The sequence below is a fragment of the Nannospalax galili genome, unplaced genomic scaffold (assembly GCF_000622305.1).
Source record: "Nannospalax galili isolate Female #2095 unplaced genomic scaffold, S.galili_v1.0 scaffold1490, whole genome shotgun sequence".
NCBI lineage: Eukaryota > Metazoa > Chordata > Mammalia > Rodentia > Spalacidae > Nannospalax > Nannospalax galili.
Window position 1 is genome coordinate 95,528 of NW_008327613.1, and position 71,230 is coordinate 166,757.

Sequence of the window (71,230 nt, forward strand, 5' to 3'; positions counted from 1 at the left end):
CAAAATACCCAGAAGAGCAACTTAACAAAGGAAAGAATTAGCTCACAGTTTTAGAGAACTCAGTCCATGGTCGCTTGACCCCTTGTGCCTAGGGAGAATGTCATGGCTTTAGAAGTGTATGGTAGGAGAGATTCTTCTCTACCCTATTGTGGACAGGAAGCAAGAGAAAGAAGTGGACCCTGACAGCCTCCAAGCCCTCAGTGATCTTTCTCCAGCTAGGTCCACCTCCTAAAGTTTCTAGAACTTCTAAAATAGCTCCACCAGCTGGGGATCAAGTATTTCAAACATTGACCTGTGCTCTCTAGCTGGGTGTGGTAGTACATGCCTGTAATCCCAATACTTGGGAGGCTGAGGCAAAGGAGGACCTTGAGTTTGAGACCAGCCTGAGCTACAGGACAAGACCCTGTCTCAGTGACTCCTAATCTCCCCAAATGATTTTAAACATAAAGCTTTTGTGACATTTTCGGTAGAATTTTTCCTAGTTGAACAAATGCAACAGTGGCACCTGAGTGTTGTGGACACAAGATTAAGAAATGAGTAGACGAACATCCTTAGCTTTGGTACTTTGCCTTTCCTTATCTGTTTATGGCTGGACGTCCCTTGTCGAGCTAATCTTACAGTGTGGGACCAAACTGAAGAGCCCACGTCTTGACTGTCAGTTATCACGGAGTGCTGGGCTAGAGGAAGAAGGCTTGGTGTCCAAGGTGCTAGGCAAGTACGCTGGAGCTGACAGGGAGAGGTGAGAGACACCCAGATGTGCTTGACCTATGTGAGCCTCCGCCTGCAAAGCAGCCTTTCAGGGACCTGAACCTTTTCCATGTGGGGTCTAGTCTGTTCTTTGGAAGACTTATTCCTCACTCTTCAACTGTGGCATCTTCTCCAGCTGCAGGAAATGCATTTTGTCAAGCCGCCAAGCTCCACATGCAGCTTCAGAGCAAGCACGACTCTGCTACCAGCTTCGTGGATGCTGGAAACGCTTACAAGAAGGCAGATCCTCAAGGTAAGGCAACTGGCAGCCCTGGGCACTGACTAGTGGTGCTTCCTGTGGTGTCCAGGTTGGTGTGCTGTCTGTCTGAGTCTGGGAAATAAAGAATTCTTGTATTATGGGGTAATAAAGAAATTTTAGTAACTTCAGGAATGTCTATTCTTTAATCACTTACAGGGCTTTTATGAAGTAAAAAATACTTGAAATTTACCCTGTTTAGTGGTCACTAGCATTTTTGTTGTTGTTGTTTGTTTGTTTATTGTTTTGAGACAGGATCTCCCTGTAACCTTGACTAGCCTGGAACTCACTATGTAGACCAGGCTTGCCTCAGTCTCAGAGATCCATCTGCCTTAGCCTCCTGCGTGCTGAGATTAAAGGTGTGCACCTCCCACACCTGCCTAATATCTTTTCTCAAATTACATTTATAAAACATTTCAGTGACTGTTCTGGAAATTGCCTTTAATTTTAATGAAGAACTTCGATTTGGAGGAGTTGAGGGGAGTTTGAGGCCATTTCTCATGCTATAGCTCAGGCTGGCGTCATACTCACAGTTCTCTTGTCTCTACTTCCTAAGTGCAGGATTACAGGTATGCACCACCATGCCAGGTGCCTGCATCTCAACCTTACGAAATATGTTCTTGAACTAATAAGGAAATTCTACTGTTCTTTTCTTACTAAGTATGCCTTACTTAGTGAGAGATTGTGGTTTCTAGTGGTTAAAAGCCTGTCATAGTCACATACCACTCTTGTTTTTGTTTTTGATGTTCATTTTTAAATTCTTTTTAAAGCATTTGTTTTGAAGAAGGAATGAAATTGGACATTAAAGTAGCAAAATTTGTGCAGATGTTAAATCCTTTTAGAGAGGAATGTGCTTAACAACTGACTAAAAGTGTTAACACCCTTCCTCCCATACATGTATGTGGATATCTTCGAGTCTTCCTCTTTTCTGTTAGCAGGCTATTTTGTTTAACATACACAAACTCAAACTTTTATGAATATATCATAAAGAGAAATACAGAGATTAATCATAGTTCCAAAAGCGAGAAATTGGGTATTGCTGATATGAACAGGAGAGGTAGGTAGTGGGGTAGACAGATAATGCCTCAGTATTTAAATGCCTGAGCCAGATTCATAGTGACACATACCTTCAATCTGGGAGGCAGAAGCAGGCAGAGCTCTGTGAGTTTGAGGCCAGCCTGGTCCAAATAGTGAGTTCCAAGCCAGTCAGGGTTACATAGTGAGACCCTGTCTCCAAAATAAAATTAATAAAATCCCTGGTTTTGAGCTGGGTATGGTGGTATACACCTGAGATCCCAGATCCAGCTCTTGGGAGACTGATGCAGGAGGATCGGGAATTCTGGTCCATCGTGGGATACATAGTGAGACCCTGTAAAGTCCCTGGTTTCAAAGACTCTTGAGTGACCTGGTAAATACTCACATGGTAACTAAGGAACCACATGAGCCTGAATGTCGTAAGATCTCAATTTCAGAAAAAGGCTTGTGCTTGCAGACATGCATCCAGACACTGGAAGGAAAAGCTCCGAAATACAAGCAGGATTATGGATAAGCGGTTTCCCTTTGTTTCTATAATTCTAAAGTGTAACAGTGAGCCTGCACTTTTATATCGTTAGGGAGAAAGCACTTTTAATTTCTGTCATTCTCTTCACCTTCTACTCCCTCAGTGCCTTTCCACCGCTGCCTCCTTCCAACCCGAAGCAGACTTGGTGCTGGCAAACACAGCAGCTGTATGAATATCACCATTTGTGATAGAGAAAACTTTTTTGGCTCACTGTTTTAGGAAACTTTTCTCTTCCTTTTATGAATATGTTAGTATACAAAATTAGCATATCTGCACACTGTTCACAGCTGCCTTAAGAGCTACCTGAACAGGCATTTCACAGTGCTTTTGATGTTGGCTGCATGAAGAATGGAGACTATTGAAATGGTCTTTCTTGTAAATGTGATATCCTTGTCTAAAGTTAATACAGGTGCGCATGATACTAATGAAGATTGCCTTTGTAGCAGCAGATGTAATGTATCAGTGTTGGGGACAATCCCCATGGTCTTGTTTTCTTTTTAAGACAGTCTTCTGCCTGAATGGAGCCCTTACTTTAAGGTTAAGAGTCACTGAGCCAGTATTACTGCAGCCACACTGCCTTAAACTACAGTGCAGCTGTCGGGAACAAAGCCACATTAATGAATCCGGAGTGTGTGTGATTGTGTCTGTTTCCCACTAACCAGTTTGCCAACCCTCCACCCCAAACTGTGCCTCGTTACCATCAGTAGCAACCAGGAAACAGGCTCTCCTGAACCCTCTTTCACTGAATGGATTTTTTCATTGTTTTTCTTAAATGCCTACGCTTCAGAGGCTATCAACTGCTTAAATGCAGCCATCGACATTTACACAGACATGGTAAGACATTGCATTGCTTGACTGGCTGTGGGGTGGAGTCCTTGAGATACCCTAGAGCTGTATTTTTTTTTTCCCTGTTCCCACACTGATTGGCATGCACATAGGTAAAGCAGGTATATGAGTCTGTTCTCTCCCCTAGGGAAGGTTTACAATTGCAGCCAAGCACCACATCACTATTGCTGAGATCTATGAGACGGAGCTTGTGGACATTGAGAAGGTGAGCACTGGCATGCCCCAGGAATTTGCTGCAGCAGGTGGACTCCTGGCCTCTGCATCCTCTCCTCCCTTTTGCTAGCTGACTTGAGTGCTGCAGAATCATCACATTTGGCCTCCAGGGGACTTCCTAGGCATGGTTGAGTAAAATTCTTGTGAAATGTCTAAGACATGACAGCAGATTCATATTTACCCAACCCACCTGTTGTGTGGGGCCTGGTTCATGCCAGAATGTTAGTATGGTCAGAAGACCCTCCAGATGTCTAGAGCATCTCTCTGAGGCTCTGGAGAGGAAACTGAAAGAAGTCTACACCACCACTCTGCTTTCAGTATCAGTGTCCTGCCTGCCAGCTTTTCCACTTGGATCCCACGTCTTTAGCTAGCTAGGTTCTCTCTAGTTCCCATCAGCCTCTGAACAGTTTCTGCCAGTACTTTGCTCACTACTCCCGAGCCTCAGCTCTTCTCATGGCCTTGCCCTCAGTTTCGCTTGATCATTGCCAGAGCCCCCTAGCTGGTCTCCCACTTGTGCTCTCTGGTCCCTCCTCCCAGACCTTCTTGTAGCAAAGTAGCTACAGTGAGCCTTGTCAGACTCTGTATATCCACGGTGAGTGAGCATTGTCAGACTGTACATCCACGGTGAGCCTTGTCAGACTGTATATCCACGATGAGCCTTGTCAGACTCTCTATATCCACGGTGAGCCTTGTCAGACTGTATATGCATGGTGAGCCTTGTCAGACTGTATATGCACGGTGAGCCTTGTCAGACTGTACATCCACGGTGAGCCTTGTCAGACTGTCTATCCACGGTGAGCCTTGTCAGACTGTATATCCACGGTGAGCCTTGTCAGACTCTGTATATCCACGGTGAGCCTTGTCAGACTCTCTATATCCACAGTGAGCCTTGTCAGACTGTATATCCACGGTGAGCCTTGTCATACTGTATATCCACAGTGAGCCTTGTCAGACTGTACATCCACGGTGAGCCTTGTCAGACTGTCTATATCCACGGTGAGCCTTGTCAGACTGTCTATCCACGGTGAGCCTTGTCAGACTCTGTATACCCACTGCTTAGAGCCTTTTGTTGACACACCCTTCACTCAGAGGAACAGCTGGAGCCTTTTCTGTCTTCATGACCACCCTAGTTAAGATTCTAACCTCAGCCCCTCAAGACACCCAAATGACCCCCTTCCCACCCACTCCTCACTCAGTTTTTATCCCCGTTTTACAGCCACATGTTGGAGTTTATTCTGTGGCATGTGCTTGCTGGTCATTCTGCTGTTTGTGTCTCCTTCCTTTTTCTGGACTCAGTGCCATGTCAGCACCGTATTAGCCTGCCTCTACCTTTCTGATGGACTCCAAGGCCCAGAACGTAGTAGGTCCTAAACAAATAATTGTAGAATATGCATACCATGTCACCTCTCTTGATGTAGACAAGAGTCAGGGTAGTGTCTGAGACTGTTGTTGGGGACTGGTGGGACTGATAGCTAACCTGTTGTTGGTTATTGAACACACACAGCCTGCATTTGCTGCATGCTGTTCTCTCTCTCCCTCCCCCACCTTCCTCCCTCCTTCCTTCTCCCCCCCTTCATCCTCTCCCCCACAACCCCTGCCCTCATTCTCAGGAGGCTCTGGTCTTGATCAAGTCATGGCCACTGCATTGGCAGTGCATGCGTGTGTGGGCAGGCAGAGTCTACAGTTGATCTCTGGTGTGGGGGTTAATGAAGGGACAGGAGGGGATTTGGTCAGTGTATGGTATGGCACTGCCTTGGCAGTGATGGGTACCCTAAGGTGAAGGGTTGGTTAGGAAACAGGTAGCCAGACTTCTGCCATCCTCACTCTAGACCTGATCTCTGCCGCTCTAGCTTGTGGAAGTGGCAGAGCTCTAGAGAAGTGTGCAGAGTAAGATGTCTGTTTACATTCTATCAGAGAGCTAAGCAATGGCCACCCTGACTGCCGTGGAAGCTGGGAATTGGTGTAACAGACTGTGTGCTGGATAGGGAGGGAGGGGCAGTTCTGATAGCAAGCATTCTGCCCCAAGGAGGCCTCAGGGGCACTTGCTTTCCTGAATTCACTGAGGAGGCCCATCTGAAGTAGTATCACTGGAATAAGCTGACTTACAGAGAAAATGCCTGTGCACATGCAGTTTAAAATTTTTTATTGCATTTATTTATTTTGTGTGCCATGACACAAATGCAAGGTCAAAGGACAATTGACAGGAAGTGATTCTCTCCTTTCACCTTGTAGGTTCCAGGGATTGAACTCAGGTTGTCAGAATTGGCAACAAGCACATTTAACCACTGAGCTATCTCACCAGCCCCCATGTGTAGTTTTTAAATGCAATCCTTTGAATAAATTGTTGCTAAAGAAAATGTATGTTATTTGTATTTTCAGGCTATTGCACATTATGAACAATCTGCTGATTATTACAAAGGTGAAGAATCCAACAGGCAAGTCCTTTTCCTAAATACTGATAAGTGGGGTTTTCCTATGTGATGAAGGACATTTCATCTTCATACTCTGAGCATCTTTGTGCCAGATGTTAGTGTCCTGGGGCCACAAACAGTCTTTAGTTTCCTTGGGATTGTCACTTACTGCATACTGCTCCTGCTTTCAGCTCAGCCAACAAGTGTCTGCTGAAGGTAGCAGCGTACGCTGCGCAGCTGGAACAGTACCAGAAAGCCATCGAGATCTATGAGCAGGTGAGGACACTGCTGCCCCAATAGGAGCTTTGCTATGTTCACGAAGTGTGTAACCATCACTGCTACCTAGTACTAGAATATTCCCAGCACCCCTCAGAGAAGCCCAGAACTTAAGTCCTCTTTTGGAAAACACAACCTGCTTTCTGTCTCTGATTTTCCCATTCCTATATGTGGAATAGTGTATTCTTGTTGATTAACTTCTTCATTTGAATATTGTTTTCAAGGTTCATCATGTTGTAACATGTCAATATTTCATTGCTTCTCATGGCTGTCATTCATGTTGATGGACATTGGGGTGCTTCCACTTGGCTATTGAGAATAATGCTACTGTGAGCATTTGCATTTAACTTCTGTGGGAGTATGCCCTCAGCTCTTCTGGCTGCCTGCTTAGGGAGGGAATTGCAGTTTCTGGAACACATGGTACATCCATGTTTAACTTGCTGAGGACTCCCAACCCCTACAGTGCTGCCTCGTTTTACTTTCCTGGCAGCGGTGTAGAAGGGCTTAGCATTCCCTAGCCCTCACCAACACTTGTTTTCTGTTTTGTAGATAGATTCCCTAATGAGTGTGAAGTATTATCTCTTTCTTTGTTTGGCATTTCTCTAATGATTAGTGGAATTGAGCATTTCGTCGTAAGCTTACTGGCCATTTTTCATCTTTGGTAAAATGTCTATTAAAGTCCTTTGCCCATTTTTAGAGTGGGTTCTCTTTTTTGTTGTGGAATTATAGGAGTTCTTTTTATCAGATATATTATTCACTGGTGTTTTCTCTCATGGCATAGATTATCTTTTCTCTTGATAATGAATCCTTTAAAAAAAAATTCCTATTTCTAATTATGTATACGTATGTGTCAGGGTCAAGAGTAACGTGCACATGAATACAAGCACCTGCAGAGGCCAGCAGGGTCAGACCCCCTGGAGCTGCAGCTACAGGTGGTTGTGAGCCACCTGATATGGGTTCTGGGACTGAACTCGGATCTTTTTCAAGAAAAGCAAACTCTCGGGGCTGGAGAGATGGCTAATCGGTTAAGAACACTGGCTGTTCTTGTAGAAGACCCAGGTTTGAATCCCAGCACCCACATGGTCGCTAACAACTGTCCGTAACTCCAGTTCCAGGGGATCCAATAGCCCCTTCTGTTCTCTGCAGGCATTGCACGACACAGGTGCACTTACCCACATGCAGGCAATACATGCATATACATAAAAATAAATAAAATAAAAAAAGAAAAGCAAATTCTCTTAACCATCACACCAGCCTGAGTCCTTATTTCTATTTGGGATGTTTATAGGTGTTAAGATCTAGTTCTTTAATTCTCGATGTTAATAACTTATCAAATAACTGATATGCAAGTATTCTGTCTCCTTCTGTGGATTTCCTTTTCACTCTGCCATCAGTGTCCCTAATACACAGTTTGCTCTTTGTGAGGTCCGCTTTGTCCTTCCTTTTGCTGTCTGTGTTTTTGGTGTCATAGCCAAATATTGTTGCCAAATCCCGTGTCATGAAACTTTTTTGTCCCTGTGATTAGTTCTAAGAGTCTTAAAATTTCAGCCCTTCAGTTTAGGTATTTGATCTATTTTGAGTCAATTTATTTGTATACATGTTAGGATGCACCTTCATTCTCTGACATATGGCAGTCAGTTTACTCAGCATTATTTGAGTAGATTTTTGGCTATTGACTTGTCTAGGACCCTTTACAGAAGTCACCTCACCAGTACAGGAGGCTTGATTCTGGGTTCTATACTCCATCTGATTATCACCCTGCTCGGATGTCTATATCTTTACAGGAACTATCAGTTTTGCAATTGTTTTCCCCTTCTTTCTCAAAATTGTCTTTATTTTGGATCCCTTGAATTAACTTGAATTTCAGCATCTGTGCGTTATTTTTCAAAGATGCCAGCTTTGATTTTAATAGGACTCATTTAAAGAGTGTATTAGTCAAGGTCCTGCAGAGGAATAAAACAGTAGATTGGGGAGAATAGTAAGGGGAGAAGATAGGTGACTTTAAAGAGTTGACTCTCTTGATAGTAGAGGCTAAGAAGTCCCCAGATCTACCGTGGCAAGCTAAAGACCTAGCAGATGGCGTGAGCTCTATCCAAGTCTTGAGTCCAAAAGCAGCAGAGCAGAGCCTGGGCACTAGGGCTGCTGAGCACAGAGAACCCTCTGTCCTTTGCTTAGATGGTTTTTTTTTTTTACATTTGTTTATTTTGTGTGATAGGGTTGGAGAGGCACAAGCCAGGAGTCACTTCTCTCCACATGTGAATCCAGGGAATTGAACAGATTATTAGGCTTGGTGGTAAATGCCTTTACCTACTGAGCCATCTCATCATCTCATTAGCTCCTTTGCTTAGACTTTTGATGGGTCAGGCATCAGTAGACTGGCTAAGGCCCATCTCCATTGGAGAGCACAATCTGCTTTTCTTATTCTTCAGATTCAAATGTTAATCTTACCCAGAAACAACTTCAGGATAATGTTTAGCCAGTATCTGCGCACCCCTGGCCTATTCCAGTTAATACATAGAATTAGCCCTCAGAGAATATTGCCATTTTAAGAATATTAAATCTTTTTTTTTAAGAATATTAAATCTTATTTTATATAAACAAAGACACACATTACTTACTTTTTCTATTGCTGTGATTAAGTGCCTGACAAAAGTAACTTAAAGAAGTTGGGTTTATTTCAGCTTACAGTCAGCAGATACAGACCACCACTGTGAGGAAGTTAGTTACAGTCAAAGGGTACAGACCACTGCGGTGAGAAAGTTAGTTATAGTCAGAGGGTACAGACCACTGCGGTGAGAAAGTTAGTTACAGTCAGAGGGTACAGACCACCGCGGTAAGAAAGTTAGTTACAGTCAGAGGGTACAGACCACCGCGGTGAGAAAGTTAGTTATAGTCAGAGGGTACAGACCACTGCGGTGAGAAAGTTAGTTACAGTCAGAGGGTACAGACCACCGCGGTTAGAAAGTTAGTTACAGTCAGAGGGTACAGACCACCTCGGTGAGAAAGTTAGTTACAGTCAGAGGGTACAGACCACCTCTGTGAGAAAGTTACAGTCAGAGGGTACAGACCACCGCGGTGAGGAAGTTAGTTACAGTCAGAGGGTACAGACCACCTCGGTGAGAAAGTTAGTTACAGTCAGAGGGTACAGACCACCTCTGTGAGAAAGTTAGGGCAGCAAGAGCATGAGGCAGGTGGTCACTTTGCATCCACATTCAGGAAACAGAGAGAGATAAGTGCTGATAGCTCACTTCCTCCTTTTTATTTGTGGGACAATTAGGGTGGGTCTTCCCACCTCAGTTAACCTAAGCTAGAAAATCCCTCACTGATGTGCTCAGAGGGTAATCTAGTGTAGACAATCCCTCACAGGCAAGCCCAGGGGCCTGTCTCCTGGATGATTCTAGATCCTGTCAGGTTGACAGCCATATTCACCATTAGCCATATGGGGGATGTTTTCCAAACACTTGCATCTTCTTTAACTTTGTTCAGTTATGTTTTGCAGTTTTCAGTGTCATGTTTTGCTCTTCTTTACTTGAACACATTCCTAAGTATTTTTGTTGTGTTGTTTTTTTGAGACAGAGTCTTCCTGTAGCCGTAGCTGACCTGGTTCTCGCTATTTAGACCAGGCTGGCCTCCATCTCACAGAGATCCGCCTTCCGAGTGCTGGGATTAAAGGCATGTACCACCACTCCTGGCTTACTTTGTTCTTTTCGATGCTTCTGCAGATGCACTTGTTTCCTTAGCTTCCTCTTCACGTTGTGTAGATACAGTGGATGTTGCTTACTAATTGTGTAAGCTACCACCTTCCTGAGCCCATATACTTAGTAGCTCTTACGTTTTTGTAGATTTCATGGCATTTTCTATGTGCAAGAGTTTGTTTTTGTTTTTACTTCTCTAACTTGGAATTCTTTAACATCTTTTTCTTATCAGTTGTCCTAACTGGAACCTCCATTACAGTATTTAATATAGAAATGGTAAGAGCAGTCTCTCTTGTTCCTGACTGTAAAGGAAAAGCTTTCAGTCTCTCACCATTGAAGTGGGATGCTAGCTGTGTGTGTTGTAAATGCCTTTTATCAATTTGAGAGAGCTCTGCTTTTTCTATCAGAGGATGTTGGATTTTGTCAGGTACTTCTGTGCATTCATTGAGAAGAGCATACAGCTTCTGTCCTTTGTTCCTGGCATTAAATTAATCATACTTTCCTGGGATAAATTCCACTTGATCATTGCAAAGTTTCAGAACCTCCAAGAATACCCTTTGTTATTTTACTGAAGGGACGTAGTAACAGCTATTATCAGATCAGAAGGCACAGGTAGAATAAAGGAAGGAGACACTCAGACAGGGTGGCCTGGGAGCATGCCAGGCCAATGCTTCCTGTTATTGGGTCTGCTACTTTTTAGAACATGTTTTTAATCAATTTTTACTTACTTGGAGGAGGGGAACACATGTGCCACAGCACATGTGTGGAGGTCAGAGGACAACTTGCAGGAGTTGGTTCTCACCTACTGTGTAGGTCCTTGGTATTGAGCTCCATTAGTCAGGCTTGTCAGCAACCACCTTTGTCCACTGAGCCATCTTGCTAGTCCCTCACTTACATCTCTCAACAGAGATGGGTGGAAGTTTATGTAGTAGCTTTTCGCCAGCCAGGGACACTACTTGAAAACAGGGTCCTGAGGTATTGTTAGGACTCAGTCATATAGATCTGGTTGCCTACCCTGAAGTGGACCATATATATTCTCCATCACTCCATAGGTTGAGCTGAACCACATTTTCCAGGGCTCTTAGATGAATACTGACATGCTAGGCAAGTGCTATGTGGTTTTGCAGGTACTTCCCAGGAGTCTGTTTGGATTATTTATCCTTCCCTGCCCAGGCATAATCAGGATGGACAGTCCTCTCCGTGAACTACCAGAATTGGTGCTGCTATTTTGTTGACAATTTTCTGAGAAAATCCATAATGTTATGTTTTAGAGTCAAGGTAATTCTGACCTCAGAATGAGTTCGGAAGGTTTTCTTTTTGAAATAATTTATGATAATTGTGTTAATATCTGTGACTGATTTCCCCTGATTTCTTTGGACTTACTTCTCTCTGTCTCTGTCACTCTCTCCTGGGCATTTGAGGTAGAAGCTTGTATAGCTTGCTGATTTTCCTGTGTGTTGTCTGTTTCTAGTGATTCTTGTCATTGATGACTTCAGCGTGTCCATGATTGCTTTATTGTATTTTTATTTTAGTTCAGCTCATTGTGTCTGATGCTTTCCCTTGAGACTTCGTTGACTCATGGACCCTTTAGAAGTAGTTAATGTCTAAATGTCTACAGGTTTTCCTGTAATCTTTCTCTTTGATTCCGTTGTGGTTGCAGAACACGTGATGTGCGATTTCCCTTAGAAAACTGTTGAGGTGCAGATTACAGTCTGTCCTGGCATGTGTTTTGTGGTTCTTTCTGCATGGCCCGCCCCCTGTTGATAAAATGGTGTTGCCTGATGATGCAGTGGGTTCCATGACTTGCTGGTTTTCTGTCTAGTTCTACACACTGTATGAGCCACGCAGTGAGCACTTTCCACTGTGTCACCCTTGGCTTCGCACCTGCTGCAGTTCGCTGCAGATTGACTCTTATTGTCGTGTACTGTCCTTTGTCTTTGGTAGTTGTACCTAAGCTAAAGCTGATTTTATCTGTTTTATAGTCCCTTGTTTTTTCTTGTGGTTAATGTTCATACATCCTCCTCCCATCCGTTCAACCTGCCTCTACCATTATAATTGAGGTAAACTTCTTGAGTTTCTTTAGAGCTGTCATTTTTTTTAAGATTTTAAAATTTTTATGTGTATGTATGCATACCTGAATGCATGTACGTGTGCATGCAAGTGCCCTCACAGGCCAGAAGAGGGTGTCACATCCCCTGAAACTAGAGTTACAGGCAGTTGTGAGCCACCTGATGGGGATGCCAAGCCCCAAACTTGGGTCTTCTGCAAGAGCAGCAAGTAACTGCAGAGCCAGCTCTCCAGCCTGAGAAGCATTGTTTTTAATCCACTCTGCACTATCTTTTTAAAAAAACTTATTCTCTGAAAATTTCCTGATCATATCCACCCTTCACTCTACCCCAGCTACCCCCAAGACCCCCATCTCATTTCCCTCCCAATGTCAAGTCCTCCTTGTTTGTTTATTTGTTTAAACTCATGGAATTCAGTAGTGCTGCCCATATGCGCATGGGTTGGGGTCACCCCAGGGGGTAGGAGCAACTTTCTAACAGCCACATTCCTAAAAAAAAGCACCTCTCCCTCCCCCAGCAGCCTGGTAGGGAACACCCCCTCCTCCATGCTGGAATTTTAAACTGACTTGATCTTGCGTAGGTCTTGTGTAGGTAACCACAGCTGCTGTGAGTTCATGAGTGCAACGTCCATGTCATGTCCAGCAGACAGCATTTCACAGCCTCTTCTCCATCCTCTGGCACTTACATTCTTTCTGCCTCCTCTTCTGGAGTATTCCCTGAGCCTTGGATGGAGGTTGATAGAGATGTCCCACTTTTTCTCAGCACTTTGAGCAGTAATATATCTTTGCATTAATGACTGCAATAAGAAGCTTCAATGATGGAGATTCAGTTCAGGGCCTCTTGCTCACAATGCAAGCACTTGCCCAACTGAGCTATATACAGACCCAGCCTCAATCTGTCTTCTAATTGATGTGTTTACATGTTACGCATTTAATGTAACTATTTACACTCTAGAGCTTAATTCTGCAATTTTACATTTTACTTTCTAATTGTGCTCTGACTTTTGTTTGTTTTTTACTTCCCTGCCCTCTTATGAGTTTCTGTAGTGGTGTGTCTTTGTTTGTTTGTTTGTTTGTTTGTTTGTTTGTTTGTTTTTGGTTTTTTTGTTTTGTTTTGGTTTGGTTTGGTTTTTTTGAGACAGGCTTTTCCTGTAGCTCCAGCTGGCCTGGAACCTGATATGCAGATGTGGCCTGAATTCTCTCTGGGTCTCCTGCGCAATCAGACAAACCATATAATATATTTTATGTGAGTTTATTAACTTACAAAAGAATGAGTACCCAGTGCCTAGCCCTGACTCAGAGCCCGCCTTATCAGACCGTGCCACACCCATAGCCCAGCTCACGCCTCTGGGGCCAGCAATCTCGACCCAGGTCCACAGGGAGTCAGTCCATTCTGTCTTTGAGTTGCTGCGCTGGCTGCTAGTTTCCTACACCATCACGCTCTACCAGCAGCTCCTGGCTTCCATCCCAAGATAGCTCCCAACTTCCCCTCCTACTTCCCCATCCGTGTCAGGCCCCGCCCATTAGAGGAACCAGCCAGTCGGGAAACAGAAGACCAGAGTGGCCTTGATCTCACAGAGATCTCTGTGCCTCTACTTCCTGCATGCTGATATTAAAAGCATGTACCACCATTCCGGCTTGTTTAATGTTTTTTAAGGTATTCTAGTAGATTTTTTAGTAGTTCCTCTCCAGGTGCCACATCCTCTTTATGTAGCTCATCACAGACTAGTGATGTCATCATTTTATCAGTTCCAGAAAAATAGAGAAATCTTCCTTATTGTGTGTTCCCTGACTGCCCCTTCAGCATACAGTTGTCTTGGATGTTTCTTGTGTCTATATTAGAACATCATCCAGCAGTATAGAAACTTCTGCCTCAGCCACTAAGCGTAGTTTAGAGAACGTAAGAGGAGAGCCTGTAGTCTCACGTTTTTGCTTTCTGAGTTCTTCTTCCTGTTCTTCCAAGGTCTTGTCTTTTCATTGTTTCCTTTCTGTTACAGAACACGCTCTGCTGCTCTTTTAAGGCAGAGCTGTTGACAACAGATATCTTAATTTCGCTCTATCTGGGAATGCCTTGGCATTTTCCCTGAGTAGACCTCTGGGTTGGTGTGTCTTTTCTCTTCGGTTGAAGCTGTGACAGCAGCTGCATTGCCCTCCCTATGTGCATAGAGGTATTGTTCTCTTTGTCTTTGTGCTTCTGAAGTTTAGCTCTTTTCCCTTTGTTCCTGAAACATTTTCCCTGAGTAGACCTCTGGGTTGGTGTGTCTTTTCTCTTAGGTTGAAGCTGTGACAGCAGCTGCATTGCCCTCCCTGTGTGCATAGAGGTATTGTTCTCTTTGTCTTTGTGCTTCTGAAGTTTAGCTCTAACGTGGCTTAGGTACAAAATCTTCAGGTCTATACATTTGGTTTTCACTGCCCTGAAATCTGTAGGTTTGTTTCTGAGCAAATTTGACCCGTGTTCAGTGATCACTTCTTCAAGTACTTTCCAGGGCTTTTTTGTTCTCCTGCACTTCCGGCGCACACGTAGCGTGAGACAGGCCTGTCTTAGGTCCCAAAGGTCCTCAGTACTGTGCCCCATTTTTTTCAGTCTTTGCCCCTCTGTTGCTTGGTCTGAGAAACGGCTGTTCTGCCGTGCAGTTCACTGATTCCTTCTGTTCACCTGTCCTGCTGTTGAGCCCACCCAGTGTATACATGATAGTGTCTATGTTTTTTGGTTCTGTTAATCTCCATTTGTTTTTTTTCTTTCTCTCTCTTTGTGTGGTGTTTCGCCCACACCAGAGGTCAATGTCAGGTATCTTCAGTTCCTGTCCACCTTATTTTTGACATAGAATCTCTCACTGAACCTGAACCTCACCGGTTGGCTAGACTGACTGGCCAGCAAGCCTGGGGCTCCTCCTGTCTCTGCCGTGACAGTGCTGGGATTACAGGCTCATGCTACTGTGCTTGTCTTCTTTAATGTGGGAGCTGCAGATCAAACTCAGGTCCTACTGCTTGCTCAGCGGGCGTTTCCCTGACTGGGCCATCTCCCCAGCCCCTCCATGGCCCAGCCCCTCCATTTGTTTGTTTTCCCTCCCTCCCTCCCTCCCTCCCTTCTCTCCCCCCTTCTCCTCTGTCTGTCTGTCTGTCTTTTCAAGACAGGGTCTCCCTGTATCCCCAGCTGACTTGAAATCTTTTTCTTTTTTTTAAAAAAAAAATTATGTGTATTAAGTTTATTGCCTGCATTTGTATAAGTGCACCTGTGTTGCACAGTGCCCACGGAAGTCAGAAGAGGGCACTGGATCTCCTATAGCTAGTCTCCCCCCTTCTCCTCTGTCTGTCTGTCTGTCTTTTCAAGACAGGGTCTCCCTGTATCCCCAGCTGACTTGAAATCTTTTTCTTTTTTTTAAAAAAAAAATTATGTGTATTAAGTTTATTGCCTGCATTTGTATAAGTGCACCTGTGTTGCACAGTGCCCACGGAAGTCAGAAGAGGGCACTGGATCTCCTATAGCTAGAATTACAGGCTCTTGTGAGCCACCCATGGGTGCTGGGATCTGAACTAGGGTCCTCCGGAAGAGCAGCAGCAAGTATTCTTAACCACAGAGCCATCTCTCTAGTCCCAAGTTTATTTTTTCTTTGGTACTTTTGCTTTCATGATTCTGGGGATTAAACCAGAGCCTCACGTATGCTGCTCAGGCACTCTGCTGCTGAGCACAATAATTAGCCCTGATGTTTTTGTTTTTTTTTTTTTTTTCATTAGTTTCAAGCGTTTTTGTAAGTTTTTTGAAGCATTTTTTGAGAGTTCTTTTAATGGTTGTAGGTAGGTCTAACATTTCTGTCATCTCTGTATTAAGCTTCAGATCGTCCAGTGATCTGGTATTAAAAGTGATTTTTCACATTGTATCCAATAACTGCACCTGATTCACACCTCCCCCTTCAGCTTGCCTTCTTTGACGCTCCTCTGACTGGGTAGGTGGGTATTAGTGGAGATGGAAGCTCACGTTCCCCTTTGGCCTTTGTTAATGCCACTGATGGAGATGTTCATTCTTCCTGGACAGAGGTGGGCAGCATTACTGTTAGGTGATATGGAAGTCCCCACCCCTGCTGAATTTCATTTTGATCCATGCTGCTTGGGAGACAGGTTTTTAACTGGTGCTTCTAAGGTGCTGGGTTGGAGGAGAGCAGTTACTGTCTAAATATCATCACTCCTGCTATGCTGCTCTTTCCCAGTCCTGACTGGACAGAGCAGGCTCCCTTTGCCCGCTCTCTTTTGATTGACCCTTCTTGGATTTCCTGGGTTCCTGGTTCTTCAGTTCCAGGTCAGTGATTTGAAGAGAAAAAGGACACCCAGTAGACCTACAGAGTGATTTTCCTTGGTCTCCAGTCCCTAGTTAGTGTCTACTATCTCTCAGCTCTCCTCTGTTGTCCACAGACGTTTGTTTTACATAAAATGGCCTGAGCTTTTATTTGTACTTAATCGGAAGAATAGGGGAAAGCATACATCTTTTCCATCTTCCTCAGAGCAGAAGTCTACTGAGTCATTTCAACATCTTGTCACCTCATGTGCTTTATTTCTTATCTAGTAAAATTTTCTGTCTCATATTAAAAAGATACAGTCTATAGCTACCCTGATGCAAGATACTGATAAGTGTTTTTAAATTAGGACAACAGATGAATGAACAGTGAATTAGTTTGCCTACCACATGTGAATTGCTCTCTGCCTTCTGTGCCTAGGTTGGGGCAAACACTATGGATAATCCCTTGTTGAAGTACAGTGCAAAGGATTACTTCTTCAAAGCAGCACTCTGTCACTTCATAGTGGACGAGCTGAATGCCAAGGTGAGGACATGCTCCTTTTCTGATGAGTTTGCCTTTTAGAACAGGCCTCAACAAATAGGTGTTGTCATTCTTGATGTCATTTCATATAGGTATCGATAGCAAGACACTAAAAATAGTACTTCAGGGCTAGAGAGATGGCTCAGCACTTAAGAGCACTGGCTGTTCTTTCAGAGGACCTGGATTCAGTCCCCAGCACCCACGTGCCAGCTAACAGCTGTCCTGGGGGATGCAACACCGTCTTCTGGCCTCTGTGGTCAGGCAGGCAAAACACTCATACATAGAAATAATTTTTTATTATTTGTTATTTTTATTTTATATGTATGAATGTTTTGTCTGCATGTGTGTTGTGCAATGCCCGCAGAGGTCAGAAAACGGCATTGGATTGATTCCCCTGGAACTGGAGTTACAGACAGTTGTTAGCTGCTATGTGTATGGTGGGATCTGAACCTGGGTCCTCTGAAAGAGCAGCCAGTGTTCTTACCTGCTAGCCAGTCTAGCCTGGTAAGCTCCAGATTCAGTGAGAGACCCTATCTCGAAACATAATGCAGAGTGTGATAGAAGAAGGTGCTCGATGTTGACCTCTGGCCTCCACATGCAATCTCACATACTTACACACACACCCACATGAATACAGACATACTGCCCCTTGCTACAAATCAAATAGTAATAATTCTGTACTGAACATGACCCATGTGGTCCCAACCCTCTAGAACCAGGGGAGATCTATGATTGTATACCCCCCCCCCCAGTGCCACTGCCTCCAAGTTCCAGCACTCACCTGGCAGAGCAGTCGTCGGGATCAAGAGATCTGACAGAAAGCCACCTACTGATGCCACCCAGATCCTGTCACTCCCCCCAAAAAGTCCTGACAGGGACTTGTCAGAAGCCACTGCTACCTGAGAGATGTCCAGAGAGAACTGACTCTAGTTCCTACATTTTAGATAGGGTCAGAGACCAAATCCCAGCCTTGCTATCTAGCCAGAGGCCACTAGACAGGCCACCTGCTATGGAATGACCAACATCTCTGCTATATGACAAAGCCCCTCTGGTGACCAACCCAAGCGCCTCACCATCAGCCGGGTCCCTGCCACTAGAAAGACCTTTGGGAGTGATGGACCCAGGGCCACCAGCCCCCACTGACCTGAGACTTTCACCCCTAAACAGGCTGCTGGTATCAGCAGTCCCAAACCCAGGCATTTAACAGGCCTCACCCAGCCCCTTGTCAAATCCCATGCCTCTTCCCAGGGACTTCCGACTCCTGAGAAAGTACTATCAGCTGTGGTCCAGTCCCTGCTACTAAAGAAAAAGCACTGAGGACTGTAGAGCAGATCACTCGGTCAAAACACAAAGCTGCTGCGGTGATGGGTCTCATAGACTCAATTTCTTCCTGGAAGGAGCAGACTGCTTCTCCTCATGAGACTGATGCAAGTGCTGGAGTCAAGCTCATAGGCTTCCAGCAAAGGTCGGGATCATACGACACAAGCTGTGGAGAACTGCAGCATCACTTCTAGCCACCTGGAAAAGCAATGGCCCCTTCAGAATACCCTTGGCAAACTGTTAAATCACTCACCCACCAGCCATCTTTCTCCACCTCCCGCCAAAGCTTTATATATATGAATCAGCAGGTCAAGCCTCAGGAAGAGATCTTGTAGGAACTGAGCAGATCCCAGGGCCTCCCAGCACAGCCCCAGGCCTGGTGAAATAGATGTCTAGAGGCCAGCAACTACCTGGACTTGCTAAGAGTGGGAAGTTCTTCAGGTCTCTTGGGAAGGTCCAAGCTCTTCCCTTACCCACTGAAGAGAAGAAGTTGGCAGCCACAGAACAGAGTCCCTGGAGCCTGGGGAGAGCCTCACCAGGGCCAGGGCTGTGGCCCAGAGTGGCTGGACAAACACTAGCCCAGTCTTACAGGTCTGCTGGGGGCACACAGACGTTGGCACAAATGCTGATCACTTGACAGAGGCGAGCCACCAAACCAGAGCAAAACACATTTCAAATTCTTTTTTTTTTTTAATATTTTATTTTTTTATGTGTGTGTTATGCCTGCATGTAGATAAGTGCACCCATGTCGTGCAGTGCCCACGGAGGACAGAAGAGGTGGTCAGAGCCCCTGGAACTGGAGTTATGAACAGTTGTTAGCTGCCATGTGGGTGTGGGATTCGAACCCAGGTCTTCTGCAAGAACAACCAGTGTTCTTAACTGCTGAGCCATCTCTCCAGCCCCATTTCAAACTCTTAACCAGTCTCCTTCTGTTTGCAGATGTGCAGAGTCAGAACAGAAATAATAGCGGTAAACATCACATAGCGAGACAAGCTGCCTCCAGGGTACCATTCAGCGGGAGGGGAATCTTCGTTACTTTCTCCTTGAAAAACAGGCATACCCCAACTCTTTCACTGTTCTTTCCTTATATCCCAACACTCAGAACTCTTCTCACATTAGCCCATGGAGACTTTGTGGTTGTGTGAACCATGTATGGAAATCTTTCAGCCCTGGTTAAGGAGACAGCAGACTCGAGTTTCTTTACCCTAACTTTTCCATATGCTCAACTTAAAATAAGGCCACTCTGGAAAAGAAAATAATAATTCTGTGACATGTATCACAGTGTGACTGTTTGAACAGCTGCAAAGCTCTGCTCTTTAAAGTTGCTGAGCCATCTCTCCAGCCCCATTTCAAACTCTTAACCAGGCTCCTTCTGTTTGCAGATGTGCAGAGTCAGAACAGAAATAATAGCGGTAAACATCACATAGCGAGACAAGCTGCCTCCAGGGTACCATTCAGCGGGAGGGGAATCTTCGTTACTTTCTCCTTGAAAAACAGGCATACCCCAACTCTTTCACTGTTCTTTCCTTATATCCCAACACTCAGAACTCTTCTCACATTAGCCCATGGAGACTTTGTGGTTGTGTGAACCATGTATGGAAATCTTTCAGCCCTGGTTAAGGAGACAGCAGACTCGAGTTTCTTTACCCTAACTTTTCCATATGCTCAACTTAAAATAAGGCCACTCTGGAAAAGAAAATAATAATTCTGTGACATGTATCACAGTGTGACTGTTTGAACAGCTGCAAAGCTCTGCTCTTTAAAGTTTTCCTTCAATGGCTTTAAAGAAATTAGGGAACTAAGAGGGGACAGTAAAACCAGAATAATGTCCTGTTTTAACATTTGTGGGGGAGGAGGGCATGCACATATGTCACAGCATGAGTGTAGAAGAAAGGACAACTTGGCAGGAGTTGGGTCTCTCTTTCCAACATGTGGGATCCAGGAACTGAATTCAGGTTCAGACTTGGCAACAAAGGGCTTTTCCCACTGTGCCACCTCACAAGCCCTGTTGTCTTCTGTACAAACAACCTCAGAGGTAGAGTTAGAATGAAGATGGGTGAAGCTACAAAGCAAAGTGACAGGAAGCAAGACAGGACCTGGGCAGCCTCAGTGTGACTGTCTGGAGTCGCAAGAGCCACAAAGAGAAAACTGTTCCAGAGTTCTTTTCCACCCAAGGTTGATCTGAATGGATCTGTTTGGCATTTGGATAGTGTTAAGGAAGAGCCTCTCTGTTTAACAGACACAGATCCCTGACAGGGATTAGACTTTACTTAGAGTTTCTTCTTTCCAGCAGCCTAACTTCAAAAAAAATCAGTATAGAAATTTATTCACAATTAAAACTGAGTATGTAAAATGAATAGGTTTCCTGTGTTGATCATGATGTTGAGTTTAACACCATACTTCTTAAACACTTAAATGGGATGGAAATTAATAGAGAATTGAATCCTTTCTTAGTTCAGTAAGTTTCACATTGACTAGTTGTTTTCCTTCCTTAGCTTGCTCTTGAGAAATATGAGGAAATGTTTCCGGCATTTACTGATTCCAGAGAATGTAAATTATTGAAAGTAAGTACTGATGCAACTAAAGAGAACAGCCTCGGTCAGGTATGATGGCACATGCCTTTAATCCCAGTCCTCGGGAGGCAGAGGCAGGCAGATCTCTGTGAGCTCAAGGCCAGCCTGGTCTACATAATAAGACCCTGTCTCCAAATTTTTTTAAAAAGGGGGTGGGGGTAGGGGAAGTGCCTAAGTGGGACTGGTGATAAGTATAACTGTAATCAGTAATCTTCTGAGCATGTATTAGTTACTGTACTTGTTGTTATGACAAGATACCTGTGAAGAAGTAACTTAACAGAGGAAAGGTTTGTTTCGGCACTCGGTTTGAGGGGACAGTCTGTCATGGTGGGGACTGCATGGCACTGGGAACGGAAGGCAGCCAACCACGTTGTGCCTACTGTTAGGAAGCAGAGACAAAGGAATGCTGCTGGTCCCCTCACTTTCTCCTTTATTCAGTCAGGACCTCTCAGACCCATCTCTTCTTCAGTCAAACCTTTCTGAAAACACCCTTACCCTGGAAGTGTGTTTCCATAGTGATTCTAAGTCAAGTTGACAGTGTGGCTTGACTGTCACAGAGGATGTCCTGTATTTTGCTGTTTTGGGTTGTAGATGTTCAGATGCCAAGAGGTTTGGGATTATTAACCCCGTGTTCTGAAATAGGCAGCTTCAGAATGCCAGTACCAAAGCTCAAGCCTCAACTAAGGTAATTCTTAATATAGCCCCAATTTTTTGCAATGTTTGGCAACATCAGTCAATGAGATACTAATGCAATATTGTGTTTGAAATATTCAGAAATGGAACTTTTTGGTGTTAAAGTAATTTCTTTATTTTTTAATGCTGTCAGAAACTTTTAGAAGCTCATGAAGAACAGAACAGTGATGCTTACACAGAAGCAGTAAGTTAAGCTTTTGTATGTGTTACATTTTTAAAGGTTTACATTCTAGAATGTATAAATTCATTGTATAAATTTTGAACATTTATTTGCATGTGGTTCTCTCTGCTTGTATTTTCCAAAAGTCATGTCTTACCTGTCCCATGAATTAATTCCATTAACCAATAGCCATGTTGGTTGGAAACATAGAAATTCTAATTGTATTCAGTCCTGTTTCTTTTTTCTTTTCTTTTTGAGACAGGGGTAGCCCAAGCTGGCCTGGAACTCATGTAGACCAGGCTGGTCTTGATCACATAGAGATCCACTTGCCTCTGCCTCCCCAGTGCTGGGACTAAAAGTGTGAACTACCACACCTGGCTCGGTACAGTAGTTTCTTGATTTACACTCAGAGCTAATTTAGCTATAAGGCTTCTTTAAAAGCATATAACACTGGGGCTGGAGAAATGGCTCAGCAGTTAAGAGCACTGACTGCTCTTGTAGAGGACCCGGGTTTGATTCCCAGCACCCACATGGCGGCTACAAACCGTCCTTGACTCCAGTTCCAGGGGAATCCGAAGCCCTCTTCTGACCTCCATGGCGTTGCACAAGACAGGTGCACTCACATACATTCAGGCAATATACTCCTGCACATAAAATAATAAATTTTTTTTTTAAAAAGCATATGGTCGGGCGTGGTGGCGCAAGCCTTTAATCCCAGCACTCAGGAAGCAGGGGCAGGTGGATCTCTGTGAATTCAAGGCCAGCCTGGTCTCCGTAGTGAGTTCCAGGACAGCTGGGGCTACAGGGAGACCCTGTCTCAAAAAAGACTAATTAATTAATTAATTAAATAACACAACAACAACAAAAAACCCCAGCAGAGTGTGGTGGCACAGGCCTTTAATCCTAGCACTCAGCAGGCAGGGGCAGGCGGATCTCTGTGAGTTCAAGGCCAGTCTGGTCTACATAGTGAGTTCCAGGACAGCTGGGGCTACAGGAAGAACCTGTCTCAAAAAGACCAAAAAAAAAAAAGCATATGACACTTAGGGTCTGCAGGAATGACTCAGTGGTTGAGAATGTGTACTCTCCTTGCAAAGGACCTCAGTTCCATTGCTAACACCTGTATCAGGTGGCTCACAACCATTTGTTAAATACGGCTCCAAGGGATTTGACACCCTCTGACCTCCTCAGGCCCCCTTCACTTACGTGCATATTCCGCCCCCATTTAAAAATACATGTCTTTTTAAAAATATTTTATTACTTTTATTTTATGTGTATGAGTGTATATTGCCTGCATGTATGTAAGTGTGCCTGTGTCATGCAGTCAGTACCCATGGAGATTAGAAAACAGCGTCGGATTCCCCTGGAACTGGAGTTACAGGTGGTTGGTTGTCAGTCACCATGTGGGAGCTGGGAATCGAATCCAGGTCCTCTGCAAGAATAGCCAGTGCTCTTAACTGCTGAGCCAACTCTCTAGCCCCTATAAATCTTTTTTTTTTTTTTTTAAGCAAGTAACATATAGAGTTTTAACTTGCAATTTTAATTACTTCTTTTGAAAACAGTCGGGCTGGGCATGGTGACGCATGCTTTTAATCCCAGCACTTAAGAGGAAGAAATCTCTGTAAGTTCGAGGCCAGCCTCAGTCTACATAGCAAGTTCCAGGCCTGTTAGGGCTACATAGTGAGACCCCGCCTCAAAAAAAAACAGGAAAGAAAGATGTGATTCATGAATAAGTGTACGGTAGTATTAATTACTTAAAATATTATTTAAAATATAAAAACTGAGACTGGCATATTTGTGACGTAGATTTTTCTTTTTATTCATGCTTGTTTTTTTTCTGTTTTCCTATCTTTTGCAATCTTATGTTCAGAATCATGCAGATTTCTCAGTAGCCAGGACTCTATATTCTGGCTATAGTCTTAAAAGTGATAGTGAAAAGAAATGTCTTGGAGGCTGGAGTGATGGCTCAGTGGTTGAGAGCATTGGCTACTCTTGAAGAGGACCTGAGTTTGGTTCCCAGCACCCATGTGCTAGTTAACAACTTCCATAACTCAGATTCCAGGGGATCCGGTGCCATCTGCTTCTTCAGGCATTTCACGCATGGGTTCATACATGCAGGCAAAAAACCTCATACATATTAAATAAATAATAAATATATCATTTTTAAGAAGGAATGTCTTCTTTAATTTTTACACATTGTCACGTGTGGTGACACGTCTTTAATCCCAGCACTTTAATCCCAGGTAAGGAGCAGGTGGACTTCTGTGAGATTGAGGTCAGCTTGGTTTACATAGTGAGTTCCAGGCCAGTTGGGGCTAGTGGGCGATCCTGCCTTAAAAAAACAAAACAATAAATAGAAAACGCACTTCACCCTGTTGTAATTTTCTTCTTTCACAGTGTGCTGAAATGCATTGTGGGAATTCTGCTATCTCCGCCCCTGCCCCCACCTGTTAGGTTGTGTTGCTTCATAGTCAGTAAATACTAGTTTGCCTTATTCCTTCCTAATTCTGTGTCCACTGCCCTCTGTCCCATTGAATTTACTTTCCCAGTCATATCAACTGTTCCTAAATGTTGCCATGTACAAGTTCACTACAGAGAAGAATTCAGTGCAGGGGCTCATGGCACTATTGGTGTAGTCAGAGGATAAAGGAAGAGGAAACTCTTTTGGATGAAGAAAGCTACAGATTAGAATGACTAAATTCTAATCAAAGCTGGTAGGTTATTGCAGCAACATCTTGAGATAGCCTGGATCATTATTTGTGTTTTCGGTGTATTTCCGTGGCATAATTCCTGTTCCCCTTTCCTTAAATAGGTGAAGGAGTTTGACTCAATATCACGCTTGGATCAGTGGCTGACCACCATGTTGCTTCGTATCAAGAAGTCCATCCAAGGGGACGGAGAAGGAGACGGAGACCTCAAGTGAAATGTTGACCTTTGTGGCACGCAGCTCGTTCCTCTTTAGTTTTGTCTGTGGGCAAAGTAATCTTTCTAGAAGGGATGCTCATCTAATGACTTAATTTTCTTATAAATAAGCCACATGGTTTATATATTGTTTCAGCTTGCCATGTCTGTGTTACTGTTAGAATGGGAGGCTTTTGTTCAGGTTGTGGTTATGACAACCAAAGTATATGCCATGCTTACCAGAGTCCTCATAACTTTCTGAGTACTGCTGAATCATTCCTGTTCTTTTGATATTTACAGAGCCCATGTTTAATATTGCCACATGTTTTATTTTCCTTAAACTCTGGAACTCAGCCCAGTTATTTCATAGATGCTTTGCAAAGACCCCATGCACTGATATCTGGATGTACCCTCCATGTGTATGGTTTAGTTTAGGGTAGTTATTAGGAATGACTTGTTAACTTCATTAGAAACTGGTTTTGTTTTGTGACTATTTTGATGGTGCTAGTGATGAGTTTATTTGCTTTTTGTTAGTGTGCTCACGTGTGCATGGCAAACACAGAGCAACTGAGAACTGTCATCACTTTCTTCATAGGAAGGAGCTTGCTGCCAGTTTCTGTTTCTCTGGGGATGAATGTCAAGGAGGAATTTTACTGTTTTTTGGGTTGGTTTTTTTTTTAACTTACACACAAAAGATGAGGAATGAAATTTTTCCCTTCCCAGAAAAAAAATTCATTTTTATTTGGAATGGGAATCCCTCTCTTCTTATTTGCATAAAGATGTCTTAATTGACATCTCCTTTATTTTTATATTTATACATGCCCCTCATAGTCTTCTGGACCATGGTCATGCCAGTCTTGATCAGAGCTGGACAGAGGATGCCAGCCAAAGCTTGAGGCTGTGTGTGGTGGTTAAGTGGTATCAGTATGGCACAGGAAGAGTATGTTATGCCTGATTGGGCAAGAACCTCACTTGTGTCTCAGGAGCCCTGTTTTTTCCTCTAAGCTAGAGTGATTTTTCTCTAAGCTGGAGTGATTTCAGCTGTGTGAACTCTGTCCTGTTAAAGTGTGTGCTGTCTTGATTTAAGAGTTCAAGCCTCCCTGGTACTTATATGCTGATACTGTACTGTAGACATGGTCTTGCTTCTTGAGTCTCCTGTGCATATTTTTAATGCTGTGATAATTTGTGTTTGAAGTACATATGTTATGAGAAATAACTCACAGTCCCAATGTTCTGCTGTCGTTAGTGACAGATAATGAAACTCCTGTTTCATCAGGTAGGAAGCTTTGGAAGACCCTTTGGAAGATGGGAGTTGGAAGCTATTATTGTGTAGAAGTAAAGTGCCTGGCGAGGCCTGAGACCAAGCAAGAAGAGCTTGAAGACTGGTGAGAAAGGTCTGTCAGGAGTGAAAGTAGCCGGAGGTGAGGTTGAAACGAGCCTGATGAGGGCAGGTGATGGAGATGTGTGCCAGACTCTGTGAGGGCAGGTGATGGAGGTCTGTGTCAGGCTCTGTGAGGGCAGGTGATGGAGGTCTGTGTCAGGCTCTGGAGGGCAGGTGATGGAGGTCTGCATCAGGCTCTGTGAGGACAGGTGATGGAGGTCTGTGTCAGGCTGTGAGAGCAGGTGATGGAGGTCTGTGTCAGGCTCTGTGAGGGCAGGTGATGGAGGTCTGTGTCAGGCTCTGGAGGGCAGGTGATGGAGGTCTGCATCAGGCTCTGTGAGGACAGGTGATGGAGGTCTGTGTCAGGCTGTGAGAGCAGGTGATGGAGGTCTGTGTCAGGCTCTGTGAGGGCAGGTGATGGAGGTCTGTGTCAGGCTCTGTGAGGGCAGGTGATGGAGGTCTGTGTCAGGCTCTGTGAGGGCAGGTGATGGAGGTCTGTGTCAGGCTCTGTGAGGACAGGTGATGGAGGTCTGTGTAAGACTCTGTGAGGACAGGTGGTGGAGGTCTGTGTTAGACTCTGTGAGGGTAGGTGATGGAGGTCTGTGTCAGGCTCTTTGAGGACTCAGTGGCCCCAGTCATGGTGGTGACACAGTAGGAAGCCCAGCAGTCTCTGCATGTCTGGGGGTAGAGGGAATGTGCCCTGGAATCTAATGAGGATTCCTTTTTTCTTCATTTTTTTTCTAAGTTCCTGAATGAAAGCTGGCTGCACCAAAGGTAAAGTTTGCAGTGCAGTCAGTTTGTCCTTCTTGACTCCACTAGACTCTCTTATGAAAACAATGAATAGAGAAAAGTAAGTTTGCTGTACTCACTTTATTCTGCAGCAAGCCACAGGCACACTGAAATGAGGTGTGGGAAGTGGTTCTTAGCTCGAGGCCTCTGGCTCTAAGTCGGCTCATGTGGGAGAGCTTTTGAATACCAGCCAGCCTGTGTGCAGTGTGACCAGCAGTTGTCTTCTGGTCTGACCCTTTAAAGTAAAAACCATATAGTATCTTTCAGGGCAATTATGTTCACCTTACATCATGATACCTTAACAGACATTGTCTGAAATGTGAACTTGTATTGCTTTGCTGTTTTAATCAGTTATCTGCTTATACTGAATAAGTAGTAATGGGCCAGGCGTAGTGACTCATGCCTATAATCCCAGTGCTCAGGAAGGTAAGGTCAAAAGATTTCTCTGAGTTTGAGGCTATCCTGGGCTATATAGTGAGTTCCAGCGTCCCCCCCCCAAAATAAATAAATAAAAAGAAAAGAAACACTGAGGTCAGTGGTTGGTTAATTTTGTCTTAGTACTTGGGAAACTGAGACACCAAGCCCATGATCTTAAGGGTAGCCTGGGCTACATAGTAGCAAGACCTGTCTTTAAAAAAAGTCAAGACCAGACCTGATAGAAAAGAATGAGGAAAATGCCCAGACAGTAGTGTGGAAGCTTACTTCCTCAAATATCCCATATGTCTCAAGATACCTAGGATTTAGGCTTTCAAGATTTCTAAAATATGTGGCTGCAGAAGTGGCTCAGTAATTAATAGGGGTCCTGAGTTCAGTTCCCAACACTCACAACCACATGTAACTCCAGCTCCAGGGTATCTGAGACCCTATTCTGACCTCCTTGGGCACTGATGCTAGCGTGCACGTGCGCGCGCACACACACACAGAGACACACTCTAAAATAAATCTTTAAACAAGATTTCTAGAATTTTAGGAACAAAGTTCAGCAATCGCTTCTGTTGTGGTTCTTGTGCTTAGGCACGTGTGGGGTAGTTCATAGTTAAGTCGGTAAAATTCCTTACAGAAAAGCTTTGCTTTTGTGGCAACATTTTTATAGCTTGTGTGAATTCTTTTTTTATTTAATGATCTCAACCAGTATTTTTGCACAGTTGTGACCATGTGTGGTGATGTCACCATAACCAAAGTATATGCAGCAGCCCTTGTGCATTACTGTTCCCCTGGTACTGTGCACTTGCAATGTCCAAATACAAACCCTTGTGAATCTGGAGGGTCTGGCAGCACAGCATGCCCCGTGACCTGCCTGCTGTGGCGTGAGCTGTGACCAGCAGCAGGCTTCCTGCCCTGTGAAGTCCAGAATTGCTCTCAGGCAGGGGAGTAATTATAAAAACTAACCCTGTAACAATAAATCTACCTTAGCAGAAATGTTTGTTTTATGTGAACTTGTACAGTAAATAAAGTGGAAATTATGAGTAATGATTTGACTAGATTCCCTGACTAAATTGACACGTCAGAGTGGCTTCCTTTCCTTGAGGTTGTTCCCATGAAGCTTACAGCACTGGCATTGCTATTGCTGGGTTCCTTGTACCACAGTTACTTGATTCTGCAGGTTGAAGTCTAGAAGGAAACCCTGTTAGAAGGTGCTCTTTCTTGCTACAGGCCAAGTGCCCTGACTGCTGATCGCGAGTTCTCATTTCTCGAGTCCTTTGACTTCCATGGTCACTTACTGGTTCTGGCAAAGAACCCCAAAGCCCAATGCTCTCTTCCCCTGAAAAGGCAGTGTGGGCTTTAAATCTTGCAGGTATCTGCATAGGAGCAGTAGTTACCCTTGGAGGACACAGGCCCTTGACCACTTAGTCTGAAGTTCTGGGGAGGAGGCGGGGTGGAGTTGTAGGCCCAGTCATCCTGTCACAAAGCTTTGATTGCAGGTATTAAAGCAGATCCACCACACTTTTAAATGAACAGTATAGCAGGCCTTCCCAGTCTAGCAGTTCTGAGAAACTCTTGGCCACTGCAGGGCAAGTCACTCAAGTGTCTCTCAGTTTCCTTACAAAAGGAAGTCAGCCTGGCTCTGTCCCATGTAGACTGCTAGATCAGATAGTCCTGAGGGTGGCCCTCAGGCCTCTGTGACCTTAGTCTTATCTACCTGAGTCCTCCTCCTTCTGAAATGTTACTAAGAATAAGGATACCATTTTATTTTTCTATTGCTGTGACCAAGTTGCCATGACCAAGGGAACTTATTGAGGAGTCTATTTTGGCTTATGGTTCCAGAGGGAGAGTTCACAATGGTAGGGAGACCTGGCTGGAGGTAGCCAGAACAGAAAGCTGAGAGCTCATGTCTTCAAGCACATGCAGGAAGCAGAGAATAAGCTGCAAGTGGGACAAGGCTGTGAACTCCCAAGGCTACCTCCACTAACTTGCTTCCTCCAGCAAGGCCCCGCATTCTAACAACTCCATGACCTCCCCAGACAGCACCATCAACTAGCGACCATTCACCAAGTGTGCAAGTACTTGAGCCTGTGGGGGATGTTTCTCATTCAAACCACCAGATAAACTCTGGTTTGGTTAAGTAGACAAGCACCCATTTGATTTCTAAAAGTTGAACTCCTTGGTGTGATGAGGTGTTAGATTTTAAGAGGTTAAATTATAACTGAAACTTGTTTGGATAGTCACCAACAGCAAAAATCACGTAAGGTCTTTCCTTCTTCCTGGCCCGCTCTTTAAACTACAACAAAACAATTTTGGTAAAACCAAAGGCTACTGAGCCCTCTGGAATTTGGACTTTGTCACAACACAGACTGGTTGGACTGGTATCAGGTCATTTCCCTTAGTGACTTATTGATACCTTGGGAGAGCACTGTGCCAGGACCTCTGGGCAGTCAGAACACTTGGGGTCAACCTACTGGCCTCCCTTTCAACATAGCTGTATTTGGCTTAGGAGAAATAGGGGAGAACAAATTACATGTCTCAGTTAAGAATCTTATTTCTATAGACCCTAAGTTATAATAATATAAAAAATTTAGAATTGCAGAACTACTTTTAAAAAGCAGACAGTAACACATTAAACAACTTTATTTAGAATTTCTAAAGAAACAAATTCAAGACAATTATTCCAGTAAGTAACAAAATAATCTATTGTTTAAATTCCTTCTCATCAAGATGACTTTATTCCATAACACAGTACGTCCATCCTCTGGGCATGTTCATTCTTACCAGTTAAAGTGGTCATATGACAGACACTAGGGGTTTGTTTGTTCTGTAAACACAACTAGGATACAACAGCAAGGTCATAAGTGAATTTGAAGTAATTCAGTCCTGTGACCTTCCAGAGCAGGTGTGAAATCATCAGCTTGATTTATGGAGGCTTCACCAGTCTTGTCATGTGAAGGTGTCAGAAGTTGCCATGTGGGCACCGGCAAGGAAACAGTTTCTGTCATAGTGCAGCTACGTCTTCACCCTGGAACTCAGGGATAAGGTATTCCCTCAGAAAATCAGTGTTCTCACAGCAATTTTAATAAATTAAAAATAGGGGGTGGGGCAACTAGCAAACAAAAGATTCTTCCTTTAAGGCGCTCTTTCAAAATTAATGATGAAGAGTTACATGTGAATTGAAGCATCTCACAAGCACAGGGCCATATGCCCAAGGCCTGCAACTATACATCAGAAATAGCAAATGCAACAAAGTCCATTCTTCATAATGAAGTTTTTTAAGCAGTAATTAAATCAGCATGAGACAGCCAAAGGAACATTTAAGACAACATCACTGGTTCTTTATGATCCACTTGTTAAGGCATAGTTAGGAGTCGAGCATGCCAGGGCTTCTGGTCCCATCCAGATTCTTTCTTACGCCCAGGGAGGCAGCTTGTGGCAAGTACTAAAGTCTGTGTCAACTTCCTAGTATGGAAATAGGGACTTCTGGGACTCTGGGTATTATAGAAATCAAAGAAAATCCTAGCAAAAATACTAGTGCGATTTGCCACAATCATCTCATTTGGCTGTTTGTGAAAAATGCCCTTAGCCTGGTGCTCTGAAGCTCGTTCATTTCTCACACTCCTGCAAAAAATACTTCACTGTTTCTAAGACTCTTTGGTAGGACAGCTTTTACCTAATCTGATTTAGGGAATGAAACTGAACACACATTACACATCACAGGCTGGTTTTCTGACAGACCCCGTAGCATTCCTCTTTTCGTGTCTACATTAGGGAGTTAGGGAGGAACAAATATAATAATCCATTTCTTCAGGCCCACTGAAGGGTCCCCAGAGCAAATCTGATCTGGTTTTAACTAAGAAACTGAGCTGAAAATGAGTGGCCCCAGTTCTGTTTCAGCTTTGTAGAAAAATACCCTCTAAGGATTCATGAAGTAAACACACATGGAAGTGTAAGGCTGGGCGAGACCAGGAAGACCACAGACAGCACTTGCACCCCACAAGTAAGACAAGCAGTGGTTTAGCCATCGAGAGAACCAAGCATTAGCGTGATTAGCACATACAGCCACACCAGGGTTAAGTGAGCTTATGTTAACTGCCACGTTTGATGATGAAATATAGCAGAGATCATGCAGATCAGAATTTTTAAGGGAAAGCTTTAAAAATGTGATAAGGACGTGCAAGGTTGTAGAAATTTTGGGAAATCTGCGAGGCCACTCTTGCCCACATCTTTGCACAGTCAATTATTTCCTCAGCCCCTGGTGTCGACTGGAATACAGCAATCACACAGACTGCTTGGCATGTCTTCAATTTCAAGCTTTCACTCCATGTTGGTCAAAGAGGGGAGCTGTGCAGGCATGGAGCCTGGCTGCGGAGTCAGCTCAGTGAGCTCACTCATGGTGGTGGTGAGCAGAGGGTCCTGAGACACCACAGAGTCGTCCGCTTTGCAGGCGGTGTCTCTAGAACAATTCTGCACAGCAGGCACACTGCCTTGGACTTCGGCCAGGTTGTGAAAATGGCTATTTTCAGCAAAAGACAGCAATTTGTCTGCAAGTTTGGGTGATGCATATTCTTCGTCAGGCTGTTCTGTCTTGTGGCCTTCATCATTCTTGGGTGAGCCATCTACAATAACAAGGAAAGACTTCCATGGAGTATTCTTATCGTGTATCTACAAATTAAACAAAACGAAATTCTGTCATTGCATGTGACTCTGTTCAGTCTCCCAATTTACAAATATTTATTAGTAACAAGTACATCTTTTAAAACAGTAGTCTCTCTTTAGGACCAGGCATGGGCTTCCTCAGGGTCAGGCCCTTAGTGCACACCCATGACAATACCCACAATCCCAGGGCTTGGGAAGTAAAAATAGGAGGGTTACGGGTCCCAGGCCAGCTTGGGCTTCATAGCTCGACCACGTTGCAAACAAAAAGTAAACATTACTAAAAAAAAAAAAAAACCCAGGTGTGATGGTGCATGCCTTGAATCTCAGCACCTGGGAGGCAGGGGCAGGGAGATGGAGGCCAGTCTGGTCTACATAGTGAGTCCCAGGCCAGCTGGGGCTAGAGGGAGACCGTCTGGAAACCTAAAGCTCTCTTGACATAAATTTTGCTTCTAGTGAATCCCCTTTGTACTGCCTCACACAGCAGTTGCTAGAAGGTGTTTATCATAGACTTGGCTGTCTGGTCACCTCAGTCCTTTACCTTATTTGCCATATGTACTTAGTGCAGTGGACACATGGGGAACCTGCTGCTCCCTCTGACCCTCTGGGGAAATGACATGTATTCAGGCTGTTCAGAGCTCACAATCTATAGTCCAGGAGGGATTTCATTTCAAACAGCTATGCCATCACTTACTGAGGTGTGCCGACGGAGAGTGGACTTATCAGTAAACGTCCGTCCACACGCATTGCACATGAATGGCTTCTCTCCTGTGTGGATGCGATGGTGACGCTGGAGGGCATTTAGCTGCGTGAACTGTTTCCCACACTGGTCACAACAATAGGGCCGCTCACCTTAGACAGAAAAAGTAGAAAACTACTCAGTGATACTGCAGTTCACTTTGTCTAATTCTGAATACACTATGGATACACATCTGTACACCCTGGGAAGCCTGGGCACTCCCACAAGGAGGCTGCATTGGAATGACTTAAGGCTCCTGAAAAGGCACCAATCCACTATCCAATAATACCACGAGCTTACACCTGCATCGGAAGTAGGCCAATTCTGGACCTGCAGCTTTCAAAGTAACACCTACTACTGAAAGTAATGAAGAAAACTGCACGTCCCCTAATAAATAACATTGTGCATGCACATGTTTAATGAGCATGCTATTCTTTATCCCTGCATATGTCTGAAAGATAAGAATTCACACACACATCCGTAGGAGCAGTCACAGTGAAGCTGTCTGCCCTTTTCAGTACTTCATTCTGCAAAGGAGACGGTTGTCCCCCGTTTTTAGTTTCTCAGAACCAGGCTCTGGGCCAGCAAGACGGCTCAACCAGTAAGAGCAGCAGCCGCCAAGCCCGGCCTGAGTTCAATCCCTAGGACCCACAGAGAGGAAGGAGAGAACTCCCACAGTTTTCCTGATCTCCACACACAGGCCATGGCATATGAGTACCCATGTGCATAAAATAAAATTTTAAAAAGAGAACCAGAAACTACAAATTCAAAAATATAAAAATTGGGCTGGACACCAGGCATGGTGGTGTATGCCTGTAATCCCAGCATTTGAGAAATTAAGGCAGGAGAACCAGGAGTTCAAAGTCAGCCTGGGCTGTATGAAAATGTTTCAAAAATCAATCAAACAAAAATTTTTTTTAAAGCATAAAAATAGGGTCAGGGATGTGCATAGCATGCACAAGGCTGTGAGTTCAGTTAAAAGCACTGAAAAAAGTTTTAAAATGCTATTACAGGAGCTAGAGAGATGGCTCAGCAGTTAAGAATGCTTCTGCTCTTACAGAGGACCTGGGTTCAGTTCCCAGCACCCACGTGATAGCTAACAACTATCTGTAACTCCAGTTCAGGAGATCAGACTCCCTTTTCGAGCCTCTGCAGGCAGTGCACACACATGGTGCACTTAACATACACATAGGCAAAACATTCATACACATCAAGTAAAAATAAAATATTTTTTATAAAATGCTGTTGTAACAAAGTGATCATTTGTCTCCTAAAGCTTCTGATAGTTTGAGCCCAGAGGCTCGTGTTCTGAATGCTTAGTCTTCAGCCTGCACTACTTTGAAGGTTATAGAACCTTTAAGCTGTGGGGCCTGGCTGGCTGGAGTAGGTCAGCAGGAGCACACCGCTGAAGGTTATACCAGCCACAAGATCCTGCTAGCTCTCTGCTTCCTGATCAGTCATGATGTGAGGAGCCTCCACCACCAGTTCCCGTGATCCTGGCAATGCTTTCCCCACTGTGCTGGAGTGAACCCTGTGAAACCCTGAGCCAAAAGAAACCCTGCCCAGAAAGATGTTAGTGTAGTCACAATGACACAAAAGCAATCTACTTTCCAAGTGCATTTCTAGGAAACTTAAAATTTGTGAACTATTTTCCTTGACAAAATGAATTTTTTTACGGTACAGTGCAGCCATACCTGTGTGGACTTTAATATGCTGGTAAAGGGAATTTCGCTGGGCAAAAGTCCTGAAACACACTTCACATTTAAAGGGTTTAGATCCAGTATGGATTCTATTATGGTGTTTTAAATACTCTTTAGAAGCAAAACTCTTGCCACATGTCTCACACATGAAAGGCCTTTCACCTACATGGAGACAAAAAGAGAAACAATACAGGTATTAAAAACAATGTGGAAGGGCAGGTCCACTCATTCTCAAACACTTGGTGAGCATATGACACCATCCAATTAAAAAAAAAATCACATATTTATTCACACTTGCTACTTGTTGAAAGTTGTAAAATTATAGGAAATCCAAGAAACAATTCACTGGACTAAAATCAAATGAATATTATTCAGTTAGCTCAAATTTGAGACATTTAGTCATTATAAACAAAATTTTACAACTTCTCTTTGGGGGATTTGTTGGATTATTTTCAAAGAAGTACTTCCGTGGATCTTTTCAGAATAAAAGCCCCTCTTAAAAGGAGAGGTTGTTCATAATGGATTATCACATATCACTTCCAAGTTAGCAACTCCAGGCAACCTGACCGGACTGCTCGATACATTTTTATACCATCCTGTTTTTTGCAGTTTAAGATTCACATAATCAATAGGTGTGTCCAATTTCACAAACATTAAAATAAAAACATTGGCTTTAAGAAAATTTTTATACAGTAATAGTCTCATCAAATAACTGATTCTGATTTAATCTTTTGACGTCATAGGACATATTGCCTCCAGTCCACAACTTCCACTGGACACCAGTTCTGTGGTCAAGTAATTCACATCGTCCCTACCTCATGTTTTGCCTGCACTTGAACCTGAGTCCTGTGTGAGTGCTTAGAGGGAAAGAGTGGACCGGGTGAGCAAGTACAGCAAACAATGACAGCTAGGCTGTGTCCTCTGTAGTTTGTATCAATTCTGGTGCAGTGCTGACCCAGAATAAAGCCAATTTAAAACTTTCCCCCATGGTACGTTCGTATCACACAGATTTTAGAGAGATAGTATCACCATCTTAACATAACAGTTTAACATATAACTAGTTGCTCCTGATTTATATCCAGGTTTTCAATGCAGTTGGAACTGAACATACACTTAACTGTACATTTAAGTTCAACACCCAAGCACACATCTACCTATCCAATTCATAGTCCTTCCTCTGAAGGGCTACATCATAAGCCAAGGCATGGATTTCCAGCTTAGCTGAACAACTTGGTTGGACAATCAAGTTGTTCCCAAGAGCGCTAATAGCACAAGTTTTTCTCGTATTTTGGACACTTTCTTTAGGACAGATTCCTGAAAATGGGTTTGAGGCTGCAACAATAGAACCTGTTTCATACCTCTTAACATCTAAGACCCATGTGCCAGATTTCAGTGCCTGGTGGCACAGGCCATGGCTACACGCACAGCTGCATTGCAGGTGGCAGGGGCATCTATAATCCTGTTATTAAGTGGAAAAGCTGTAGAGAAGTTGTAATCTGCACAGCAGTGGTAGATACCAACTTTTAAATCAATCAATTGCAGTTTCCTTCTATAGCTAAGAGACAGTCAATCACAGTATCATGGGTATTTACCTGTGTGGCACCTTTTATGATAAATCAGCATGTGGTTCTGAGTGAATCTTGCACCACATTCATCACAGACAAAAGGTTTTTCCCCTGTATGAATTCTGAAAGTACAACATTCAGATGATAACTTAGGGTGTATTTAGGAGGTCACTTTGCAACACAATTTCCACTGTATCTTGTAAAAATCACTTCCTCTAAGAGCTCTTAACAAAAATGACTAATGGACAGGTCAAGAGCTCATCATCCATCCCAAAACAAATGGAGTTTCTGTGCAAGACCCAGTGATCAACACTTCCACTGAATTCCACATCCCAGCATGGAGCCACTGAACAGCACTTTCATCTCTCCTGGGTCTTGTGTATAAGGTGTGTGCAGGCACAGACTGTGCCTTTGTGTTATTTTGGGGGATTAGAGTGCCATCTAATATTTGGAAAGCTTCCTCTTTCAGAACAACCCACCACATCACCTTAGGAATTACTGACGAAGTATACCACATGATTAAACATTTGCCATCATTTCCTAATACCAGACTGTAGAGGAAAGCTGTTCTCAAATTGCTGACGGAGCCTGGTTTCTGAGCTACATGCATAAGTGTTGTAATTTCACAACCAGGACGAGGTAGCCATCAGCCACACTCTTCTTACTAGACAAGTACTTTGAACTTGGGCAGAGTAGAAGATGACAACCACAAGCTCCTCCCAGTCTGGCCTAGGTTTGATGGTAGATGCAGACTGCTTTGGAAAATGCAACTGCTTGCCTGAATTTAGAGCACACATACTGAGAACTATAAGGAACTAAAGAACTCACCATCCACCTAGTTTAATTTTTAAAAAATTATTTTGTGTTTGAGTGTTTTGCCTGTATGTATGTGTAAGTGTATCACATGCCTATCAGGAGAGGGCACTGGACCCCTGGGGCTGGAGTTATGGATGAATGCTGGCCACCACGTAGGTGCTGGAAACAGAACTCCTGATCTCTGCTCTTAACCTGAGCCACCTTTCCAGCGCCCCACCTACAGCTTGAAAAGAAATGAAAGTGTCCATCCTAATTCTGGAGTTTGGACAAAAAAAAAAAAAAAAAAAGTGGCATTTTCCAAGCTTCAAGTCTAGAGAAGTATCCCAAAGCCCCAGATGTGACCTCATGAAACTTCGGTGGGACTGTGGGAACCCAGGTTAGAGTGACATAGTGTGCCTACAGACCTCAGGCCACACAGCTGTGCCCAGGCCTCTATGCTCTGGAGGATGGACCCAAGGATTTCAAAGAATTCTAAGAGCCAGCTCCCTCACCTCCACCTCCAAAGAGGATCCGAGCTGCCTCAATCCCCCAAGTCCTAGGGGGCACCAGTGAAGTGGACAATCTAGAGACACAGCCACGCTGGTGCACGTACTAGAGCCACCTTAACTAGCCAGCACACACTTGGGTACTTGGGAACCCACATCCCTGTCTGCAGGACAGCCCTGCTCCATGCGGCCCGCGCCCAGGCAGCCGCACCTCATGTGGGTCTTGAGCGCCGAGGGTTGTGAGAACTTGGCGCCACACTCCGTGCAGCTGTAAGGCCTGTCGCCCGTGTGCGTGCGCTCGTGCAGCCGCAACGCTGTCTTGGAGCTCAGGCCCTTGCCACACTGGCCGCAGCGATGCCGCTCACCGCCACCCTCGTGCACCTGCACCACGTGCCGCTTCACGTCCTTCTTGCGCTTGAACTTCTTCCCGCAGAGCTCGCAGGGGAAGTGGCGCTCGCTGCTGTGCACGTGGCGCTGGTGGCTCTTCAGGTTGCAGCGGTTGGCGAAGGTCTGGCCGCAGGTGTCGCAGCGGTACACCACTTCCGTGGCCACACCATGGTGGTGCCTGATGTGCTTCAGGAAGCTCTTCTCGTACAGGAAGGCCTTCTCACAGACGGAGCACTGAAAATTGCTCTTCTTCCTCTCCCCATCGTCTCCTTCCTCCCTTTCTTCCTCTTCCTCCTCTTCTCCCTCCCCTGCCCCCTCCACTTTCTGCAAAGATTCCTCCAGCTGCACGTCAGCATGGCAAGCCTGGCTTTTTGCATCTGGCTCCATCTCCATCCCCTCACTGTCTGGGCTCTGGTCTTGGGGACAGTAGTCCCCCTCCGCATCCTCAGCGCGGCTTTGCTGTTCTCGGAGTCTTCTTGTGTATTTCTTTTTAGGGATTTCCACAAACACCTTTCTTCCAGCCAGCCTCCCGCTAGCTCTTCTGATCTTGGGGTATGGAGGCTTAGCCACCTCTTTCTTCTTGTCCAGTTTCTCCTTGCATTTCTTGGGTGGTATCTCTGCTGGGAGGCCATTGCCAATTCTGTCTACTGAGTAGTCAGAGGAATCTATGAGGCCAATGGGGTGAGCACCCTCCTCCGGTACACCTGCTCCAGAGCCTGGGGCCACACCGACCTGGGGGTCACTGCTGGCCTCCACCTCCTGAGACTCTGAGAAATTCTGCAATTCCAATAGGACTGACTCCAGCATCTGTTTCTTCAGCTGAAAGCACGTTTCAGATAGGTCCAAACACTTTAGCTTTTCAGCCGTTTCCAGCATCCGCTGCACCCGATCTTCTTCTACCCGCACCCTGGCAGTGTAGACAAACTCCAGAAATGAGGCAAAGTCAACAACCTGTACTTCATTTAAGTAGACATTAGTCCTGGTGCCATCCACACTCTTCTCATTTAAGAACACCTCTTTAAAAAACTTGCTGGTGGCCGCCAGCACTGCTTTATGGGCCATGAAGTCTTCACGGACACCCTGATACTCCACACTGACCGTGACGTCACACAGGTGGCCCAGAAGGCGGAGCTCATGCATTTCATGCAGGAGGTTCAGTGGTGAGGACTTGGACTCCAGCAGCACCGCTCCACTTTCCATCTTTCTTCCTTCTAAAAGCAGCTTTGAAAGCAAAACCAAGAATTAATGATCTCACTCATGCATATCCACTGGGGGATAAAAAGGACTAGAAATTATGAGGATTATTTTAGAACTTGAGAAGATCCATATTAACTAACAAACCCAACTTTTCTCACTGAAAGATTCAAATCAGCCTGATGTGGATGGACACACCTATAATCCCAGCACTTTGAAAGTAGAGACAGGATTATCAGGAGTTTAAAACCAAACTCACCTACAAAGTGAGTTTGGAACCAGCCTGGGTTACGTGAGACCCTATCTCAAAACAACAAAAGGAGAAACAAAAACACATAGGCAGGGGCTGGAGCGATCGCTCAGCAGTTGAAAGTTCATACTCTGGTAGAGTTTGGTTCCCAGGACCCACATCTGACAGCTCACAACCACTCATAACTCTAGCTCCAGGTCCTCTACAGACCTCCAAAGGCACCTGCACTCACAAGTACATAGAGCCTCCCCCACCCTATACATAACACATTATTAAAAACAAGATAAATCTTTAAAAAGTATATATACAAGGGGCTGGAGAGATGGCTCAGTGGTTAAGAGCACAGGATGCACTTGCAGACGACCAGAGTTCAATTCCCAGCATCCACATGACAGCACCCACACGACCAGCTGACAACTGTCTGTGACTCCAGTTCCAGCAGAATCCACCTTCTGACCTCTGGGGGTACTGAACGACATGGGTACACTTATATACATGCAGGCAATACACTCATATACATAAAATAAATATTTTAAGTAGATACACAAGCCAGGCGTGGTGGTGCATGCCTTTAATCCCAGTACTTGGGAGGCAGATGCAGAAAGATCTCTGTGAGTTCAAGGCTAGCCTGGTCTACATAGTGAGGTCCAGACCAGCTGGGGCTACAGGAAGACCATGTCTCAAAAAGACAAAAAAAAAAAGTAGATAGACAAATTACATTTCATGTCTTCAGTTTTCTGAAGTTCCTAAGTTGCTTTCATATTTTCATGAAAGCAGTATCAGCAAGACTTCCCCCCCAGTGATAAACACAAATGATTACAGTTATGATTACTGAAGTACATTAAGGCAGTATTTGCTTATCAAGGTCATTTTCTAATTAATTAAGGGACATAGTCCAAAGCTATAGTAGAATTTACACCAACTAAGTCTAGTTCTTTCAGCAAGAAACAAACAAAAAAGGAACTCCCAGCTCCCACCATCTGGGAGCAAACTTAGTCACTTGGCAATCACTTTCTGCCACTGAAAACCAGTCCATGAGAACTTCCTGGAAAAGTACTTCGCAATTCCATTCTCATTTGCCATGTCCCTAAACACATGGTAACTTGATTGACTCTCCTGAAATAATTCAAGCTCCATTACCTAGAGCCTTAGCTTCCTCCTCTTGGGAGGCCCACATTGAGGCACAGCACAGCATAGCATCTGCTTCCCAATGGCCTGAAATGTGCTGGCTAGTGGTGGGCTTCTGCCACACCTGTGAAATGCTGCTGCATCCATTTCACAGCTGAGAAACTAATAAGGTCATTTGGTAACTGGCTGATGAGGTCTTGAACCTGAGCCAGTTGAGCTTGTCTAGGTTAAGCTAAATTGTTTTTCAACACACCCCTCACCTCAGCCTCACCAAATCAAAGAGCTACCTTTATCTTCCAGATCTTTCCCGGCCTATATCCCCTCTCCTGACCTCCAAAATGCCAGCCCATCTTCATGTCTTCTGCTCTGTGGGCTTTATTCTCAGCAGACCTCCTGATTACGCCCCCTGTTCCCTCAAGGCTCACCAGATCTCTGTCCCTGAATCGACCTTCCCCTTTCAGATTTGCTTTGGTTTCCAAGTCTCCACCATCCAGTGCACTCCCTTCTTACCCCCTTACCCAGACCCTAGATATCATTTTGGATTGATTCCACGTGTCTAGCGAGACTTGCCACTGCCTCTCCAACTCACTCCGGAGACCAGTACCTACAGTCCATGATCTCAAACATAAAAAAGGGAATGCAGTTTCAAAATCAACACCTGGGAGCCTTATGTAATGTTGCCTGAAGGGGACTCTACAGGAAACAGTTTACAGAGACCTAAGTAAAGGATACACTAGAATGGGTGCTAGGTGAGGCAGTACTGGTGAGCTGACGTTCTGCAGCGATCCCGACCCCAGCCTGGGGACAAAGGCTGCAGGCTCCTCTTTGCCTGATGCCCATATAACCAGCCTGACTTGTCAACACCCTTGCCCCTCAAGGGAACTGGAGTCCTTTCGGGCCGCCTGACTTCATCATACGGGATCCTGAGCAGTATTTCCTCTCCTTTGCCAACCACCGGGGCAGGCACAGGTCATGGAGAGGGGCAATCGGAGGCCTGGTGACAGCCGCGCCCCACTGCAACTCATTGGCATTCCGGCGGCCTCCGGGTGCGCCGAGCATCCTCACCAACGTCGGCGGGCAGGCAGGCAGTCCCGGCCGCGAGCTCCCAGGCCAGGCCTTTCAGAAGACGCCGCTCCCGGCGGCCGGTCCACCGCACAGATATGCTGGCCCAGGCGGGGGCGCGGAGCCAGGGTGGCCTCGGCCACTCAAACCGCAACCCCTCCGCGACCACCCCCAGCCCCGGACCCCAGGACCCTCCCAAGGGGTGGGAAGAACGCACCCTGGTGGCCAGGGTCCCCTCTCCCGCCGCCCCTCCCCGAAGCGGGCCTCCCGGGCCGCATGGGTGCAGCCTGCCCCTCGGCCCGGGACGCCCCAGCCCGGCTCCTGCATCCCGGAAGCTCGCCGCTCCTTGGGACAGCAGGCGGAGAACAGCCAGTAGGTGAAAAGCCAGACCCGCCAGCCACACTCACCTCGCAGCCGGTGCCCGGGGCCCGGCCGCCGCCGTCGGGAGTATCAAGCCCGCTGGAACTGTGGCCGCGGGGGCCGCTGATTGGCCGCCGCGAGTAGGCCACGCCCCCTACCGACCCCGCCCACCTGTGGGCGGGGGAGATGCTGCGCGCGCACGTCCCGCTGCGGAGGCCGTTCAGGCAGTTACGTATTCTGACGTTAATGGGGCGGAGCGAACGGCCGGTGCGCCGGGTTACGTCACCCGCCTCTAGCCCAAGCTGCATCTGTGCAGAAGGTGGCCATGGCGGCGGGTAGAGCTAGCTACCTGACCGCGTCCGGAAAACGCCGGAACATGTGGCCGCTACCGGGTTCCCGGCGGCTTGCTGGGCTTCGTCTGCGTGCAGCGGTGGTTCGAGGCCGGCTTCCTGCTCAGGAACGCGGCGATGGTGGGCCCTGCGGAAGTGGCGGTGGGACGCCTCACCCAGCCCTGGATTCTTGGAATTCTTTGCTGGAAACCATGCTGTTTACCTCCATCCTTAATCTAAAGACCTGCCACCTGTCCAGCTCCCCGTAAATTCTGCACTTGCTGTTTCGCGTCTATACTAAACTAAGGCTTTACGCAGTAGCCTTCTCCCTACTATCCCAGGCAGCATGACCTTTTCTCGGGTTAATAACGTCGGTGGAGTGAAAGAACTGAGAAAATAAAAAGAAACTAGGCACCATGAGTGCTCAGGGGCCCACAGCCCACTTGTTAAAACTTAACAAAAACCAGACGCCCCCAGCCCTGGATTCTTGGAATTCTTTGCTGGAAACCATGCTGTTTACCTCCATCCTTAATCTAAAGACCTGCCACCTGTCCAGCTCCCCGTAAATTCTGCACTTGCTGTTTCGCGTCTATACTAAACTAAGGCTTTACGCAGTAGCCTTCTCCCTACTATCCCAGGCAGCATGACCTTTTCTCGGGTTAATAACGTCGGTGGAGTGAAAGAACAAATTAAAATTTAGAGGCTTAACTAATAGATCTCTTGCCACCTCTCATTTGAACATTTAATTTAGAAAGATGGTGCTTTATCCTCTCTTTGAAATGTATATAAATCTTCTTGAAGAAGAAACTGGGCTTCTTGTCCGAATACTGACCATTTAAATTTAAGTATCTTTCAATGGGTGTGGAAGCTGCCTGTTTGAAATAGAAATGCCTGGGACACTGCATTTAACTCGCCAAATGCCGGCTCAATTCTTCAAAATTATCTCCTGTTACAAAGATTGTAACTGCTTGTCCTTTTCCTTAAGCCAATTACCTGCCATAAAGTTCATTCCTATTGCCAGGTGAAGTTAGGTTGAACTGTGTGACAGATGGTGCCAAATTCTATTTGAAAACTAGTTATTATCTTGAAAATGTAAGTAATAGGGGACTGGAAAGATGGCTCAGCAGTTAAAAGCACTAACTAACTGCTCTTGCAGAGAACCCAGGTTCGATTCCCAGCACCCACGTGGCTTCTAGCAACCCTCAGTAACTCCAATTCTAAGAGGAGATACATGCCCTCTTCTGACCTCTGCAGCCATTGCACAATACGGGTATACTTACATACATGCAGCCATTGCACGATACGGGTATACTTACATACATGCAGGCATAGCACTCATATACATAAGATAATAAAATATTTTTTTTAAAAGAAAAGAAAATATTCTGGGTGTGGTGGCACACGCTTTTAATCCCAGCATTGGGGAGGCAGACCAGGCAGATCTTTGTGAGTTAGAGGTCAACCTGGTCAACATAGCAAGTTCCAGGCCAGCTGGGGCTACAGGGAGACCTGTCTCAAAAAGACCAAAAGAAGGGGCTGGAGAGATGGCTCAGCAGTTAAGAATACTGGTGGTTCTTGCAGAAGACCCGGGTTCAAATCCCAGCATCCACATGGCAGCTGACAACTGTCCATAACTCCAGTCCCAGGGGATCGGACAGCCTCTTCACACCTCTCGGACAGCCTCTTCAGACCTCCACGGGTATTGCATGACACTGCACTTACCTACAGGCAATACACGCATACACATAAAATAAAAATAATAAAACTTTTTTTTAAAAGACCGAAAGAAAATATATGTAATGGGCCATATCAGCTGTGCTGTACAAAAGAATGAGATCCTGTTTGCAATCTCTTAGTGGATTGTAACTTAGTTAATTTTGCTAAAAAGCACTGACTCCTCTCGGCCCACAAAGTAACTGAAAGCAGGATGGAAGACTGGCATCACTGCCTTCATTTTGTGTTTACTTTGGCTCAGATTCCTGCTTGACCCTGGCTACCTAATTTCATCCCCCTTCAAGGTTTAAGGTCAAGAGGCAAGTCATCGTTTTAACCTTTCTTTTTGAAAGAGGATTCCAGAATTGCAGACCAGATCCTTAAGCATCCCAGGAGCTAGAGACTGAAACTACCCCATTGCAAGCCCACCACCCCAGATGAGAACAGTTATCTGTCCTGGAGGGGCACGTCCTGGAGCAGTACTTCCTGAAGGAAGTCACTTAGCATGACAAAGATGAACAGATTAACAATTTTTATTGGACCAGCTTAAAGGACTGACCACCAGGGAAGACTGGTTCAGCGAGCACGCCCTCTATTTAAATTCTTCTATATGTCGCAACAGCCATGTAGTCTGTAGTCTATGAGTTGCCCCAAAGCATAATTTCCCTTTTTCTTCTTCGTGCCTTTCTTACTGAGCATGCTTTCTTTCAGGCTTTGGGCCACCCCCTAGCATCTGGCACGTGTCTTTACTTTCTCTGAAGCGTCCTTCTCCCAGCCATGTGGCTGCCAGTCAGCCACTTGTCTGACCTCCCACGCAGGCTCTAAACCTGCATGGCCTCCTGTCTTTCTTTCCTCCCACCCTTCACCTTCTCAAGGCAGTGACAAGATTACCAGCTCACCTGCCCTGAGGATTTCTTTTTCTTTAAAATTCTAATAAAATTGTAAAAGCTTAATTTGGCTGATTTGGAACTTTTTGAATCTGGGTAGTCTTTCCCTGTGGTACTGAACTCCATAACACCACCAACCAAAAGGCTGAGTGTCATGAGATTGCAGCTGAGGCCTATAGCTAAGATTTCTGTTTTACTATAACCACCTACTTAATGTTTCCAACAATGTATTGAAAAGTGCCTTGATTTATGACTTTCTTTGTTCTGTTACTATAAATGTGAAAAATTGCATTCATTCAGCAAGGAAGCAAGCACCATTCAGACAGTTAAAGAACTCAGGTTTATTTATGCCGGTGGACCCAGATGAGCTAGTACTCTGAAGTTCTGGGCGCCAAGTCATGGTTTCTTAGTTTTTATCCGTTTTCCCACGTTATTTCTCAACTGTTACAGCACTCATGGATTCAAACTGCAGCCTGCCTGCGTGACCATCAGCCACAGGTAATCTACTCTAGACAACCTTGAGGAAATTCCTTCTGCAGTTAAGTGGTCAAGCGTGTTTACAGAAGTGGATTCTGAGAGCAGAGGTTAGGGCATTCTTTTACAAAAAGGACAACTACAAGCATCTTAGCAAACTGGGCAATTGCAGGCAGATGTTTCATTGATAATTGCAGTAACCATTTCTCAAGAAAGCCCCTGTAGTTCTGGGTTTTTTCCTAGAGAGGCTATTCTTGTGGTATACTAAAGTAAAAATAGTGATATAAGGAATATTCAGTGCACACAAAGTTAATATTAACTGCATGATGACTGTTTCTTCTCCTTTTCAAAAAAACTTCATGAAACTGCTTCCACATTGGAATATGGAAGTTGGGGTGATGTAATTGTTCCAGGGTCAGTCATATTTGGCTCCAGAATAAACTATCTCCTACCCCCTTTGAAGTAAAAGTTGTGCTTTTGTGTCAGCTCTTATGGTGCCACAGTGTGGGATCCTTGGAATGATCTACTTCTCACTAGAGGAGTCCTCTGGATGGAAATGAGGTACCAGCAAGTAGCCATTGTGCCCGAGTCATCTGACATTATGTCCTTAAGAGGATCGTGATGAGTTCTTTCCTGGGCTTTTTCAGAGCACTCTTGGTTTTAGATGAGAGCCCATTTGTATTTTGAGCTGGCTGTTTAAGGATCCTATTTGATAGATACCTTTTTTGGTCTTTGTTTTGCTTTCAGAGTGTTTGGTTTAAGGTTGTGCATTTTGTTTGCTTTGAAAGCATTTTGGTTTTGACATTTGGTTTGGTTTTTGGTTTCTTTCAAGCCCTTGAAGGCATGCTGGAGTCTGACTATTAAACTCGCTAGCAGTCTTCTTTCTTTTTTCTTTTTTCTCTGGACACTTCTCTCATAGCTAATCTAAGGAATAGCAAAATATTTTGAGAAAACAAAATCTATTTCATACTCCATCTGATCTTAGATTTAATTAGTGTGTAATTCAACTTATAAATGTAAAAAATCTAAAGATAAGTTCCCCTCAATGAGGGGGGGAGCATTTACTACCTCTAAAGTAATATATTTTGCATACTTAGCTAGAAGTCCTAGGCAATAAAATTCTTTTAAAAAAATCATAACTGGGCAGCCTGCTTTAGTTAAATTGTAAAATCATCTTGAAAAAGAAATAATAAAATTGATACCTTACAGTAATTAATAAGAGCTCAAAAAACATATGAGTTAGGAGATATTAAAAATAAATTAGTTAAAAAAATCAGAACTAAAGATAAAATCCAAGAATAACCCTCCTATTATAGGAATCACTGCATTCAGAACAGACATCAGAGACTGAGTGGAGAATTACATTGTAAGCTTCATTTGTGTCAGCATGAACTCAGCAAGTAACCTCCAAAGCCTGACTCCGAACCATGGTTACTCAGAGCATTTACAGGCATTGACCAGATCTTCAACCAGATTATAGAAGAAAACTTCCCTAAATTAAGAAAAGATATACCTATACAGATAAAAGTAGCACACAAAACACCAATTAGGACCAGAACAGAAACTCCCCAGAGCATATCATAGTAAAAACTAAATGTACAGAATAAAGAGAGGGCACTGAAAACTACTAGACAAAAGCAAGTATAAAGGAAAACCCGTCAGAATACAGCTGACTTTTCACTATGAAAGCCAAAAGAGCCTGGACCAGAGTATTTCAAGTTCTAAATGACCATGGCTACCAACCCAGAATACCTTACCCAGCAAAACTTTCATATTTGAAGGGGAATGGAAATTCTTCCATGACACAAATGGACTGAAAGAATTCATGTCCACAAAATAGCCCCACAAAGACTACTCAAAGCAATGCAAAGGACCAAAGGAAGAAATGACTATACCCAAGATGTTACAGAAAGAACAAGGAAAGGTATCATTACAGAAGCACAAAATAGGAGCAAGAACACAAGTTAAAATGACAGTAACCAATACACGTCTTTCAATAATTCTATCAATGGCCTCAACTCCCTTGTCAAAAGACACAATTAATGGAATGGATTAAGAAACAAACATCCATCTTTTGTTGTCTTCAAGAAACTCATCTTCAAGGATAGGTACTTCCTTAGGGTGAAAGTATGAAAAAAATATTCTAAGCAAATGGCATTAAGAAGCAAGCAGGTATTGAAATTCTACAAAATAGACTTTGAATTAAAACTAATCAGAAGAGATAAAGAGGCCACTTCATTTTAATCAAAGGAACAATTGACAAGGAAGATATTACAATCTTGTACATATATGTACTAAACTCTGGTGCACACATTTTCATAAAAACAGTACTACAGGACTATAAAACACAGATTAACCTCAACTCAGTAATAGTAGGTGACTTCAACACCCCACTGTCTCCAATAGACAAGTCAACTGGACAAAGAATAAACAGCATGACATCTGAATTAAATGACATCTTAACATCAAATGGACCTAAAAGACATCTACAGAATATTCCACCCAAGCACCAAAGGACATACTTTCTACTCAGCAGTCCATGTAAGTTTCTCTAAAATCAACCAACCTTTGGGACACAAAACAAACCTCAACAAATACAAAAAATTGAAATAATTCCATGCATTCTATTAGACCACAATGCAATAAAGCTTATAATCAGCAGCAAAAGAAGCTCTAATAACTATACAAACTCATGGAGATTAAACAACTCCTGAATGATAAATGGATCAAAGATAAACTTAAGAAAGAAATGTATTCCTGAATCTAACTGAAAATGATAACACACCAAAACCTCTGGGATGCTTTAAAAGCAGTTCTAAGAGGAAAGTTTATAGCTCTAAGTGCCTACATTAAAAAATCAGAGCACATATAAATGACTTAACAGTACAACTCAGGACTCTGGAAAAACAAGAAAAAAAACAAAACCTAATAGACAAGAAGAAATAACAAAAATCAGAGCAGAACTCAATGAAACAAACAAAGAAAACTATAAAGATTCAATGAATCTAAATAAACAAAAAAGGGCTGGAGACATGGTTCAGCAGTTAAGAGCACTGGCTACTCTTACAGAGGATGTGGGTTCAACTCCCAGTGTCCACATGCCAGCTAACAACCACCCATAACTCCAGTTCCAGAGAATTCAATGCCCTCTTCTGACCTCCATGGGCATTGCATAACATGGGTGCACCTACATGCATGCAGGCAATACACTCATACACATAAAAATTTAAAATAAAATAAAAAGAATCAATGAATCGAGCTGGTTCTTTGAAAAGTTAAGATAGACAGACCCTTATCCCAGTTAACCAAAAGAAAGAAAAATCAAATCCAAATTAACAAAATCAGAGATGACAGGGAAAAACATCACAACAGACACCAAAAAAATCCACAAACATTTTAAGAAAATATTGTAAAAACCTTTAATGTATTAAATTTGAAAATCTAAATGAAATGGATGAATTTCTAAATTCATGGAAACCACCAAAGTTAAACCCAAGAAGAGATCAACAACTTAAACCAGTAACAAATAAGGAAATTGAAAAAGCAATACAAAACTTCCCAACTAAAAAAGATGTTGAGACCTAGACAGATTCACAAGAGAATTCTACAGGACATTCAAAGAAGATCTATAACCAATACTTCTTAAATTATTAAAAAAGATAGAAACAGGGAAAATGCCCAAACTCCTTTTATGAAGCCAATGTCACTCTAATGCCCAAACCAGGTAAAGAAACAACAAAAAAGAAAACCATAGGACTTTATCCTTGATGAGCATGGATGCAAAGATTCTGAATAAAACACTTGAAAACCCCATACAGACACACATCAAAAAGATCATCCAGCATGATCAAGTCAGCTTTATTCCCGAGATGCAAGTCAGTAAATGTAATAAATCATATAAATGGACTTAAAGACAAAAATCGCATGGTAATCTCAATAGATGCAGAAAAGACCTTTGACAAAATCCAACATGCTAAAAGTCCTGGAGGGAACTGGACTGGAGGGAACATACCTCAACATAATTAAAGCTATATACAACAAACCCATAGCTGACATCATTCTAAGTGGAAAAAAACTGGAAGCATTCCCATTAAAATCAGGAACCAGATACCTCTGTCCACTATCTCCACTCCTTTTCAACATAGTGCTTGAAACTCTTGCTAGAGCAGTAAGACAGAGAAGGAATTTAAAGGAGTTACTAACTGTAAAAGAGGTCAAACTATCACTATTTGGAGATGATATGACATTAGACATAAGAGATCCCAAAAATTCCACCAGAAAACTGCTAGAAATGATCAATACTTTCAGCATAGTGGCAGGCTACAAAATCAACTGACAAAAATCAGTAGCCTTTCTGTTACCAATAACATCAGAAAAAGCATTCATGGAAACCCTCCCATTCACAATAACCTCAAAAAAAGAAAAAAAATCTAGGAATAAACCTAACCAAAGACATTAAAGATCTCTACAATGAAAATTTAAAATCTTTAAAGAAAGAGATTGAGGGAGACACAAGAAGATGGAAGGACCTCCCATGCTCATGGATTGGTAGAATTAATAGTGTGAAAATGGCGATCCTCCCAAAAGCAATATATAGATTCAATGCAATGCCAATCAAAATCCCCATGACATTCTTCACAGAGCAAGGAAAAATCCATCCTAATTCGCATGGGATCACAAAAGACTGCATAGCCAAAGCAATCTTGGGCAAAAAGCACAGTGATTGGGAGACTCATCATACCAGATGTCAAACTATTTAACAGAGCTATAGTCATAAAAACAGCATGATACTGGCACAGAAACAGACATGTAGATCAATGGAACAGAATAAAAGACCCAAACATGAGTACACACAATTTTAGTCTCCTGATATTTGACAAAGATGCCAAGAATACACAATGAAGCAAAGACAGCATCTTTAACAAATGGTGCTGGCAACACTCGATCATCTGTAGAAGAATGAAATTGGACCCTTTATCTTTCAAGCCTCCACAAAAGGCAACTCCAAATAGATCAAAGACCTCAATATGAAACCTGAAACTCTGAAACTGCTAGAAGAAAGCATAGGTAGTATCCTACAAGATATAGAAAGGCCTTTCTAAATCAAACAGCAGTTGCTCAAGCATTAAGTTCAACAATCAACAAGTGAGATCTCATTGAACTAAAAGGCTTCTGTACTACAAAAGAAATAACCAAGGAAGTAAAGAGGAAACCCACTGAGTGGGAGAAAGTCTTCACTGGCTACATATGTGACAAAGGATTAATATTCAGAATATACAAAGAACTCAAAAAAACAAACAAGAAAATAAACAACCAAATAAAGAGATGGGGTAAGGACTTGAACAGAGAATTCCCAAATGAAGAAATAAAAATGGCTAAGCAGCATCTCAAGAAGTGCTCAACATCCTTAGTAATTAGAGAAATTCAGGTCAAAACCACTTTCAGATTCCATTTTACCCCAGTCAGACTGGCTAAGATCAAGAGAACAAAAGACACCAAATGTGGGTGAGAATGTGGAGAAAGGGAAATGCTCATTCACTGCTGGGGAGAATGCAAACTTGTGCAACCACTATGGAAAGCAGTCTGGAGAACTGTTAAACTAAAAACGAAGCTGGGCATGGTGGCACATGCCTTTAATCCCAGCACTTGGGAGGCAGAGGCAGGTGGATCTCTGAGTTCAAGGCCAGACTGGTCTACATAGCAAATTCAGGCCAGCTGGGGCTACAGAGAGGCCCTGCCTCAAAAAAAAAAAAGATCGTGTTATACCACTCCTTGGCATATACCCAAAAGACTCATCCTACTGTAGAGACCTATGCATCCATGTTTGTTGCTGCTCTTTTCACAATAGCTAAGAAATGGAAACAACCTAAATGTCCCTCAGTTGATGAATGGATAATGAAAATGTGGTTCATTTACACAATGGAGCTCTACTCAGTGGTAAGGAAAGATGAAATTATGAAGTTTATAGGTAAATGGATGGAACTAGAAACTGTTATACTAAGTGGGGTAACACAGATTCAGAAAATCAAGTGACATATGTTCTCCCTCATTTGCAGATCTTAGCACCAATCCCTTATATGTGAGTATATATCCTGTTGTAACAGCAGGAGCCAGGAAAATGGAAATGAAGCATGGAAGTAAAGGGAAAGAAAGTCCGAGAGAGGGGGACAGTAGGAAACAGATTTTACCGAAGAAATGGGGAAAATGGGGGCATTCAACTGGGAAGTGGGTGAGGAAAGACATTCAAGGAACCATGGTGGTAAATGGAAAGAAGGAACTCAAGAGAGGGGGGATAATAGGAGACACATATTATCAAGGGGAAAATCAGGGTACTTAAACTGAGGAGAGAGGATGGAGGTTAGACAGGAAGAGAGAGGAGAGATAGTAAAGCTTAGGTGGCATAAAAAGAGCAAAATTAACCACCCCCCTGAAAAATACACATACAATATCTGAATATGAGTGTATGTGTATACCTGAAGGCTACATAACAAGAAAGACAGTGCCAGACAGGAGAAACCACCCTTTGAGTTGTTGGTCGGGGCAGTTGAAGAGACTCCCAAAATAATACAGTCTATTGCTATAGCCCTTGATTACCTCTCAGAACTTGAAGGTTAAGACCCTATTGCTAAAGACAGGACATTACTTTGAACACAGGAATTGGAACAATGGAGCGGGAATTGATCTGGAAGACTTCTCCCTAAAGACTAGCTGTCATAGTTCTAGAGGATACTATGCAAGCTGCTAAGGGAGAAAATCAAGCAGTTGTCCAATCCATCTCTAAAACCCAATAACCACAATGACTGACATAGCAAACTATTTATTGGTGCGGTAGTGGCACTTTTATCTAGGGTTAATCAACAGCTATCTAAATGGACTTAAAGCCCTCTCAATGGGAGGGAACTCATGGGTGGCACTGTAAATATAGCCAAATACACATGGCTGGAGAGGTCATAGATCTGACGCAAAACCCCATCTCTAACATATCTCTAGACAAAATTTCTTACTGTATGCTAAATATGGATCCTTATATTTGCAGACAAGTATACTGTATACCACTTATCAAAGAAGCTTCTTTTTGTAACAGATGTAGGCTATTGCAGAGTTTCACAACTGGTCACACACAGAGAATATATGTCTGAGAGATGCCCAGCCCTAAGTGACACATCTACAGTGGACCTCTATACCTAAGGCTCATGGAACATAGCAGAATAGGGGGTAGAGAGAATAATACATCCCTCAACTTTCACCAGTGAAGTGTCCTCATACATCAAACTGTGATGCACACAGAAGGCCACAACTGACATAGTTTTAGAGAATAAGAGACTGAAGAGTATATGTTCCTGCATAGGAATTCTCTATTAAACCTCACCCACCCATGGTTCAGGGACCATTGCAGAAGTTGGGTGGAAAGATGGTAAGAGCCAGGGTTGGTGCATGAACACAAGGAAACAGAGGCTTTCAGGTCACTGGGAACTTGCTCATATGAACTTGCAGCAAAGGTGACAGCATGTACAAGACCCATGCTGCCTCAATCAGACAAAAACTCAGCATAGAACAGGGAAATGACCAGCAGACCCCAACCCTAACCAAGGAACTATTGACAACTGATTACTTCTGGGTGGGGGAGAGTAGATCTTCTTTAAGGGAGTGACTCTAGGTAGGCTGAGTAGACTCCCATGGATGAACTTGCACTGAGGGACATCTGGGTACAAATGCTTGACCAGATAGGACTTAACATATTTGACAGAGTACATGAAATCTGATTGGACGATATAGGGGTTCAGATGGGGGAGGGGGATCTAATTTGATTAAGATCTATTATATGAATTGCACAAGAATTCAATAAAATATTTTAAAGTAAATAAATTGATTAATAACACCCACAAAAATGTAAATTTTGTTTGTTCAAAATATGTTTCCTTCATCTGCTGCTTCCACTTCATTAGGTCAGTCTGTGTTCTTGATTATTTTTAAGTATGATAATCCTACTGGATATCACATGTACAGAGGAGGAAAGAAAATAAAAGTCAGATCTAGATCGTGACAGCTCATGTTGATGTGATGGGGTGAGGGGAAGGGAACGTTCTTCCTTAATGGCCTTATCAGCTATTTCCTCTTTCCTGAAGACTACTGCATTGCCTACAGATCAGACTCAGGTACGTGAAATCCTGGTAATAGCCTTCCTAGCTGTGAGGGACATTACAGTATTTAATAAATACTATGTGTCCTCCACACGCACAAAATTTGATACTTGACCAGCAGGGGAACTATGAACAAAAGTTCCCAGAAAAAGTTGTGTATCTTCAAACTGCAAGTCTGATCAACTGTTTACAACTTCAGTGATTGTGGAGAGTTTGCCATGTTTTAGGTCCAGAGCCTAATTACAATTTATCTTGGGCTATCTTAAGCCCCCTAAATAGCAATTCCATGCTCAATTTTCTTGTCTGACCTACCTACCATCCTTTGACTAACAGAAATAAAACCTTTTGGAATATATTAACAAAAAATCTTAGTTTTCAATAAGCAAAAGGCTGAATGTCATCAGATAGCATCCGAGACCTGTAGCTGAGTTCTCTGTGACTTTACTGAAGTCATCTACTCAATGTTTCCACCAACGTATGAAAAGTGCCTTGATTTATGACTTCATTGTTGATGAAACTGCTTCCACGTTGGAACATGGAATTTGGGGTGACCTGAATGTGTTCTTGGGCTCTTGTCACTCACATTTGGTTCCAGAATAAACTGTCTCTTATCCCCTTTGAGGTGAAAGTTGTGACTTTGTGTCAACAATTTAGTTTACATTTACTCAACTTTTTCAAAAAGTATTTTGTAGGAGCAGAGAGATGGGGGACAGAAGTGGGGAAAGAGGGCTGCAAAAAGTTATGTATGAAAATCATCATTTATATGCTGGTTAAAAACATATTTTTGCCGGGCGTGGTGGTGCACGCCTTTAATCCCAGCACTCAGGAGGCAGAGGCAGGTGGGTCTCTGTGAGTTTGAGGCCAGCCTGGTCTACAGAGTGAGTTCCAGGTCAGCTGGGGCTACAGGGAGACCCTGTCTCAAAAAGACCAAAAAAAAAAAAAAAAAAAAAAAAAAAAAAAAAAACCCCAAAAAACCCACATTTTTAAAAGACGTTTTGTTCTCTACTCCCTTTGTGAAGATTTCTGTCTGAGAAACTGTTTTTAATTGTGTTCCTCCACAGAGACCTATTCTCCACACAAGCAGCTGCTCAACAAATACCTGTTGCCTGAAGCTCCAGGTGAGCCTGTAAGCAGGTGTCATTGCTGTCTTCATACCGTGCACTCCTGTAGTAAGGGCTTTCTCAGAACAAAGAAAAGGCAATGTGGCCTAATCAGTGTCTTATGTGAGCACGCATATCCCTGGTGCAACCCTGTGTCATAGAACACTCAATCAGAATGTATGTTATCTGGGGCTAGAAAGATGGCTCAGTGGTTAAGAGCACTGACTTCTCTTGCAGAGGGCCTCAGTTCGATCCCCAGCACCCACATGGCGGCTAATAACCATTCTAACTCCAGTTCCAGGGGATCTGATGCCCTCTTCTGACCTCTGAGGGCATTGTACAACCTGGCTGCACTTAACACACATGCAGGGAATACACTCATATGCATAAAATAAAAATAATAAAGTATTAAAAAAAAAGAATCACCAATATTCTGAGATTGCAGGAAAGTGGAATGGATGAAGTTTCACCAACAGACCAAGAAACTTTTCTTTCTTTTTCACTGTGGCAGGAGAGTAAGGCCTTGGGGAGAGAGGGTGTGAAGATTAAGAAGAAGCAAGGTGTCAGAGAAAGACGCATCCCTTCCCTACCTCCCGGGCTACACGAAATGAACAGAACATTATCAAAAGAATAAAAAGTCAGTAATATACAAACACAGTGAAAGAGGTGCTATGTGCATGGCTTATAAAGGTTCATGATCCTTATGGTCCAGAGCTTTTGAGCGTCTGCCTTTTACCAGCTTACTAGCCCACTCCCGCTTCAGCAGTGCCTTTCTCTTTCTTAATAAACTGTCTCTATTTCTACGACTAACAATGTGTCCCTGGTACAGTTCTTTGTCCTGAGACACAGAACCTGTAAATCCCAGAAGGTTACACCTGAGACACAGGCACAGACACAGACACACACACACACACACACCACACACACTCATCTGCACCTATAGCATTGTGACTTTGCCTTTCAAGAAGGTGATTCATTTCCTCATTCACTTCTGTGGTTGCTGGCCATTTGCACATCGCCTTTGAGGCTATTTCTACTCACACTTTTTGCTCACTTTAAAATCAGGTCTATTGGATTATTGAATTGTAAAAGTTCTTTTTATATCTTAGATGAAAAGTCTCTCACAAGGCATATGACTTATAAAGGCAGCCACCCCTCAGAATTTGTGGGGGATTTGTTCCAGGGTCCCTCAAGAATAGCAAAATCTGCATCTGTGTCAGGTTAGCTCATACCTGTAGGCTATTGCTCCCTATTCTATGCAGATTTTCACACTGAAGTTCTCCTGGCAGGTGCTCCCTTCGGTAGAAGGATGTCGTGATGCATCTCCATTCCTTGGTGATGGATACATACCCCCTGAGTCCAGGAGAACTACTTCTGTGCCTCTGTTCTTCTCCCTGAAGGCCACTACCTCCCTCTTGCAGGTACATTGCCTGCTTGCAACCAGCTCCAGACTAGACCTCAGTCTCAGGTTAATTATAATGAAAATGAGAACAAAAAGATGCTTCCTGTTTACAGTGGGTAGGGCACATGCCAGGAAACTTAGTCATTCTCACAAAACTTGGGCAGTATAGTTTTACCTACACAGGTGGGAAAAGAGGCATAAAGAAATTAACGAAGAATTGGACATGGTGACACACACCTGCAACCCCAGCTCTTGGGAGATGGAGTCTGGAAGATCAGGAGTCCAAGGCTATCCTTGGCTATTTAGTGAGTTCAAGGCCAGCATAGGCCTTGAACCTGTCTCAAAAAATTGAGGGGGTGGGTAATTAGCAAGCTTAGTCAAGGTCACACAAAGCAAATACAGAGCTGGATTAGGGCAGACCATCTCTCCAGTTAGAGAACAAAGAATTTGTCTCAGGGCAGATAAGGTAGACAATTAAAAAGGAACTACAGAGGGGGCCTAGTTAAGGAATGTCTTAAAAGTTCCAAGACTTAGGTTTGCAGGAATCCAGAACCAAAGTCTGGTCTGCTTTGGAAGATAGCTGGGGTGTGTGTGTGTGTGTGTGTGTGTGTGTGTGTTTCTGTTAAACTGTACAACCAGCAGACCTTGACTCTAGTCTGGCATCAGCCACATGTCCCTCTTCAGACCATTTCTGCATCCCATTCTGGTCTCCCCTCCAACCTCATTTAATACCTAAGTAGTTATTCAATTGTCTTCTACCTAGGAAAGTCATCTCAAGCTCACCAAGATGAAGCCCTTGCAAATACATGTTGAGTGCATAATTAATAAATTGACGAGTCCAGCTGGAGATATGGCTCAGCGGTTAAGAGCACTGGCTGCTCTTGCAGAGGACCTGGGTTTGATTCCCAGTACCCACATGGTGGCTAACAACCATCTGTAACTCCAGTTCCAGGGAATCTGATGCCCTCTTCTGAATTCCGTGGGCACTGTATGACAGGGGTGCACTTACATACAAGCAGGCAGGACACTATAAAAAAAATAATAAAATGTTTTTAAAAATTAACAAGTCAAAAAACGTCTACTCATCTGTCTCCTGCACAGGGGCCATAGGCTGGTTAATTAGTTCACTGGAAACTTTACATAGGTGTTAGGTGACCGCTGCCTTCCATCATCTGCACTCTTCTCATTCCTTTGCTAGACTGGTGATCTGCTAATGACAACTTCCCTGTCTGTTCCTGAGTTTAATGGTTTGGAATACAGAGAACTGTTAGAAGCAAGTGCAAGACTACAAATGGGCATTTCTAGCTCATTCTGGATAAACCCAGTTCAGACACATTGAATAAGAAGGTTGATACATCCTATTACATACCTTTGGTTCATTTACTTGAAGTTAACAATGAGCTTGGGCACATTCAGGATGGTATGGCTATAGATACCTAATGCTAAAGAAACTTGCCGAAGGTGCCCACCACGTGAAGCCCTCAAGTCTTTCTGTGGAGTCGAAGAGGCAGAGTTTCAGCAGAGTCTCAGCCTTTGTGAGGAGTAGTGCATGTGTGCTCTTTCAGATGTGCTGTGTGATCACAGTGCTCAGAGCGAGCACCCTAAAAGCTCTCTAAATTTATCTCCTACTCGGTCAGAATCAGATTGGACCATTACAGACCAGACATAACGTGTACAAATTTCCTCCCAATTCCACAGTGTTCACTGTCCTCTAGACACCATCCATTAGAGGAAAGGGAGGGCCAAGACCCTGGTTGACTTATATGGGCTCTTATATGTTGAAACACTAAGAAAATACTTCCTGTAAGCAAAGTTTTCCACTCCTCAAGGTAAATTTTTTTTCACTTGCTGGCCTCTAAGCTCAAACCAATGTACAACCACATACCTCTGACAGATGCTGCTTGGGGACCGTTAGTAGAATCTCTCTTGAATGTTCCAGGTATGTGACAAAGCTATATCAGCAGACAGTCTTGGTTTTGACAAATGCCATACCTATTCCTTGGATCCTTCTTGCTTAAATATTTTGTTTTGCTGTGCATGACAGTTCTGAGTGAGGCCAGCACTGTGGCTGGTGAGGACAGCCTCAAGCCTCATTAGGGAAGCCATAAAACCATAAATCCCTTAAAGTGATCAACTGGCCCTAAATTGACAGGCTGCCCTTGCTCAAGTCTTATCAACTGGTCACTCCCATGACTGATGGAGACTGTGGAACCAACCTGCCTCCTTTAGTGCCCTAGATATCTCACTTGTCCTGCCTGAGAAAATAATCTTGGAAAGAAGACCTTAAATCACCCAATGACATCAGACCCTGGCACCAAGTAAACTCCTGCAGCTGCGTTCAGTAGAATTCCTATATAAACCCAAACCCACCTTTCATTAGATGCAGATGCTTTCTAGCCTCAAAAAAGCTTCTGCCCTTCGCTGTGATACCCGAATAAAGGACACATCCCTTGCCTGTTGCAGGTCTGGCTCTGGTTCTTATTTCTAAATTCTAAACTCTGTCTTTTTCTGCTCTCCTAAATCTAACAGCTGGTGTGACCTATGCTGCACATGCTCACATGATTCCTTCCCCGATGGCCAGGAACTTTAAACTATGGAGAGAACATTTTCAGTTTTGTCAGCAATAGGTAACTTCCAGGTGGTGAAAAGCATTGAACAAACTAAACCGGTAGCTGTCTCAGCATTAAAGATGAAGGAGTTGGGAAAAGTTTGCTTTTATACAAATTTTATGTTATTTTTTTGTCTTTTTGAGATAGGGTCTCCCTGTAGCCCCAGCTGTCCTGGAACTCGCTATGTAGACCAGGCTGGCCTCAAACTCACAGAGATCCACCTGCCTCTGCCCCCCAAATACTGGGATTAAAGGCATGCATCACCATGCCCTGCTTATTTTTATTTTTTATGTGTATTTTATGAGTGCACACATGTGTGTAAGTGCATCCTTGTCATGCAGTGTCCTTAGAGATCAGAAGAGGGCATTGGATCCCTTGGAACTGGAGTTATGGATGGCTGTTATGCACCATGTAGGTGCTGGGAATTGAACCCAGGTCCTCTGCAAGAGCAGCTAGTGCTCTTAACCACTGAGTTATCTCTCCAGGCCTTCATTTTTTTAAAGTGTTTTTAAACTGTAGAGAAACTTTCCTTACAGATTTTCCTGAATCATAAGATTATTCTGGACTGATATTTTAAAATTATGGTAAAATATGCTTAAACTATACTACTTTGTACTATACTAGGTTATTTTTAACTCTGTGTGTGTGTGTGTGTGTGTGTGTGTGTGTGTGTGTTCATACCTCATACCTCATTTTGTTTATCCAGACATCTGTTGATTGATCCTGGGTTTTCCATCTTTTGGCTGTTGTGACCCATGTTATCTGTTGGAGATCCTGCTCTCACTTCTTTCAGGTACATATCTAGAAGAATTGCCCTGTTGTATGGCAATTCCACGTTTAACTTTTTCTTCTCTTTTTGTCTATGTTTACCTTTTTGAGGAATTTCCAAGCTGTTTTCAACTATAGTGGTTTACATTCCACCCACAATGCACAAGGATTTGTCTCCCACATTTTTGCCACCAGTGCGCTGAAACATAAAGGACAGGGCTTCCCACACAAACAATATTAGAAGAATATTCTGTTTGCTAATACTCAAATTGGATGTTTGATTTGTTTTGGTTTTTTGGGAAAAAAAGTCCTCAGTTTTTAGGATTAGCTTAAGTAAAATGTTCTTAAGAAAAGGCTGTACAGTAACTCATGGAGGGGAAATGAGAAATACAGTAACAATGCATCTTATTTTGAAAAGAGTTTAGATTTAATTAAAGGCTAAATATACACACATACTCTCATTAAACATTAAATATTAATTTTTTATTAGACATCGTTTTTGAGGGGCTGGACAGATGACTCAGCGGGTAAGAGCCAGTTGTAGGGCAGTTTACCACCTCCTACGATTCGAATTCCAGGGGATCCCACAACCTTTTCTGGCTTCCACTGGCACCTGCACTCCCAAGTGTGCATTCCCACACCAGGCCCCCCCCCACACACTGTGTGCATTCCCACACCGAGACCCACACATACACACTGTGTGCATTCCCACACTGAGACCCACACATGCACACATACTTAAAGATAAAACAAGTCTTTAAAAAGTTTTTAATATATATTTTAAGCATAAGGGTTAATAGAAGAAAAGAGGTGCTTGGGAAAGAAAATAAGGTAGGTGTAGGCTTCTCTAAGAGAGACGAGTCATAGACTCATTTATGAGCAACATATTTAGATGGATTTAATCTGGCTACAGAGGCTTTTAAATAATCTTTGCTGCCTCATTGCTGTAATCTTACAATATTACTATTAAAGATCACCACTGAATGAAATGTTTTGAATGTCCTAGAAGTCTAAGATATTTGAAAAAAAAGAGCAGGCAGGCTCATGATTCTGACAGCTTTCCTTCATTCAGTATTGAAAGGACGTCTGCCTCCTTGTTTGAGATAGGGTCTCACTATACAGCTCTGGCTGGTCTAGAGCTCCTCATGTAGTCCAGGCTGGCCTTGAATTCACAATCCTCTTGCCTCAGCCGCCTCCATCCTAGGATTACAAGACCACCATATTCTGCTGAAAGGATTTCTTTAGATGGTTGTTTAAATTGCTTCAATGACTAAACAAGAAGCATAAAAGTTGTATCATAAAGTTAATACTACATTTCCTTTATAAATGGTAGAGTATTTAGAAACAAGACCACTTTCGAAAGTGGAAATTGTATTAAGCATGTTTAAGGAACTTCTGGCATCAACAAGAAATCAGCACCAGCCCAATATAAAACTAGTAAACACTAGCAGACAATTCACATTAGAGTACGAATGGAAGAATTCACTGAAAATGGAGGTGCGTATAGTGATAATCCACTAAATGCTCAAACCAACAAAAAAGTTAAAGTGTTTGATGGTGCAGAACTCGCACACGAAATGCAATCTCAGAAGCAGTGAAGAAAATAAATGTCTATAAAACTCTCCTTATTGCAGTCAACGATTTGTATTTTCACTGCAGGGAACTCATTTCAGAGAAACTCAGGAAACATCTTTACAGAGGGAGACGGCGTGAGGAGACCCCGCCCACAACAGGGCCACGCCCTCCGAGTCGAGCGCCGGTCCCCGGGTCTGTGCCCGCCCCGGGCCAGGGAGCACCTCCTCCTCCCAGACCGACGTCGCCGCGTTTCCCTTGCAATTGGTCCTAGACAGTCGCCGGGTGATGACGTCGAAGCCCTTCCAGAGCAGTGCTTAGCCGTGCCGCTGGACCGTGGGCTGAGACGTCCGCGGAGGCTGCGCAGCCGGCCCTGGACCACTCAGCGCCGGAGCCTCCATGGCCAGGGAGCGGGACGGGCTTGGGGCCCGACGGAGGGACCACGCTGCCGTGTAGTGGTCCTGAAGTGCGGTTCCCGGCTCCAAAGTCCTGCCAGTGGTGACTGTCCAGTACGTCCAATGATGGGTCACTTCAAGAGTTTGAGTTTGAACTTGTCACACGCCTTTACCTGCCTTAAGTTTGGGCAGATTGTCAGCTCAATCGTTTTTCACAAGCGCAGTTGGTTAGGAAAATACAAAGATGTAGTTTTGTAAAGTTGTCTCCCTGACTTCCAGTGCTCAAGTTGGGCTGTTCTTGCAGATTCCCAAATCCAAATGCTTCATTTCTGGCCCTTTAAACACATTCTGATTCTTTTTTAAAATTTACATTTATTTATTTGTGGGCGTGAGTGTAGATGTCAGGACAACTTGCTGGAATCAGTGTGAGTCCTGAGGATCCAGCTCGGGTTGTCAGGATTGGTGGCAGTGCCTTCCACCTGCTGAGCAACATCTGCAAGCCCACATTCTGATTCTTTAATGGCACAATAATCTGAGCGCTTGGCAGGAGTTCAAGGCCAGTTTCAGCTACATAGAAAATTTGAGGCTAGCCTGGGTTGTATGTGATCCTGCCTTAAAAAAAAAATGTTCATTTTGGGGGCTGGAGAGATGGCTCAGCGGTTAAGATCACTGCTCTTGCAGAGGACCTGCGTTCGATTCCCAGCATCCCACATGACCCTACGAACCGTCCTTAACTCCAGTTCCAGGGGAATCAGGAGCCCTCTTCTGATCTCCGCGGCATTGCACGACACGGATGCACTCACATACACGCAGGCAATACACTCATGCACATAAAAATAAAATATTTTTAAAATGTTCATATTTAGTACAGATGCCATTTAAAAATGTTTTTGATCCACAGTTGCTTGAATATGCAAATGTGCAGCCATGACTATGGAGGGATTTATTGTACATAGAAACAGCCACAGGGTTCAAGGTGGATTTTTTTTGGGGGGGGGCGGGTCTTTATGAGACAGGGTCTCCCTGTAGCCCCATCTGGCCTGGAACTCCAGGCTGGCTTCGAACTCACAGAGATCCACCTGTCTCTGCTTCCCAAGGCATGCACCACTACCCCCGACTCAAGGTGGGTGGATTTTAAGTGTTATGTGCCCCCAGAAGAACTTGTACCATTCACCATCCCCAGCTATTGAGCAGGACTGCACTCTCTATAGACCCTGTGAACATGCTGTATAGCAAAGTGCTTTGGTTCCTCATCACCCCGCTGACTTTGATTGCAAGTTGCAGAAAGGTCCATGCAAACGTCCTATATATTAAAAGGAGTTTTTATTGGCTCCTTTTACAGTATGAGCCAGATCCCTAGAAAACCAATCCCTAAAAACAGCTGTCTTTAATTTTTGGTCAGTGCTTCTAGGTTTTTCCATGTTTCCCATTTTGTCGAGCCCTTTGTTGATTTACAGAAGCTGTGTAAATGGTAAAGCAGTTACTTTTGCCTTGATAACACATACTTTTCTAAGTGTACTGGCATTCTTCAGGATACAAAAACAACGTTTCCCTCAAGATTCCATCTACCACTACTCTGAAAAGTTGAGTGGTCGTAGGATTGTTTCTACTGGCTGTTTAAAAAGGTCTGCTTTGAAGATGAGGTGCGAGTACTAGCTCAGGTTCTGGTGGAGACCCTGCCCTGGCACAGCCCTGAGTAACGTGCCTCCTTAAATTATGCACTCCAAAGTCCTTCAGTCTCACCTAGGCCCACTCTGTCTTGAGCTGGGTAGTATACACCTTTAATCCCAGCCCTTGGGAGGCAAAGGCATGGATCTCTGTGAGTTCAAGGCCAGCCTGGTCTACACAGTGAGTTCCAGGTCAGCTGGTTCTACAGTGAGAAACGCCCTTTTCTGACCTCTGTGGGCACTGCATGACACAGTTGTATCTGTCTACATGCAGGCAATATACTCATACAAATAAAATTAACACTATTTTTTGTAAAAAAAAAAAAAAAAAAAAAAAAAGGAGAAATTCTTAAATTCTTCAAGATGGTAGGGTAGGCAGGGCTAGTGCTCAAGATGGACCAAAGTGGCCTATAAATCTCTGATCTTCTCCAAAGACTCCAGACCTCTGTGCACCAAAGACAGCTCCAAGCAGACCCTTAGTGGCCTATAAATCTCTGATCTTCTCCAAAGACTCCAGACCTCTGTATACCAAAGACAGCTCCAAGCACACCCTTCCTCCTGGGAGAATAATTTCATCCTCAAGTGGTTGCTGGGGAACACGTATCCGTCTGCTGCCATTACATTTCAGCTGCAGGGTCATATACCTACAGGAAACACTCTATTTGGTTTGTGGGGTGCTTTGGGAGGCTGATTGCTTGCCTCCACGTCTCACCCGGTTGGTCCTTCCCACTTGCCAAGTGTTTCAGCTTCTACATGGAGTGTCTATTTCTACATCTGGTGACCCTGAACTTGGTCTCATGACTTGATCAAAGGGATAGAATGGTTATTATTAAAGGCTTATAAGAGTTAAAATCAATAATTTAAGCTTTTAATGGGGAAACTTTTAAAATATTTTATTAGTTTTTAAATTTTATGTGTATGAGTGTATTGCCTGCATATATATAAGTGCACCCATGTTGCACAGTGTCTATGGAGGTCAGAAGGCGTTGGATCCCCTGGAACTGGAGTTAAGGGCAATTGTTAGCCTCTATTAGTGTGATGGGAACTGGACCCAGGTCCTCTACAAGAGCAGCCAGTGCTAACTGCTGAACCATCTCTCCAGCCCCATGTAAGAGCTTTTTAAAAAGATAAACAGAAAAGCAGGAGGAAGGAATTACAAAGAGCAGAAGTCAACAAAACTTAAAACAGAAAAACAGTGGTTAAAAAAAGTCAGTAACATAAGCTAGCTCTTTGAAGTCAACATAATTGGTAACTCCCTAAGAAAAATATTGCCCTCAAAAGTAGGGGAGGACATTCTAATATTATGACTGCATGGTTGTGTCAAGGTTAGAGAGGGTCACTGCATAATGATTGGCACCTGCATACTGTAACTTAGTGGATCTGGAAGGCTGGCCTTGAGAAGGCTGTGTGGTGAGGGTAGAGTCTTCAGGATGCAAATCCACCTGTGTTCTGGGTTTTCTACCCCAGACTGGGCAATATTGTGAGACCCAGTCTCAGAAGTTACTACCTGCTATTCTTATTGCCCCTATTAGCTGTGCTGTGGTCATTCAACCATGTGACCCCACAGGTCAAGGTCTTGTGGGGTTTGCTCATGTGTAAGTCCTAGACAGTGAGTTGATATGGGACCCTGCCTGACAGGTATTAGCAATTTGGTACCATCTGGGTATGAACAGGTGATGCCTGGCCACTGAGCCTCCTCAATCCTCATGCCCCATACCATCCTGGTTGCCCCAAGTGTCTGGACCTATGCTACTGGTTGTCTTCTGACCAGGGACCACCAAGAGGACTAGCAGTGGTAGGAAGATACTACTCCCATGGATCAGGATCAAGCCTACCCACTGCTGACCCCAAAGTCCAACTTACAGTGCCAACCCTAGAGTTTCCCCACAGTTCCTCTCACACAGAGATACCACCTGACCAGGGTAGGATGGTTGGGGAGGCAAGAGACAGAGGTCCCTAGTCTTAGAAGCCTAAAGATAAAGAGTCCAGTGTTCTGTTCTTAACTTCTCTCCATCACTGCTGAGATCAAGGACAACTGGGCCAAGAATTAAATAATTTTGTCCTCCTTGTTAAGGTAAAGAATGTTTTAAGCACTTTCTCAATAAGGCAATATACCAAAAATTTAAAGTATCTTGTCTTTGTTAAAGCAAAATACAGGTTACAGCAGAATCTACATTTGTGAATTTGGCTAAGGCACCTCAACAGGGACCTCTATAATAGACTACACAAATGATTTGTGATTTGGTTTAAAAAGTATGATGACTAAAGTACTTTTTTTTTTCTCTATTGCTCTGAAACAAATATGGTTATCATAGAGAAAAGAGGGGGCAGCCTCCTGTCTGTCACCGAGTACTTTTTTCAGGTCCCAGGGTACATTGGTCAGCTTGGGGTCAAACAGCTGCCAATCAGGTGGTAACAGTAGGGCACATTTCCCTTTAGTTCACGTGTGAACTGCATGCTGGTGGAATAGGGGTGGACAGGGAGAGCAGAGTGGGTTGTACAGGGTAAGGAGGGAGTCTCTGACAAGAGCTGGGTTCTAGGGGAGAGCAGAAGTGAGGGGGAAGAGTTGGAGGACTCTTAGCAGAAGAAAAATAGGGGTAGGGTATAGAATGGAGTTGAGCAGAGCATTTTTGAGAAACTTTTAATTCAGATTCAGATATTTGTGGACTGCCAGGAATCAGGAAGCTTGAATATGGTCTGTTCCAAGCTTGAAGGTCAACAGCATTCTGTTCTTCCTGTTTGGGGCACTGTTTGAAGGAACTTATCACTTCTTTTAGACTCCAGGAAGTTTACGGCAAGTTCATCCTCGGATGTGGGTCTTTGAGATTTAAAGCCTAGAAGCACCTCTCCAAATCACTGATTCCCACCCCCCTCCACTCTCCTGTGTCTTCCTAAGAGATAGGGTTTAGTGTTTCTGGGTCTCTTGTTGGTATTTCCCAAGTCTTAATAGCATCTCAGCTGAACTGCCTGTCTTAGCTTGTTACGAGGAAGTCTGTAGGACTGGTCTGACCACTTGAGACATGGCTTTGGTGTTGCAGTTCATGAGTATGTCTTATAAACTAAGCTGGCCAAGATATAAGGCAATATACTCATGGGTGAACTGGGGCTACTTTGGCAGTTTTCGTCACTAGAGACCAGGCCCTTTTAGTGCAGCTGGATTGCCTGTTGTGTTGCTCAAGATAAAGCCATCGAGTGGTCTAGCCCCAGTAACTGCTTTCTGGTAGCAGGGCAGAGGAAGTGAGGAAGGCTTTGTTGAAGCAAAATTTCCCAGTGTGGTCCTTCAGCTTCTGCTTCATTGACCAGAATTTCATCGCATGTCAAGCTGAGCTATAAGACTGGACAGTCCAATCTTGTAGGCAGGTCGTTTCTCCTTCAAACACTGGCCCTTTAAGAGTTTCTAATGTCTCTCCCAACTTGGTGTTTCTTCTAAGAGCAGTAGGCAGTCACTAACTCTTTTCTGTTTTTATGAGACAAGGTCTCCCTGTAGCCCCAGCTGGCCTGGAACTCATTATATAGACCAGGCTGGCCTTGATCTAACCTGCCTTTGTCTCCACGAATTAAAGGCATGTGCCACCACACCTGTCCGGGTAACTCTTAACATTTAGTTCGTTAGCACCATTAACTCCCAGCTCAGGTGCTGAGGGTGAAACTGTCAGGTGATTTTCCTAAATCACACATTAAGACAAGGGTATGTTTGAAAACAAAATGCCAACGCCCAGCTCTTATTAGTGGTTTTGGTAGTGCTGGTCGGGGTAGGGACTAAGACAGGTAATTTCGAATGTTCCAAGGAATTTTGGAGTGTATGGGGCTGCACTCAGCTCCAGATCACCTACATTCACACTGGAGTAGGAGCTCAGTCTGGAACCTCAAACTTCTGAGGCACTTCTGGTCTTTTCTGCCTTTAACTCTCCTCCTCCTCTTCAAAACTCAGACACATTAGGCAAAGGAAGAGAAGTAACATTTATATTATTTATTTCTCAGAATTTCCAGAATTAGGGTCTCTACTGGGTAAGTAGAAAAATAGAAAAGTTTACTACTTTTAAAAGGCAACTATGACAAATCAGTATATAACCAGCAAAGGGCTCCTAGGACTCAAACACACACAAAAGTTCAGCTTCAGCACAGCACAGTCTGCCATGTCGCTGTGATGACAGAAATGAACCTGTGCTCCCCACAACCTGAGATTTGATACTGGCATGTCTCTGCAGAGCTGCGGCTGAAGCCAGGAGGCCTTTCTCACCCCTACTAGCTGGCCCAGTCCTGGAACCGGAAGCAGTCACTTGCTATCTTCCATACGGTGTTACTGGGTGAGGCCTGGGCGGTCAGGATGAAGTTCTGGTTGAAGTCCCGTTGTTTGTTGCCTTCAAACTTCACTGTTCCACAGATCACCACAAGGACTGTGGTCTGGCTTGGCGTGGCTTCATCATGAACAGGCTGACAGTCTACCACATTGATCTGGAATTCACTGGAAGGCAACATCTCAAAAAACTCACTCAAGGACTCTTGTCCGGAAACAGCATTTCCATTCCACACGAGGGTGGCTGTGCCCATGTACAGGCGGGACAGCAGCCGCCGCCGCTTATCCATGGTGGTATAGTAGACATTGACAAACTCCTCCGCAGCTCTGCAAGCCTGATCCACGTAGGTCTTGAAGTCCACTGATGCCATCTCTGGTTCTATGAACAGAGGCCTCTGGCAGTGTCTCCTTTGACTGCAGGGAAGCAAGGGCTGTCGGGAAGCAAAGGGAGAAGGACACACGTGAACAGCAAAGTCCATTCTGCCTGGACAATCCTCTTTTGCTTTACAGTTTTTACTTTATTATATTTGCTTATTTGTATTTGTGTGTGCCTTGGCACATGTGTGGCTTCCGAGGAACAGGAGTCAGTTCCCGCCTTCCACCATGAGGGTACTGGGCATCAAACTCAGGTTATCAGGCTTGGCAACAAACACCTTCACCTACTGAACCACGCTGCTAGCCCTAATCCTCCCTTTTCTGTAAGTGGCAAACGGTTATACATGGCAGACAGATAACTTAGCTCAAACTGTTGCCAACTTAGTCCAAGCTTCAGGTTGCTCATGGCAAAAAATATGCACACCGTGTGATTGCAGCACAGTAATGATGAGAATTAAGTGACAGTGCACACTGGGTGCCGGAGTCAAGAAGCTGAAGCCAGGAGTGATGAGACACATGTATAACCCTAGCACTGGAGAAGCTGCGGCGGGGGTTCAACAAACACTCTGAAGTGGCATTTGCTAAGTGATTCAGTCACTACAAATGGACTAGAAGTTCCAGTCCCCCCAATTCCAGTTCCAGGGGTATCTGACACCCTTTTCTGACCTCTGCTGGGCATTACATACATGCAAACCACTCGTACACATAAACAACAGCAAAAACAAATGAGGAAGGGAAACCTGCACACTCCTGGTTGATCAGTTCTAGGACAGTGAGGAGTCACGGCTATACTATACATTTATTTACTTTGTAAGTTCAGACCTTTTGAAATCAGATCTATATGAACACAGCTCCAGGGCTGCCGGCTTGGGAAACGTCCTCCCAGGGAACAACATTTCTCTCTGAATGGAATTCTTAACCAGCGACCACCTTCCCTTATCAATACAACTTGTCTCCTCCTCTGGTCCACGCTGCTCCAGGCTGGCATTTTCCCCTTTGCTTCTCCAAACACAGTTTAACAGTCTGCCACGCCCCCTCGCACCCCCAAATCGCCAGTCCTGGTTTTCAGCCCCCCATAGAACCTGCCCATCTCTATCACATCAGAAATAGAAAGGAGCCAGGTTGAAACAGTGGAGGAGAGGCCAGGAGGACCTCTGTGGTCCACACTGTCAGCCTGGAGCTGGCCCCGAGAAGCGCCCGCCGTGCCCAGGCCTTGGGAAGTCGCTTCCCATCCGGCCCTTGCAGATGGCAGCACTCGCTCTCTCCACCGCCATCCTCCGGACTCCTCCCGACAGGGTAAATTCGCTGCCACGCGCTCTGCTCGGGGGAAAAAGCCTGGTATCGCACTGCAAAGACACCACGTGGAAAAAAGGCCAACCCCGTGTGTCCCCGGGAGTGAGGGGCGGGCTGGCGGGTTCGGGTCCCTCGGGGTCGCCCAGGGAGCCCCCAGCCGGGCAGGGCGGCCACCTACCTGCGCCGCGCCGCCCGGGCCAGCGCGGCCGCGGGGACTCGGATCCCCGGTCCCGTCCCGGCCGCCGCTCCACGGCGGGGCAGGCCCCCGAAGGTAGCGGGTGGACCCGCGCAACTCCGCGGCCGCCCGCCCCTCGCTCTGGCGGGGGCGCGGGAAGAGCCACTCCTCCGCCCTCCTCTTCCTCTCCCAGGCTCCGCCCGAGGCGCGGGGTCCCAGAGGCCGGGAACGGGTAGATACCGGCCTCGGCTTCCCGCGCGCGGTGTTGCTGCGCTCTGCGCAGACGCGAGCACCCGGGTCCCGCCCACTCCCTCCTCCCCGTGACGAACAGCTACGCGCGCCAATGGGAAAGCTGGCTCTGCCCAGGTGTGGCCTGAAAGGCGATGCGGCTTCCGGGGCAGCAGCCTTCCTAGAAGAGCCGGAAAACCCGTATCGAGTTTTCATTGGTCTATCCGGTTAAGGACTCTCTGATTGGATTACAAGAGCTGGGTGTGCTCGCCCAGTTGCTGGAGGGCTTAGCTGCCGAGGCGCTGGAAGATGTGGATTGCTGCGGAGTTCCTGACTTGTCCTCTCCTCCTGTATTGAATGGATGACTCCGGGGAACGGCTTGATGCTGTTCGGGAAACAGCAGCATGGCTCCTCTAAGGCTCTCAAGTGAATCCAGCGTAGGTGGTGCCTACAGGTGACCTCGCGCAGAAGGGAAAGTCGGAGAGCAGTGGAAGTCCACAGGGTCGAGTTCCTTAACCGATCACATAACCTTTTTCTGGTTATGGACACTTTGTGTTGACATCCCTGATGATGGGCTGTTCTAAAGAAACAGAACTGATAAAATGAATTCACACCCACACACATACCCGTGGATTTATTGCGGGTCTGGGAGATAGCCCTATGGAGGTGGCTAGGTTAAAGTACTTCGACCTGTATTGTCTGGGCATCCTCTTAGCGACTTTTGCTTGCGTTCCTAAAGGAACCTTTGTTTTTGGATTTCAAAAAAATCAGATGGAGGTGGTGCTGAGGAGATGGCGCAGCAGTTAAGAGCACTCACTGTTCTCGCAGAGAACCCAGGTTCAGTTCCCAACACCAACATGGCAGCCAAAAACAGTCCGTAAGATTCCACATTGTCTTCTGGCCTGCAAAACATTCGTAAGCATAAAATTAAATAAATAATTTAAAAAAACCTTAAATCAGGTGGGCTATTTATTGTAGGCTATCCCCGCTGCAATTAACTAGGTGAAAAGTTTGCATTATTGAAAAAGTAAACTGGTGAATGAGCATCTTTGGAGCAATAGTTACACCAACATGGATTTACAAGCCCAGGGGTAGGCAGTGATTCGAGGACTTCCTAAATCCAAAGTGGAATGTGAGGATGAGGGTTCATTCGCTGCATGCTTTAAGCTTACTGCTTTAACTTTTTTTCTGTGTCCCATGTTCTTTATAACTCTGTGGGACACTGTTACTGATTTTATAGAGAAGGAGACTAAGAAAAATTAAATAACCAGCTTGGAGCTGCAGAGCCAGTTCACAAGTAGAAAAACTGGTTAGACTGTTTTTAATCCCAGCACTTGGGAGGCAGAGGTAGGCAGATCTCTGTGAGTTCAAGGCCAGCCTGGTCTACATAGTGAATTCCAGGACAGCTGGGGCTACAGGGAGACCCGGTCTCAAAAAAACCCCCCCCCCCCCCCAAATCATGCCTGACCCACTGGACATTCTGTGTGAATGAAACTTTTGGCCAGAGTCCTAGTCATTGCATGAGCCCTCCACCCAGCCCTCCCTCCCCACTTTTCTTTGTTTTTTATACTTAGCAGTCTCATTGGGCCAAGGAGTAGATATCCAGGACTGAGCAGCAAGTTCAGCCACAGCCTCTGAGCCTCTCTTTTCTGACTCCAATAGAGGGAACATGTTTTTTCATGCAGGCACTTGCGCATGGAACCTTTCATACTGAGAATCATGGAACAGCTGGTGTCCATAAATTCCATGCACAGCTAACTATGCGTGTACTGTCTCTATGACCTGGTCCTTCCCAGCACTTCGGTGACCCTGGCCAGTGTGGTGGACTGCATTCAACTCATGTCCGTGATGGTGGCAATCCAGTGGAGAGCAGCTCTGGCTTTTATTCCCTCTACAACCTTTGCTTTTAGGGCGATTAGAGACATCCTGGACTCCAGGGACATACCACTAACCCAGTTGAGAGTGTTCAAGACCTCATTACAGGCCTAGAGAAGGTGTTTGCTAGGACATTCTGGGAAAGGAACCTTTTCCTTCTTCCCCTTTTGGGTATGGGAGTGCATAGTATACTACAGACATTTTGCTATTCTGAGGAGGAGCCAACCCCTCAGTGGTAACTTAGACAGGAAGGGAAGGGGGAACCAGGCCTCTGATGACTGTTAGGGCTGTCATCTTCAGTCTTCAGTCTCTCTCTCTCTCTCTCTCTCTCTCTCTCTCTCTCTCTCTCTCTCTGATTGCTATGCTGGAGGTTGAACCCAGGGTCTCAGACATGATAGGCAAATGCTCTACCACACCCCAGCCCCAGTCTTTAGTTTGAGGCTTTGCACTTTCTAGAGTCAGTTTTA

At 44.4% G+C, this 71,230-nt stretch overlaps 3 protein-coding genes across 5 annotated transcripts in view; 1 reads left to right on the top strand and 2 right to left on the bottom strand.

The window, feature by feature from the left end:
• Positions 1–28,165, top strand: part of Napb (NSF attachment protein beta) — a 50,701-nt gene extending 22,536 nt beyond the window's left edge. The window contains exons 3-12 of one of the 3 annotated variants that reach the window (XR_003849837.1): positions 884–1,000; positions 3,352–3,398; positions 3,538–3,615; positions 6,003–6,058; positions 6,226–6,310; positions 16,780–16,884; positions 20,697–20,765; positions 21,601–21,651; positions 24,174–24,338; positions 24,437–28,165. Coding sequence is in view for 2 of the 3 variants with exons in the window: in XM_008836921.2 (XP_008835143.1) it covers positions 884–1,000; positions 3,352–3,398; positions 3,538–3,615; positions 6,003–6,058; positions 6,226–6,310; positions 16,780–16,884; positions 20,697–20,765; positions 21,601–21,651; positions 24,437–24,547 (719 nt within the window). In the remaining variant the exon portion in view is untranslated. The remainder of the gene's footprint in view (positions 1–883; positions 1,001–3,351; positions 3,399–3,537; positions 3,616–6,002; positions 6,059–6,225; positions 6,311–16,779; positions 16,885–20,696; positions 20,766–21,600; positions 21,652–24,173; positions 24,339–24,436) is intronic. The other 2 variants (XM_008836921.2, XM_029564555.1) reach the window with 2 other exon arrangements.
• A 1,581-nt stretch (positions 28,166–29,746) lies between these two features.
• Positions 29,747–41,640, bottom strand: Gzf1 (GDNF inducible zinc finger protein 1). Its single transcript, XM_008837050.3, has 6 exons — positions 41,511–41,640; positions 37,294–38,690; positions 35,809–35,903; positions 34,211–34,378; positions 32,472–32,629; positions 29,747–31,786 (listed from the first exon to the last, which is right to left on the bottom strand). The coding sequence occupies exons 2-6, from the start codon at positions 38,667–38,669 to the stop codon at positions 31,439–31,441; spliced, it is 2,145 nt and encodes a 714-aa protein (XP_008835272.1). The 5' UTR covers positions 38,670–38,690; positions 41,511–41,640; the 3' UTR covers positions 29,747–31,438.
• Positions 41,641–66,470: 24,830 nt separating this feature from the next.
• On the bottom strand, positions 66,471–68,950 carry Nxt1 (nuclear transport factor 2 like export factor 1). Its single transcript, XM_008837243.2, has 2 exons — positions 68,664–68,950; positions 66,471–67,248 (listed from the first exon to the last, which is right to left on the bottom strand). The coding sequence occupies exon 2, from the start codon at positions 67,186–67,188 to the stop codon at positions 66,766–66,768; it is 423 nt and encodes a 140-aa protein (XP_008835465.1). The 5' UTR covers positions 67,189–67,248; positions 68,664–68,950; the 3' UTR covers positions 66,471–66,765.
• Positions 68,951–71,230: the final 2,280 nt, after the last annotated feature.

Coding starts and splice junctions, on each gene's coding strand:
- Gzf1 (XM_008837050.3), bottom strand. CDS start 38,669: ATGGAAAGTGGAGCGGTGCTGCTGGAGTCCAAGTCCTCACCACTGAAC. Junction 34,379..35,808: donor TCATAAAAGGTGCCACACAG/GTAAATACCCAT, acceptor GTCTCCATGTAG/GTGAAAGGCCTTTCATGTGT. Junction 31,787..32,471: donor CTCTCCGTCGGCACACCTCA/GTAAGTGATGGC, acceptor TTTAATTTGTAG/ATACACGATAAGAATACTCC.
- Nxt1 (XM_008837243.2), bottom strand. CDS start 67,188: ATGGCATCAGTGGACTTCAAGACCTACGTGGATCAGGCTTGCAGAGCT.